Source organism: Brassica napus, chromosome C7, assembly GCF_020379485.1.
Source record: "Brassica napus cultivar Da-Ae chromosome C7, Da-Ae, whole genome shotgun sequence".
NCBI classification, from domain to species: Eukaryota; Viridiplantae; Streptophyta; class Magnoliopsida; order Brassicales; family Brassicaceae; genus Brassica; species Brassica napus.
The window spans coordinates 35,098,726-35,168,058 of NC_063450.1; the positions used below are offsets into that span (position 1 = coordinate 35,098,726).

Sequence of the window (69,333 nt, forward strand, 5' to 3'; positions counted from 1 at the left end):
GGGTTACCCTAACAAGACCGGATTTTTTAGTTTAGGGTATTTTTGGGCGGTTTTTTTCGGGTTCGGGCCGGGCCGGGTAATTTTGCCCATCACAACATCCATATTTATAATGTAATGTAATTTTTAAGATAATAAATGTTTGGTTTAAATATATAATTTATAAGAACTTTGTCAAAAATAAAATATAATAGATCAATTTGTAAATTTTGTAAGTAAAAGATATTTATCATAAAATAAAAAAAGAATATTTTTTAGAGTTAAATATAGAGTAAACCATTTGAAGAAAACTAGACTCTATTTTAGAGTTACTTTATTTTAGAGTAAAAACTACTCTAAAATAGAGTAAACCATTAGAGATGGTCTAAACAGACCGGCAGCTAGACAATTTAACAATTATGTTATGTAGTTTGACAGCTAGACAACTAGGAGTTAGACAAAAAGTAGCTGAATGATAACAAGTGCAAATAAATGATATAAAGAGATATGAAGAATGAGTAAATGACTTCCTTTTGAGGATGAATATGTGGATCTTATGTCGGAATAGATGATGAATGTGTGAGATATTCTTCCCTATTTATTATCTTCTCATTTTCTCATTTTTCTCTCATGGAGAGTTCTTTTTAGTTAAACAACTCTCCTCTTTTCGTATTTGATTTCTAGGTGGAGATAAAGTCATTTATAGCTATTAATTGGAAGGGTCAATTTGCTCGATATTCATATGAGATCTGACAATTAAAAATATAGAGATGCCTCGAGAAATGTGTCAATTTGTGACCTAATCAGACGTTATAGTTCTTCACGGCGCGTGAGCGTGTGTATTACCATACGCTAGAAACATATACTATTCTATGTATAACACATATATATAATACATTATTTCAAACATAAAATGTAATGGTAGAAAATAATTTGAGTTCTATAGTACTATTTATTTATAGGGTTTAACGCAGTTTAAGCAGTGAGCAATATTAAAGAACATATTTATTTGTAGGCCAAATGTTTAGTGTAAAATACATTACGTAAAGAAACAATATAACTTATATATTACAAAGAATAAAAATATACAATTCTATGTTTGATAACTATAGAGTATATCATATGAACGGATATATGAACAACAAAAAAGATGAAGATAAAAGGAGAAGAAAAAATGCAAAGATGGAGATTATGGAAAAAAAATTGGAAGAAGAATTTACAGAAGACGATGGAAAGAGAAAGAGAGAAAGAGCGATGTAGGGGAGGAAGAGGGAAGATGACAAATAGATAGAAGAAGATGGGGATGTCGAATAGATAGAAGAAGATGGGGATGTCTAATAGATAGAGGATGGGGATGTGTGTGTGTGAGAGAGAGAGAGATAATGTATAATTCTAATTCTATTTTACACTTCGTAAATAGAATATAATACCACAATATATTATCTGAACATTACATATTAGGGAGATAGAGAGTGAAATAAAGAGAGAAATGGGAGGGAGATAAAGATGGAGACTGGAGAGACTCATAGAGGGCGAGATGGTGATTGAAGAAAGATACTGAAGAAGAGATGGAAGAAAGATAAATTATATCACTATTGTTCCGTTTTGTCTTTCGTAAATAGAATAGTACAAAGTCTTATTATAGCTGTATATATTTAATTTATAAATATATGTCAATTTTACAAAATTCAAAACATGTAAACTACAAAAACAAATCTATGTTTTTTATAAGTATATAAAAATTCAAATTATATTTTTTTTAAACTTAGAAAGTGAATTAAAAAAGAGAAGTGAAAGTGAGAAAAGATAATATGACAATTAATACATAAATATCATAGCTTAGTTGTTGTTATGGTTAGAGACTCCATTCCATTTAAATCCTACCATGTATATGCGTCCAAATTTCTCTAATTGGAATAAGTAATCATATTGAATTCAAGACTATTGACAATGATTTGGTCAAAGGTTTGACTTGATTATTTATTAGCTCTATGTAATATAGGCCTTTGAATGTTAAGGGGCTTTTGGGAAGAGATAAGTCTGAGATAGCCGAATCAGATTTGCGGCTTAAACCGAGGGTTAAACCCGATTCTAACAGTTGGTTACTAAAACACAAAAGAAAACATATGAAAGTTGAGTATTGCATCGTATTAAAACAGAAGTCACAACATTGATTCATGTGTGATTTTTTTAAAAATGGATCTAATGGACCTATTCCTAGAAAGTCATGTTACATTTAATCTCTAATCTTATCATTTAAATTTTGGGCTTACCAGAAATTTTTATTGTGTTATCAATAATTGGATTTAAACAATAAATGATCCATTAGATTTATATATAATATAAATTAAATAGATATAATTTAATGTTGTAATACTATACATCTATATGTTAATTATTTAAATATTTATCGATGTTAACTTTTAAAATTATAAAGATTTTTTTAAATAACAAAAATCATATTATCTAACAATGATTAATCTTTACTACCTTAAACCAATGAAAACAAATTTTAAACTATATAGTTTATTTTAAAAATTAAACAAAAACTAAATGTTTAAATATTTACTCGATAATATAAATCTATAAAGCGAAAAGTTTAATTTTTTAAAAACTTTCTAAATTTTTGAAATGTTACAATATTTTTGAATATGACAATAAAACAATATTTTACTAATTTTTATATATATAGTTACGATTTTAATAATGAAATAATAATCCAAAAATATATATATATAAGAAGATACAAATACATGTGAAAGTTTGAAACAATCTATTCAATAAAAAAAATATACCGTAAACTTATTATGTTTTAAAAATTGATAAACACATATATATATATTATAATATATATCAATTTAGAATTGAAAACAAAATATTTATATAAAAATAAATGAAAACAAAAATCTGCGCGGTTGCGCGGATCGATATCTAGTTAGCCTTATTATCCAAGTAACTTTGTAAGTAAAGCATAGTACATGACATTGGAATCATTATCATATCAAACGTGGTCTGTCCACCTAATAATAAAGTATATTTGCCATTTTTCAGGTTCATTTTAATTTTTAGAACATCACCACAACCCTTAATTAAAGTTAAAGGTATGGACCCCAAAACATCAGAGACATTAAGTACACATCTTTGTCTATTTATCAAACTCTGCACCAACTCATCATATTCAACACTTCACCAAAATTTCACGTGACTTCTCCTGAGCCAAATCACCATATTTTCCAACACTTCACCACAAGCCGGAGTCATAGCGCAGGTTGATCGGCTCATCCAGGACCGTCTCTTGTCTATCCCACCATCGCCACGTCACCTTCTTCCCCGTCGCTTCTGCAGGTCTTCTTCTCCCTCTCGTCTGCTGTCTCCTAATGTTTTTTTTTTTTTTTTTTTTGCTAAAACTGTCTCCTAATGTTTCCTCTGTTATTGCTTCCTCTCTTTTCTAAATCTGTTGTAATAAGTGCTCTTCCACATTCTCTGTAAAGAGAGAAAAAAAAACAGCTTTTGGCATGAATTTAACATTTTACACCCAAAGAAAAGACGTAGAAGAGTAGATCGATGAGTCTTTACTCGTGTCGTGATTTGTCTGGTAATATCTTCAAAGTCTTTGTTTTTTCTTCTTACTCAGTGAACTTTCTGATCTTACATTTAACTTTTTATTCCTGATCTGTCTTCTTTGAACTGGATTCGTCTTAGGTCTAGGTTTCATCTTTTTTCCTCTTCTCCAAGAAAATGAAAGTGGATTTAAATCCTATTTGCTATTTTTTTTTTAAAATTATCTTTGAATTTCCTCCAACGATCTGTAAAAGGTGCATTTTTCTTTTGTAAAAGGTGCATAAAACCAATTTTTTTTTATAAAAGACTTCTCTCTGGATATTTTCTAGTGAAAATGTTGCCTCAAAATCTATAGAAATTGTTTTGAATTAAAGAAATTTGATATTGTGTATTTTGTAATGTTTGTACAAGAAGATGGATCGTGCTCGTAAGCGACCAATTGTCTATGCAATTCGTGATTTTCCACCTGGTTGTGGAACTGCTCCCTCTAATGTTCCTGACAAAGATCATTTCAAGACTCCAAGAACAAGTGATGATGTTGTTGTCGAGAATCCGAGTCCTGATCACTCTGATGCAGATTCAGAACCTAGTGGAGCTTCTCTCATAGAAGAACAAAAGTTTAGGACCTCTAAACACGATCGTGGTCTCAAACAAGAATCCCCGTTACGAAGCTCTTATCATGGTCGTGTTCTTGGAGCTCCTAAACACAAAGGAAGTTGTTCCAAACAAGAACCAGAGTCTCAACACTCTGATCATGTTGTTGCTGCACCTCCTACACCTCGTGAGAAAGTTCTTGAGGTCTTGCGTGCTTTTAAAGATGTCTACAGAGAGCTGGATCGAAACAAACAAGCGAGACGCGGTGGAGATTCATTTGACGCTACGGCTAGAATAGACATCAAAGCACAAGCTTTCCTAGAGAGCGAGGGGAGACACGTGAACACAGAGAAGAGAATCGGACAAGTCCCCGGAATCAACATTGGCGACGAGTTCCAGTACAAAACAGAACTTCGTCTTGTCGGGCTTCACTTCAAGACCATGTGCGGGATCGACTACATGGAAGTAGGAGGTGTGAAGTACGCGACATGCATCGTTGCCTCTGAGGGATATGGTTACAACGATAAGTTTGATGCTGGTGTTGTGATTTATACAGGTGAAGGAGGTAACGTGATAAGCAAGCATGAAAACAAAACTGAAGATCAGAAGATGCTAAAGGGCAACTTAGCTTTAGCTAACAGCATGAAACACAAGACCGAAGTGAGAGTGATACGTGGCATGGAGAGATGGGATGGTAAAGGGAAGCGTTATGTCTATGATGGGTTGTACTTAGTTGATAAGTATTGGTTAGAGAAAGGAGTTAGTGGTAAGAGTATGTACAAGTTTAAGCTTTGTAAAATTCCTGGTCAACCTCGTTGACTTGGAACCAATAATATTTACTTTTTGAAATTTGATTTTTTTTTTTGTTTAGTAGTGACTTGAGTTTCCTTTCTACAGCTGAAGTTCAAAGTTGTGGGTGATTAAGAAGCTAAACTCGGACTCACATCAGATCTAAACAATTATTCACTTGACTTTTGTTTTCATAATATTTGTATCACGAAATCATATTTCATTTGAAGTCTGCTGAGAGATTTCTCTAACGTCTTTTGATCAACGCATACGTTAATTTTGTAAATGACCTGAGGGTTTCAATAATAACTTTATTTGAAGTTTATTAGTTATCCTTTATAAACAAAAAAGTGAGTTCATCTGAAATCTCCACCAAAACCAAGTTAATTTTTCTTTTAACCAAAAATTGAACTTTGGAAAGCACACTTGAGAAGAAATCTGTTGAAAAGAGACTTCCCTACAAGAAACTTTTCTCTCAGTATCAAATTTGTGTTTAACAAAAAAGACAAAAACATTATCAAAAAATAATTAAATAGTGAAGTCTGCTGTTCAATTGTCTAAAGATTTTAGTCAAACATGGAACTAAACTGTTGTTCTAAGAGTAAACTTCAAACAAATATCTACACTTTCCTACTTCGAACGAAGTATATTTTTTGTAATACTCAAAACTAACAATATTTTATATATTTAGTGTTTAGTGAATTACAATAATTTTATGTGTTTATGTTGAATGCATTTTAATTTATTTAATAAAACATTATGCGTTATTTTTTAATTAATATTTAGTTAAGAAATAATTATTTAGTTATATAATGTTTTTTTTCATTTTCTTGAAAGGATGAGACTAAAAGTTAGTTACAATGTTGTCAAAAAATATTTAGTTACAAAAAAAGTTTACTTAGCTGTGCAATTTTTATCAATCAATATAACTCTAAAGTTATTTACTTAACTATGAAATTAAGAAAACGAGGAAATCCTACAAATAACTGTTATAAATATATAAAATCTAACAGTTTTTAAAAAAAAAAGTTATACACAAAGAGAATATCACAAATTATATTTATTATGATAAAAATAAATATTTAATAATCTTCTTAATAAATACCGTTGAACTATTTTTTTATAAATTGGTAAAAAAATGAATACGTCTGAATAAAAAGAAATGTTTAATAATCTTCTTAATAAATACCGTTGAATTATTTTTTTTATAAATTGGTAAAAAAATGAATACGTCTGAATAAAAATAAATATTTAATAATCTTCTTAATAAATATCGTTGAACTATTTTTTTATGAATTGGTAAAAATTGAATACGTCTGAATAAAAAAAATATTTAATAATCTTCTTAATAAATACCGTTGAACTATTTTTTATAAATTGGTAAAAAATTGAATACGTCTGAACTTGACAAAATGTTAGACTAACTAGGTCCGTGTCCGCGCTACGCGCGGATATTGTGTGAAGTTAAAATTTGTGTATGACCATAGTTGTGGCTGTTTATGGTTGTTGTTGCAATAGATTTAAAGTAATTTTAAGAAGGAATATATGAAATTAAGTATTTTAAGAAGGAATATATGAAATTAAGGGTGCAACTGGTTATTCCTAATTGGAATGTTAGGAATAAAAGGAATGATTTTTTATGGAATAGAAAAAATTGGAATGATGTTAAAAATGGAATAAAAACTGAAATTATAAATGGAATAAAGATTCCACACATTCCATTCATTCACAGAGGTTTAGAATCATGAATAAAAGGAATGACTTTTACAAAGGATTTATTTTTTTGTTCCATTCCAAAAATGGAATAAGTGGAATTGATTTTGGAAAACATTCATAATAACTGGTAACTAATTCATGGAATCCCATGGAATGATCCATTCCAAATGATTTTATTCCAAAAAATGTCATTCCAGTTGCAGCCTAAGTATTTTAAGATTTATTGTTCATTTTTTTATGCAGATGAAGTGGGAAGTGAATCGATAGAAATGTAAAAGTAGAGGGGAGTTTCTGTTTTTGGTTGTGTATAGTGGCTTTCTGTAGTAATGGAAATTAAATTAACGTGTGTGAAAATTAGAAATACAGTAAAACATCTATAAATTAATAATCTCTATAAATTATTATATTTTGCCAATCTCAACTTAGGTCAGTTTAAACTTTAACACAAATCAATAAAATAATAAGATAATAGTTTTTCTTTAGAAAATTCTATGCAAATATATGGTCCCTTTAAAATTAGGGTAATTCTCCTAAGTAGACTATTTTCAAATTTTTGTCATAAAAATAGACCACAAAGAAAAAAGTGACCAATTTTTTCATTTAATAGATAAAATGACTCTAATACTCTTATATTTAAAAAAAATTAATTTTTTTTTTGTAGTTTTAGATTATATGTTTTCAAATTTGAACTTTTTATAAAGTTTTTTTTGAATTTGTTTTTATTTGTTTTCCAAATTTCCTTTTTGTAATTCAAAAATACTTTTTAAAACTATTTTTTAATTTTTATTTTAATTTTTTTAATATTTATTTTAAATTTATAAATTTTAAAACTCAATCCTAAATCCTCACCCCTTAACTCAAAACCGTAAGGATTGAATTAATTAACCCTAGGGGTATAAATATTTATTTACCCCTTTAATGATATATTTTGGTCATTTTGATCTTTAAAGTTTGTATTTGTGATAAAAACCTTTTTAGTGCTATCATAGGGTATTTCTCTTAAAACTATAAATTAATAATTTATCTGTATACATGTTTTATATAAATAAGAACGTATTATTATATTGTTTGTTTTATATATTTTTGATGAGATTTAGTATATATGTTTTTTTATCTATATACATGTTTTATTATTATCTGTATATATGTTTGTTTATTATATTTAAAACCGCATTTAAGTTTTATGCAATACATACATCAAATAATATAATAAAATTAATATAAATTCAATTTTTTTAAAATAACAATTAATGTATATACACTAAAATCAGATATTTTCTTATCTTAATATTTATATCTTAAAATATGAAATCTAAATAAGGAAATTTTTGTAAATTAATATCTCTATAAATTAATAAAATTTCAAATTCTCAACATTATTAATTGAAATATTGTTCAGCATTATGGTGTTTTGAATTTGGAAATAATCTTTTAAAAGTGTGTTTAGGCTTCCATTAATAAAATTATTGGAAATTAAGTAATATTTGCACTAACTAATAAAACATATAATGATAATTTGAAATTTTGCATTATGATTTTTTTAGATATTATTATATTAATTTATTTTGTTATTCATGGTTTGCATATTTGCATGGATGTCCATGCCAAAAGATGAATAATTCTATTTCAATGATTAGTGATAGTATATATTTTAATTATTTTTAATAAAATATATGGTTTCTAAATATATGTAATTTTTTGTAACTTTTATTATTATTTTTATGTTTTACTCTTTATTTCCTTTTTTATATTAAAGATTATCAACTCAGACCGAATATGATCCCTTAGAAAATCTGTATTGTATGGATTTTTTTTCTTGAAAAAATCGTATGGAAAAGTTGATGTAAATATTTTTTATAAAGTTAATAAGATTATGTATACATGTACATATATATAATATATTTCACTAAAGACTATAACATATAAAGTGTATATTGTCATGTTTAGAAATTTAGTTAAATTTGTTTTGTAGTATCTAATTTTGTATGCCATGAAATATTTAAAACCAAAATTTTGCCATGTTGTGTTTTATTTCAAAGTTATAATAGGGCTGATTGGTTGGGATGTAATAAGAGACTTTAGCTTTAATTTTTACTTATAACCACAAAAAATTACCAATCTTGTTTTATCTAGTCTTTGAAGATAAAGTAAAAAAAAAATGGTTGTAACAACCTATCTAAAATATTATTTTGTAAGCTCTAGAGAAAAAAATACTGTTGTAAGAATATATTTCCATTTTTATTATTTTCATTTAATTATTACAGCTACATTAGATACAACTACATTAAATGCACCTACATCAAAAGAATCATACAAACAAATTTTATAGTAAAAAATAAACAATACTGAAAGCTAAAATATAATATTTGCATTCGTTATTTTTATTTTTTATATTGAAATTGTAATTTTAATTATGTAAGAGGATAAAAGTTAAATTTGAAAAATGGAATATAAGGTTAGCTTATAAAATTGTTGATTGCACTATCTTTCAGTACATTTTTATTTTGGTTATTTAACCTAATTAACCCTATAAAGATTGGATTATTTTTGTTTGATGTTTCTCATTATGCTTGGTTCGCACGCATTTTAACAAAATAATGATATCCTAACTAATATGCACAATGCATCGTAAATACAGATCTCGGTGTTTAGAAAAAAACATGGAATTAACCAATATAAAAATTCAGCTTAATGAGAGTGAAACGACTCTTCAGTTCCCAATTCTCAATGGCACGTGTGACTGCAAGGACCCTTTGAGGTAGCCGTCCTCAAAGTATCCTCTTCGATCCTTTATCCGCCTATGTTCTTGTTCATATGTTGATCTGTGATTGAACGACAGACCATTATATTAACAGAACAAACAGAAAAATCTCACAGCTAAGTCAACATAACAGATCACGAACAAAACTCTGTTTTGAGGCAAGCTGTTTAACAGCAGATGGAAATTATTGGCTGACCAAATCTAAGGTTGTAAGTTTGCAGTTCACTAATAGTAGAAAATACTTATATGCAAGGGATGAACCTCATATCTTCATTATACTTTCTAAGTTCATTAAAATTAACCATAGATTAGGAAATTAATTAGAAGCTCTGAATTAACCATGCGATCATAAAGTCACTGTTATGCTCCATTGTGATGAATGTCACATGCCAGCCAAATACATGTACATATTGAACTTTGGACCATCACGTTTCTTGAAACAGCTGTTCATAACTTCACATTCCTCAGAGAAATGATGGTAAAATATTTTAAAACAAACCTTAAAGGCTTAAAATATTCAAAATCTAACAAACCATGAGTTGGTTACCTTTTGACTTCTCACTAACTAAAGCTGTTAACTATACCAGTGCTTACATGAACGTAGATACCATTAAACTTCATCTCTCGTCTCCGATCTAAAACGGTCAAATCACAAACACATAAGTAAAACAAATATCAGAAATGCAGAGCCTAGATTCAAAGCTCGCTGTGTCGTTGGAGGATGAATTTAGTGTCTCGTACCTCAATCTCAGTTGTAGGGCTTTAGTTTAAGAAGAATTATAATCTGGAAAATTACAAATAAGATCGAGTATATTTTTTAACCCGACAAACATTCTTCTACCTAGCAAAATGTAAGATTGGTAGATGTTAATAAAATAGGTCTGGCCCCCATCAAATCCGCAGAATCAATCAAGATAATAAGTCAAGCCAAAGAGTCAGTTTTACGAAGCAACCACAAACTGAATTAAAGAAAGCTGAAAAAAATTTCATGTTACCATGAGATATTGACCGAATATATACATGATTACATCAACAGGAGGATTTAAATACGAAGGATTCACCAGGGTAAAGACGGTCCATCATGAAGACTGTTGACGAAACAGTGAACGCCACTATAGGGATTGGAAGGATTTGTCCAATGGATACAGCAACTTTCTCTGCGTAACCTCTACACAACTGAGACAAAGAAGGCATCAGAAATTTAAGACTTTAGTTATTATCAACAGCTAAACATATGAAAACGGATTACAACCAGAAACGTCTCCTACACTAACTCACTCAAATGTCCTGTTACTGAATACTAAGTCACTAAGAATATGAGTGTGAGAATCGAGCAGTATATTCACACTAAGCTTATAATCAATTTCACATATATCAGTGGAACTTGACACAAACTGAGTATTATTATCCCTTACCACAATCTTGTAAACTAAGTAATATCTACCTGGTCACCTATTTCAAGCTAGAGTTGACTTGTCGATGGATTTGATGGATATGAATCACTCGAGAGCGGGTATGGCTAGAGAGTAAAGACCACGTCTCTGGAGAGTATCAGAGTGATTCAGAGCAGCGGCATAAATGAGCTTCGACGAAGTTGTTTATATAGGAGTAACAAAAGGAGGTGGAACGATTACAATTTTATGAAGAAAGAAGAAAATAACAGAAATGAATGAGTATGATGGGTCGACATAATTACACAGTAATGGCGAGTTGGATAGACGGTTGGATTTTCCGAAGGTGAACGATGACGGCGAGGGAGAGAGTCGAAGATCAATAATCAATTGGAAACATTGATTTTTTCTAAATGGGCCATTTCCTTTTATTTCAGCCCAGTCGAGTTGGTCCTTTTCTAGTTTTTGTGCGTAAACAAAGTGATGATGTGGCAGATTCAAATCTCCTGATAGGTGGATTATTTTTGAGGACGTGGAGGCTCTCTCCTTTTAGTATATTCAACTTTTAGTATAGTATAGATGTGTTTGCCTATTTAGACTCTTAAGATAAAAAATTGGCCGTCTCCGAAAAAAAATTAAATTTGGTGACTAAGCAAACTTAGTGATCACCTGATCTTCTCCTATAAATAGACACCGTACGTTCCATTAGTAATTATATTTCACAATACACAAAACAAATCTTCTAGCAACAAAATCTTCTAGCAACAAAATCTTCTTCAACGTAAGTGTCTTGAAAGTATATAGTTATTGACAAGTTTGTGAATTTCTTTTCAATTGTTGCGATGTTAACATTGACGATGTTAGACCATGATTAACCCGAGGTTCTTGAAAGAACCTCATTCTAAGAACCTCGGGTTAATCATGCTCTTAGCTTTTGAGATGAGTTAAGAAAAAAATCTCAATTCCGAGTGTTCATTTATTTTTTAATGATATGTCAAATCGCTCTAGATTATCGTTTTCAACTATTCATACTATGTGATGTTCAATAAAATTTCATTGATCATGAATGAAATTATTAAGTTATGAACATTTAATGTTAATATAAAATTATATTTTAAGAAAATTTATGTTTATATTTGAAAGTTTTACCATCCATATTTTTACAAGATTTGATAACCTATTAATTTAATTTCATGGGCTTTTATTTATCAGCTATAATATACCAGTATGTCATTAATTGGTTTCTTTTGAGTTTTTTTACCCAAAAAAAAAATTTTAGTTGAACTTGATACAAGTCTTCTTTTTCTATACCGTGGAACCTCTATAAATTAATACTCGATAAATTAATAATCTTTATAAATTAATAAATTTTACCGGTCCTAAGTTAGGACCGGTAAAATTTGACACAAATCGATAAAATAATAAGATAATAATTTTTCTATGTAAATATATGGTCCCATTAAAATTATAAATTAATAATATATATATACATATTTTATATAAGTAAGAACTTATTACTATATTGTTTGTTTTATATTTTCAATGGAATTATCTTTATATTATCTTAACACTTAATATATTTTTGAAAAGATTTAGTAATATTATATCTAAAACCAAATTTAAGTTCTATGCAATATTTATTATATATACCAAATAATATAATAAAATTAATATAAATGTCAAATTTCATAAAATAACAATTAATGTCTATACAATAGAATCAAATATTTTTCTTACCTTAGAATAAATATATCTTAAAATAGGAAATCTAAATAAGAAAACTTTTATAAATTAATAAAATTTCAAAATCCCAACATTATTAATTTATAGAGGTTCTACTGAACGAGACATCACAAATCTAGAAAATTATTTCACAGTAGTAAGAGTAAATTGGAAAGAAAAAAACAGAAACACTGCACATTAATATAGAATAAATTCATACAAGTATTTTTAGAAAGAGAAATTTGAATTGTCATAGACTTCTGAGTTTCTATAAGCATATATCTAGGAGTAATAAAGTAAAATGAGACAGAGAAAGGAAAGAAAAGTTAAATTATGTAATGAGAGTAAATGCCATGGAAGACTAAACATCACAACATCATACACAATTGACATATGATATAACGCATCACGTGATTATGAGTTAAAATTAATTAGGTTTTGCTATTAATTCGCATAATTGCGGCTAGAAGGTTATAACTGAAATGGATTAATGTAGTTTAGTGGCCCTAGCGGTTCCTCAATAACATTTCGTTTTAAAAAAAAAAAGTCCAAACTCGCAAATTAATCAAACGGTCTTTTCTTTTCAGTGACATCTCTCGTTCTCCGAGCCCTAAGCAAATACTCCTACGAGAAGAAGAAGATCATCATCATCATCTCGCTACTTACACAGGTGAGTTTTCTCTCATTGTCTTCTTTTTGTTTTTTCGCTGTTTATGACCATTTTACATAAGACGCTCTGTGATTGGTGACTTGCTCTTCGTCACCTCTGTGTTCTTTGGATTAATCTCATGCTTCGGTTCTTCTGAATCTCTGTGTTTGACTGTCTGAGATAAACTCATTCATTATTGTGCCGTTCGATTGGGTTTTGTGTAGCAGGGGGAAGTTTCTAGAACATTAGGTTGAAATCAAGTGTATAATCGATGTAGATTGTCTTCTCAACACTTTGTTCTTGCTACTGTTCATTCATTGGAAGATGATGCCTTTAGAGTTGCTAAGATGTTGCCTTTGTATATGTGTGGTAGAAGATAAATGTTTAGTGTTACTAAGATGTTGCCTTTGTATGTGTGCAGGAAGATTATCGAAATGAGATCCCTTTCCGATAAGAAAAAAAGGGTCTCTGCTGTTAGAGATTTTCCATATGGATGTGGGACTCGCTCTGTTCAGAATCGTAGAAGCGTGAATGGTCGTGAGGTTGTTCAAGCCGCAAGTGAGACACGACATGAACCGAGTGGTGTTGCTAATCGTGGTTACCACCACAGGCCTGGTTGTCCTGTTAACGAAGCTGAATCGATTGATGAGATTATGAAGAAAGCCGGCTTCAATGTCCCGGCTAGGAGTGTTGTTGACAGAGGAAGATCTGTTTCATCTTACAGTAAATTTTGTGGAAGCAAGGTTAAGCCTTTGAGTTCAGAGGAAGCTTTCAGGCTAAGTGCTTCTCAGAGCAGAAGGAGACAACTTTCACATTCACATTCATCCACCAGCAGTGAGAGGAAGCTTTTGTTAGCCAAAGCTGTGGAAAAACAGAGAAGCTCACCTGAGAACGGTGATGCAGCTGCGCTAAGAAGACCAATGACTCATAAACCAAGTCAAAGACTTGGACTCAACCAGGTTACCAAAGCTCTCACCCCACGCGAGCAAGTTCAGAAGGTGTTGCGTATTTTCAAACTCGTGTTTAAAGCGCTGAACAAAGACCAACCCGGGCGGCATTACGAAGCACGAGCCATCCTAATGAACCATGGGATGCATGTGAACGCTGAGAAGATGATTGGACGGGTCCCCGGAATCGAAATCGGAGATAAGTTCCAGTACAAGTCAGAACTCAACTTGATCGGTCTCCATTTCGACATCAGAGGTGGCATTGACTACATAACCAAAAGAGGAGGCTTGAAGCTAGCTACGAGCATCATTTCGTCGGAAGGGAATGGTTACACGGATAGGTTTAACTCTGATGTGATGATTTACTCAGGCCAGGGAGGTAACTTGACGAGCAAGGATCAGACAGTGGTCAAAGATCAGAAGCTTGAAACGGGGAACTTGGCTTTGGCTAATTGCATGGAGGCAAAGACTCCGGTGAGAGTGATACGTGGCGTAAAGGACCCGAGAGGAAAGTGTTATGTTTATGATGGGTTGTACTTGGTTGAGGAGTATTGGCGAGAGAGGGGACGTGGAGGTAGTCTTGTGTTTAAGTTCAAGCTTCGTAGAGTTCCTGATCAAGATTCAACTAACTTGAGATATCACTAGTGTGAGATGGAAAAGGTCCTTTTTGGGTGTGTCTTGTGTTTAAGTTCAAGCTTCGTAGAGTTCCTGATCAAGATTCAACTAACTTGAGATATCACTAGTGTGAGATGGAAAAGGTCCTTTTTGGGTGAGGAGAGATAGTATCAGACTGATTGATGTTTTAGAAAAGGAATTTTGCTTGGCAAAAGCTATAGCCTATAGCTAATCATAACATAACAGTAGGTTTGGAGTCTTTTGCTTTCATGTCAGATATGCTTCTGTTACTTTTGCATTGATGCTTCCGTTTCTGTTTATGTACAAAGTTATTAATAATGCTACCTTACTGCCAGTTCCTTGCTTGGGTCTGTAAGAGCTGAAAGCAACCTTAATAAAAGTAGTTCATTGTGAGTCACTCTCATTTACTGTCTCCAACTACCATTGAGAAAGTAGAAGAAAAACACTTATCAAATTCTGTATATTTAACAGAATAAAAAAAAGCTATCATCAGACTCTATACAGAAATGTATAACAATTTTGTATTTACACAAAAACATAAACAAAACTAACTAAAGATGCTGTGTTCTCAAATTAGATGTAATTATCCTAAAATCTACCAACTGCCTGTGTCCGAACGGTTGTTCTCCATACTACCGACCCTATTGGGGTTTTAAGTTAGATCTTATGTAACAACCAAATCAAATTTATAACATAACTTGGGACCAATACTGAAGTAGTGAAAGAGTAAAGTCAAATCACGAAAGTTTCTGTTGGGTCAAAAAAATGTACATCCAATATCACTGACAAAGAAGCAAACTTTTTGATGGACAAAACAAACTAAAACAGATCATAGAGAGAAAGACTGAGAGAGAGAGAGGGATAAGGAGAGATATAGCTTTGATACTGAGAGTTAACAGAGTAGAATACCCCCAAAATGTTTGACGCCGTTTTGATTCCTGCGGTTACATATGTTGGAGATGGTAGATCATGCGGAGAAGATGCTGCTAGCTTTTTATGTGGGAGAAGCTAAGGTGAGTTTTAGGATGAAGCCGATGATGAGTCCTATGAGTCCAACCAAAGCTGCCAACTTTAAGGATAACCCATTTCCGCTGTTCATTCTTCGTTTCTTCACCATCTCCTGCAATGTCATTTCAAAACATGTTTGGCAAGATCCTTTGTAACTAAGCAATGGCATCTGATTAATCAAATGATAGAATACCAAGGAAAAGTTTATGGAGGGATTACCAGTTCATGTTGCAGCTGTTGTGTTTGCTTAACAGCTGCATCTCGCTCTTCCTTCAGCCGCTGTATAGTCTGACCATACATGTTAATGGTAAGGAAGTTAGAGTGGAACTAAAACAAGGGAAGAACTAAATCTCTCTTAAACTACGATGTGGTGAATTATGAGATTCTGTGAGGTGCATTTGTTCACCGTATGAAGAAAGACTCAGAATTACAGTTTCTATAGCCTCAAAACAAAAAAAAGGATGGATGGAAATGAAAGTCTGTATTAATACAACTATCACAAAAAGGGGACTATGTAATGAAGTGTCTATCTGTGCAGGAGGTCCAAAACTTTACAGAATCATCCTACTATAAGGCTTTTGTTACTATCATGGTTGGTTAGCACAAAAGTTAATAATATAATGCTCTCAAGAGAATTTGCAGTAAGTCAATGATACATGCAGATTGAATAGTAGAGTGGATGTGGTTGGTACTCACAGAGATGGTTTCAGAGCCATTTCCATCGCCATTGGTTGCTCCAGATTCAGAGGATCTTTGGGTTGTGGAGGAGGAGATATAAGAGACCTTGAGCTTACACTCTGTTAACGTTTTCCCACTGTCCTTTGTAAACTAAAACACAGACATGGCAGAGATTTAGTGCCAATTTTTATCCTCACACAAATACAAAAAAACATGATTCTGGATAATAATAATAATAATAATGGTTTCAAAGCAGTGACTTACAGTGTCTTGGGGAAGGTCATCAACATCAGTGTGTGGAGGGACAAGGGTACTTTGAAGGAGAAACTTGTCTTTGCACTGCATATCTGGAGGATACTCCCTTTGCGCTTGTAGAGTAACTACCAATTTTAGAAGATGTTAATCATTTTTTTAAGTTTTTAAAAACTGGCAATGAGGGAAGGAGTTATGAAGAATGAATGAGTGTAAAACCTCGAATGATGCAGGAGTCCCATGGCTGAATGACACCAGTGTTGGGTCTTACAAAATACTTTTTTGGAGATGTTGTTTTCACCTGATTTTAGAGAAGAAAAACACAAAGACGAAGTTAATTTTGGACTTGATCAGAGAAAGAAAGCAAATGAAGTTGTGGTAGGAGAAGGAAATACCTTGAAAGCAACATAGTCTTCAGTTTTATTGGCAACTTTAAGATCGCAGTAGCTTTGCTTCTCGAGTTCGACTGATACAATATATCAAAAATATATATATTCTCATGAGAGCATCCAACATAATCAATTTGATAGAGCTAATAACAATCTCCTTCACATGCTTTAAGAGAATCAACCCCCAAAAATGTATTCATCAACAGTTCACGGTTTTCTAAGTTAAGACCATAAGCTCAAAGAGATTGAGGAACATGGAGATTTGGTGTAACAAAAGATGGGCAGGTTTAAAGAGAAACCATTATCATCAGCATTTCTAACAAAAAAAAGTAAAGATATTTCACAAATAAACTAAGAGAGATGATCATATATGCATGGCACGATGATCGAGAGTGGGGGGGGGGGGGGGAATGCTTACAAAGGAACTTGAGTTCATCAGGTACAATGGAGATAAGCTGGTTCTCGCCAACGCCAGACATTGCCACACAAGAATCTATCAATCAATCAATCTCTACACCTTCGAACCTATACAACACATCCAAATCCAATTCAAAACAATTCCAGATTCTAATTTGTTTTTCCTCCAGAAAACAAAAAAAAAAAAGGTATCGGAAAGGGGAAAAGAGAAAAATAGAATCAGTGAGAAGTTAAGTGAAAAAGATACGGATCAAAACCTGAAGAAGAAGAAGAGAATAAAACAAAAAAGTCACGGGTCCAACGTCTGATCAGCGAAGACCGCTTCTGCTTATTTCTCTCTCTTCCGGAAATCGCTCTCCTCCTCTGGTTCGGTTGGTGGTGACCAAGGCACGGGAAATTTTCTAGAGAGAGAGAGAGATATGCGGGAAGAAACCCAAGGCGCTTCGTGGAGCGGCCACGTGAAGTCGAAGCAAAGTTCCTCCGGTGTCGTCTCCGGGAACTACGGGGAAGAAGAGAGAGTTTGCGACAGGCTGGAAATAAGAGCCAAAGACGTGGCAGGTTTTTATTGGTTTAATTAATTTATATAAAGCTAATTGTCCTAGTGGGCTTTCAGGTGGTTGGCCATTTTCATTCCTCACTATTAATTTTCTACTTTATTTTTTATTTTTTTAATCTTTCCCTGACCATTAATGATTAGTGTGGGTGGGCACTGGGTACTAATTAAATATATCGGACATAAACGCGAGATTAAAATAATCAATGACGACGAAAACATTAAGACAGTCGTAGTTATCATTAGAGATGAAAGAGACAAGAAAATACTCGAGATGATTTCCCAGAATATTTTGTCTGCTTTACCTGGAAAATCATTGATAAGAACTGACTATAAATTTAATTTCCTACTCAAGATCAAAACATGGACAGGGAGCCTCACCAAACATTTTGATTTACTTTTCTCAAATGTCACTGTAATATTACATGAAGAGTAACAAAATCCAAAAGACAAGCAAGCAAACAAACAAACAAACAATTCTTACAAAGAAGAGGGTGGAGACAAGAGTCTACCTTTGGAGGTTGAATACAGCACAAGACTGGTCCTCATTTAAAAGTAGAGAGACGAGGAAGTTTGTCCCTGAGATAGTAAAGCCTTGCTCTTCTCACTTTCCTGTGACTCACCACTTTTATCTCCTTTATGTTGGGCGAGTATCTGTTCAAATCAAAAAAAACATCAGATACATATTATTAAGCCCCATTTCATTGTAGTATCCAGCCTATTTTACAACAAGTGGAAACTTGTATGTTAGCTAGCTTACAGTGATCAAAAGACTAAGTTTGATGCACTATTCTGTGATAGTTCTATATTTTCATACTTGAAGTAGCAAATGTTTTTCAATTTTACATGAAAATAAATGATGCATTTATTATGATAAGATTCAGAATCAAAACTCTCCATATTTTTCAAGTTAAAGGAAGAGCAAGATGAGACCATATACAGTTTGCCTTCTAGTCCATACTCCTTGATCACTCCCAAAGCCAAAAAGCTCCAAAACATCCAAATGATCAAAGACTCTTAACTCTAAACAGTCTAACCCCACCTAAAAGCTCCAATATTATTAACATTCATATTTAACAATATGCCATGCCAGAGCTAGTGTGTGGATATAATTAAGAGTGGCAAGGAAGAAGAGATACTTACATAGGAAAAACGATTTCAACACCGATGCCTGCAATGATTCTCCGGATACGAATAGTAGTGTGGATGCCTGCGTTTTGCCTAGACATCACTATCCCTTTGTAGATGGATAGCCTACGTCTGTTCTCAGGAACTTCCTGTAAAAATCAAACCCACCACCTTGTAAAAATCAAATCTTTCATTTTTATTTCATAATGGGCTTCATATGATGTGCCAAGAACAAGAACTTGCCAGTTTGATCTCTACAATGTCCCCTGTCCTAATCTCTGGAACCGGTCTTACTTTCTCTGAAACCTCAATTGCTTTCTGGTTCAGTATCTACATTAACAAAAACCAAATCAACATTTCATCAACATCTCTTTCGTTGCTGCAATATCAAAAATGTAGCATCAGATAAAAACGAACATGGCACATATTATTATAGAACACACATTTGATATTATAACTTACCCCCATGACATCTCCGAGCTTAGTCCTTGGCTTCCACGGAGGTTTATCTTCCTCCACCTCAGTGGCTTCTACTGTTTCAGCAACATCCTCCGAAACTGCTTCAGTGTCTTCACCTTCAGTGCTCTCTTCGGCTTTAGCGACAAACTCCCTTCTCTTCCTGGAATCCATTGCGAAGCCAAAGTTCGAGATGGAGTGTTTTAGAGAAACCCTAGAAACTGAAATCCGAGAGTTCACTGATAGTATAAATGAAGAAACACCTAGATTCTTAGTAGGGATTCTCGGAATCATGTGCAGTGCCTGTCTCCACAAAAAGGAAAAAATCAGCACAGGATAAATAGAGAATTCGAAAGGAACAGAATCACAAGTGGGTCTGTGAGTCAGAGAAAATACGAACCTGAGGAACAAGAAGATGAGAGCTCGTCGCCATGTTTGCACAACCCAGTACTACTTGGGAAAAGCAGAGTAACCAAGCCTTATCAGCTTCAGCGCTTTAGCTCTATATTGATCTCACTTATCCTCGCTTACATTTCATTTTATGGGCCATTTACTAACTTTAATGGGCCTATACTGGGCCATATTCATCTAAAACTATAGTATAACATCACCAAATCTGACTCCGCAACCAGTTCCTGCTCTATAACGAGTTTGTGTTACAACTTACAAACAAAAGTATGTTTAAGATATCATATTGATAACGTTTTGATGAATTCACGAGTATTCAAAACATACTGTATATAATTTCAATATCATTTAATTGTTAATGTTTTAAATGATTGGTACCCTACTAATTCGCTAATTCAGCCACTATTACTGTATACATGCGATACAGAATTACTAATCAAACTTAACAACATCACATGATTACATAATCTGTCTTGAGCCTTCCTTGTAGAACTGCTTAAATGTTTCCGTTGTCGTGGAGCCTGCAAGCGCTATATGCTAATTTTGTTTTGTTTTTATTTATGTTTTGGTAAATTCTTTTTTAAAAGTACTTTGTCGGTAACCTTTTTCGTTTATCTCGTAAGAAGTGTACAAGCGATAATTCAAAGTACGCATCATTTATTGTACAACATCGAGTCAAGAGACAACATCGTTTTGATTAGTAACTTATGATAAACAATCCGCTTCAATACTCGCCTGTCTTGCAAGTTGCATGAACATGTAGTGAAAGGCTTCGAGATATCCTCAGAGTATGTTACTATGGTTTGGTGCCAACATTCTTGAGTTTCTGGACGTAGTTTTCGTTGATTGAAAGACTGTACACTACAAGAAAACAACGGTATTCTGACGGACATTCCGACGGAAAATGAAATCCTCGGAATATCCCGAGGAAATTCCGAGGAAACACAAAATTTGGTTTCCTCGGAATTTCCTCGGAATTCCGAGGAAATATCAATCCGTCGGAATATTCCGAGGAAATTCCGAGGAAAAATGTGTTCCTCGGAAAAAACCGATGAATTCCGAGGAAATATTATAGCCGTTGGAGAGCCGTTGGGAGATTTTACAAAATTCCGAGGAAATTCCGACGAACTAGCCGTTGGCGTCGGAATTCCATCGGAATTTCCTCGGTCTGTCGGCAGGATTTAAACTATAAATACAAGCCGTCCTCTTCCTCTTCATTCACTCCATATCTTCATCTTCCCTCTTACTCTATTTACACACGAATTTGATTCATAAAAAATATGTCTTCTTCAAATTATTTTCGTTCTTGGATCGATCGACCTCATTTGGATCCGAACACGAGATTGCTTACGGAAGAATACCAACGAGGTATAACCGAATTCATGGGGTTAGTTCACCGACAACCGAAAGCAAAAACAGGTATGTTAAGATGTCCTTGCTCTAATTGTAAAAATAGAAAGGTTATTAAAGAGTGGGATGTTTGGACTCATCTATATTTGAGTGGGTTTACACGAAGTTACAAAATTTGGTATCATCATGGGGAAACTGATTATGAACATGGTAGTACTAGTGAACCTAGTGTATACCAAGCCCCAAGATGATCGATCGATGCGTTTTCTGACATATATCCATCGATCGATCCGTTTATACAAAAACTTACAAGATTTTCCGAGGACATTCCGAGGAACGCTTGAGATTCTCGATCGATCGATGGGATAATCTAATCGATCGATCACATTGTTACGCTTTGGTCCATCTTAGTGATCGATCGATGCATTTTCTGACATATATCCATCGATCGATCCGTTTATACAAAAACTTACAAGATTTTCCGAGGACATTCCGAGGAACGCTTGAGATTCTCGATCGATCGATGGGATAATCTAATCGATCGATCGATGGGATAATCTAATCGATCGATCACATTGTTACGCTTTGGTCCATCTTAGTGATCGATCGATGCGTTTTCTGACATATATCCATCGATCGATCCGTTTATACAAACTTACAAGATTTTCCGAGGACATTCCGAGGAACGCTTGAGATTCTCGATCGATCGATGGGATAATCTAATTGATCGATCACATTGTTACGCTTTGGTCCATCTTAGTGATCGATCGATGCGTTTTTGGATATATATACATCGATCGATCCGTTTATAAAAAAACGTACGAGATTTTGTTCTCGATCGATCACATTGTTACCCCAAACCTTGTTTCCTCGGAAAAGCCTCGGAATATTCCGAGGAAATTCTGAGGAACACCTGATATACTCTATCGATCGATGCGTTTTGGTACATATATCCATCGATCGATCCGTTTAAAAAAAAATTGACGTATTGAAACCCCAAACACTAGTTCCTCGGAATTTCCTCGGAATATTCCGACGGAATTCCGAGGAAATAGGGTTTTTAAACCGAAAATAACGTTTTGCAGTTTGAATAACACCTATATAACCCTTATTAAGTGTCTTACGTTCATTATGAAGTCAAAAATTTGTTCCTTACCGTATAATTAACACTTTTCCGATTGTATGAACGAAATCCCACAACATAAGAGAAACACTTATACCTTTTAATGAACGGTAAAGGGAATACTTTCAATTAGTTTTGAAATTTGTTATTTCATGGTTTATGCTCATCTATACAAAGAATCCTCAATGGTATGCATTACAATTGTATAAAAAATGAAATACAGCAAAAAAAATTGATGTTTTGAAACCCCAAACACTAGTTCCTCGGAATATTTTCATTTTACCGGGCAAATATTTCGCGAAAATTGAAATTAGAATTCTGACGGAATTCCGACGGATAATATCCGTCGGACCCTAGGTTTTATAACCACGAGCCCCTTCTTCTTCCCCATTTCTCTCTTCTTCCTCTGCGCGACTCCTCTCTTCTCTCCGGCGATTTCCCCCTGAAATCCGACGATATCTCCGGCGATCTCCCCCTTCTCTTACACAAATCATGTAAGGACCCTATCCCACTCTCTTAGGTTCTATTTGTTAGGTTTTTGTGTAATTTTGATAGATTTTTGTTAGGGTGATTGGTTAGGATTGTGATTTGGTTGTATAATAGGTTTAGAATTGTGATTTGGTTGAATAATTTGTTTTGTTGAATTGATTTAGAATTTTTTTATAATTTTTTATTTTTTTTATTTATAAAATCGATTTTTGTATATAAAATCGATTTTTGTATTTTACAAAACGATTTTTCTATATAAATTCGATTTTTTGGATCTTACAAAATCTTTTTTGTATATAAATTCGATTTTTTGGATTTTACAAAACATTTTTAATATCTATAAATTTTTGTGATTAAAAACTATTATTTGGAATTTAAAAATATTTTTAATATATATATATATATTATTAAAACTATTTTTTGTAATTATTAAACTATTTTTTATTTATTAAAACTATTTTTTGTTTATTAGAACTATTTTATATATTTATTAAATATTTTTAATATCTATAAATCTTTTTTTGTGATTAAAAACTATTATTTGGGATTTTTTTTTAAAAAAAAAATAATTTATATATTTCTGTATTTATTAAATATATTTGTTTAATTTACAGGTTTCATGATGATCAGACCCGGCCTCGACAGCGTCGTGGTCGTGGTGGTACGGGGAGCCAGTCTCGGGATTCCAGCCATTTTCAGGATTCTCCTTCGCCAGCAAATGATGGAGATGATGCAGAGGATGTACCCGAACGAGGTGTTCCCGGACGTGCCAGACCCGTAGTTTTTTTTTTTTTCCAAAAACTCGCAATGTTTTATTTTTATTTGTGAAACTTTGAATATTAATTAATATGATTTCAATTTTAATTTTAATTTTATATTTTCGAATTTAAATTTCAAAAAATTTATTTTTTAAAAAAATTTAATATTTTTTACATTCCGAGGAAATTAATTATATTTTTTACTCGATCGATCGATGCGTTTTTGGACATATATCCATCGATCGATCTGTTTATAAGAAAACGTTCGGAATATACCGAGGGACATCTTCCTCGGAATATACCGAGGGACACCTTTCCTCGGAATATACCGAGGGACACCTTTCCTCGGAATATACCGAGGGACATGTTCCTCGGAATATTCCGAGGAAGATGTCCCTCGGTATATTCCGAACGTTTTTTTATAAACGGATCGATCGATGGATATATGTCCAAAAACGCATCGATCGATGAACTTCCGAGGAAATATCCCGACGAAGTTCTCCCTCGGTATATTCCGAGGAGATTTCCGACAAACTAGTGATCCTCGGAATTTCCTCGGAATTCCGTCGGAAAATTCCGAGGGATTTCCGAGGAAAGAAGAAATTCCGAGGAATTATTTCCGAGGATTTGTTTCGTCGGTATGTCGTCGGAATAACGTTATTCCGACGAAATTCCGACGAATTTTTCCCTCAGTATCTTTGCTGTTTTCTTGTAGCGGTAATATCCATCTTAAATATAAATGAGATAAGTAAAGATATTTTAGTTTATTCAATTTGTCTATACATGCTGGCGTTATCATTGACTTACACGCCGATGATAGGGTAAATATTAAAATTATCATATACTGTAATACCAAAAGATAATCAAATGTTCTCATCTTTATATGTCTCTAAATTTTGTAGAACGAATATGTTTTTCTTTTTCTTACCCAAGGTGCGTTGGGCTAGTGGTTTAGTGCTTGGAGTAGGTTCCATTGCACCCCTAGTTCGATTCCCATGGGGAGGGGTGCTTTACGCCATGTTATCGGTATCAGCGCCGGCCGGCCCCGGGCCTGGGGTGGGATTAAGGCCGAAGGCCCGAACCCATCCTAGTCTACAAAAAAAAAAAAAAAAAAAAAAAAAAAAAAAAATATGTTTTTCTTAAAAAGTTGTTTCTTCCAAAAAGCATGATAACCAATATTTTGAAAGGTAAGTTTGATCAGATTCCTTTGGAAAAAAAAAGTTTGATCAGATTCGAAACTTTAATCTCCTCATAAACTTTAGCTTTCCTCCCGAGTGCATAAAATAAAAGATGGATTGATTGATTGATTATTTGTGCCTCCACGCATCTATGGGGTTGGCTTTGCCAGGCCAGCATTCAAACATCAAAAGCAAACGCATTTGTAAATAATTTTCCGAAAGTATGGGTCCCACTTTTTTATTTCTTAAGACGTGACAAAAAGAGAGCAATAAGGACAAAAAGATAAATAAATAACAAAAAAAAACATTAACCGTTTAGGTCTCTCTCTCTCTCTCTCTCGCGCTTTTGCTCCGACGACGATCGCTGAAATTACCATCGCCGGATATCCCGTTTATCGCCGGATTCTCTAGGTTGGGACTTTAGCCATGAATCCTGAATAGTAAGACTCTTCTCGTCTCATGATTTGATTGCATCTAATATGATTTGGATCGATTCACCCGCTTTTTCTTTTCGAACTTTGCTTTTGATGCGTTCGGTGGATTGAATTGTCGACCTTTCGTTAGATCTATGTTGGTATGTAGGTTTCTGAGTTGTATCTACTCAATTTTTTTTAATATAATTTTGTTTTATCGATTCTCGATTAGGATCTTACATAGATTGGATCTAGGGGAATTTGACTGAGATCCGCAATTTCTGTTGATTACTCGGAAAATCTTCGTAGTTGTTGCAATTCGAGGAGGCTGTGACATAATTAATACCTTTGATCTCATTCTCTCGTGGATTTGATTTATGCGAACAAATTTAATTTAATCAACCATATCTTTCAGATTAATTGTTTTTCAGTTCTGGACATACACTCGTCTTAATGATGTTTATCGTTCTGTCTTAATCCGTTTTTTTGAAAAATTACGCAGTGACTACCTGTTCAAGCTTTTGCTTATCGGTGATTCTGGTGTTGGAAAATCTTGCTTGCTTCTAAGGTTTGCTGTAAGTAACTCTTGTTCCTTTCTCACCTGAAGTTTTTAGATGTCTTATCTTATCTTTGGTTATTACCTATTTAACATTACTCAATTCAATGGCCACTTAGTTTTACACTATGGTATCGTTTTTACTTTTTGTGATCTTTGGTAATTACCTTTTAACATTGCACACAGGTAAAATCTGTGAGTCTTTGAAGTTCAGTACTTTTTTCTCAAAAATTACTAGTCAGTTCAATGGCCACTTAGTTCTCAGCTTTACACTATGGTATCATTGTTACTCTTTGTGTATCATCTTTGGTAATTGCCTTTTTACATTAAATACAAGTAACAATCTATGGGTCTTTGAAGTTTAGTACTTGTTTCTCAAAAAAATCATTAGTCAGTTCAATGGCTGCTTAGTTCTCTGTTTACACTATGGTGTCGTTGTTACTCTCTGTGTGCTTTTGATATCTGGAATTTGTGTGTACAGGATGATTCTTACCTGGATAGCTACATCAGTACCATTGGTGTTGACTTTGTAAGCTTACTCTTCCCATCTCCTGTTTATTCTCAGAAAACAGAAAAAAATATTGGTGTTGGCTAATGTTAGATGTGATTCAGAAAATCCGCACAGTTGAACAAGACGGAAAGACAATCAAACTCCAGATTGTAAGTGTTCTTGAGCTGCGTATATGACATATTCATTAAAACTTGGAAACGAGTGTATAATATTAACTCGTGGCAATGACCGTATTATGTAGTGGGACACAGCAGGCCAAGAACGTTTCAGGACTATCACCAGCAGTTACTACAGAGGAGCTCATGGAATCATTGTATGTTCTCTCCCTCACAAAGCAATCATCTTCTTGTTAATACATCCATCCTATGGTTCTCCCTCATCGTCATTGGCTTTTCTTGGCAGGTCACCTATGACGTCACCGACCAAGAGAGCTTCAACAACGTCAAACAGTGGCTGAATGAAATCGACCGTTACGCCAGTGAGAACGTGAACAAGCTACTGGTTGGGAACAAAAACGATCTCACATCACAGAAGGTTGTATCCACTGAGACAGCTCAGGTAATAAAACAAACCAAGTGGCCTCTTTTTGCATAAGCCTTGTTTGAAATGATAATAAGAAGATTGTTTTCTTCCTCCTCCTACAGGCTTTTGCAGATGAACTGGGGATCCCTTTCTTGGAAACAAGTGCTAAAAATGCAACCAATGTCGAAGAAGCTTTCATGGCCATGACTGCTGCTATTAAGACCAGGTTTGAATTAGATTCTACTTTTGTTCCTTGAAAGTTAAAAAAACCTTTCATTCATCCATAGTTAAACCGTTTCTGTTTGCAGAATGGCTAGCCAACCAGCTGGAGGTGCCAAGCCACCGACGGTCAATATTCGCGGACAGCCGGTGAACCAGCAATCAGGCTGTTGCTCATCTTGATTCTATTAGTCTCAAGAAGTCTCTTTGGATCATAACTCACCATTATAATCATTTGTTTGCATTGCATGTAAGACTTCTCCAATTGACAACTTTCTTTTCCTTTCGTTTTATAGCTTTTCTCTTCTTTTTAATGATGTATTTCGAAGTTTGAAACCCATAAAACTCTATAGTAAAAGACCCTTTATGCAAATAAAGCAGACGAGCCTTTTCTGAATTCTCCACTCCTAAAGATAATTCAAAATATAATATTGTAACATTATTTGCGTTATTATGACACTAATAAAGGAGTCTAAAACTAATAAGATCAGATAGATGATCACAATATTGTTTTTCCATCATATTATTTGCGTTATTATGTCACAAAATAAAGGAGTCTAAAACTAATATTATTGTTTTCCCATCATATTATTATTTTGCGTTATTTTCTTTTTTGATAATACTATTATGATGGAAAAATAAAAGGAAAATTTGGATAAATATTTCGATATAAGATTTTAATTTGAAAACTACACTTTTATCTAAATAGATCAACTAATGTAGTCTTTTGAAAGTATATAATTATTTAATATTCTACTAAAAGGTGATTAATTTTAGACTTATGCATTTACATTATTTTAAACTTTTTAACATTAATCCTCTTAATTAATTTTAAATAATATTTTTATTTTATAATATCATATTGTTGACAAAATCCTATTAAATATACTTTTATATTTATTTTCATAAAACAGTTTTTAAAAAGAAATAAGCGTGGCCAACACTTTTTCTCGTTCTAATTTTTTTTTTAAATACTTATATATAAAATATGCCCGAAGAATCGGGAATCAGATGCGGTTACAAGCTTGTTTTGAACAAAATGTCGAAATCTAACTATTACAAGCCTAGCTTCGTCCACCCACTAAACCTGACACGTTCCGCTAGGTTGTTTCGAAATCCTTCGATATCGATAGCCGTTCTCAACTATCAACGTGACTCTCGGAAAGTGAGGTTCTCCTCGTTTCCTCGGATGCCGGGAGTTCCCTTAACGTTTCCGGAGTAGCTAGTTCCCGATGATCTCCACAAAGCTCATAACTTTCTCTGTCAATGAAGCTCTAGACGTCCGAAGGAGAGAGTTCAAGTACATACCAGAGCCTTGCGAACAACAAAGCCGGAATGAACGAAGCGCCACACGACGCCTGAACCGGATCCCAGAACGAGTAAGTACTCGCTTCAGCCATCAACGAAACCTAAACAAAAGACGGGTTGCCTACACTGCCACATCCTGAAAAGCAGTCCCAAAACCTGCAAGAAAGTCAGCTACACCACCATAGAACACTACGGTGCCGGGATGTGAGCTATGACGAGATGCTGGCTCGTAGAAGGCAATGACTCCCGAGAAACCATCTACGCATCCCTGGCCTTTGAGAACCAAAGGACCAGTTCCTTGAACGCTAACAAATCAACCCATGAGCCATAGGATTGATACCACGATGAAGAACAAGAGACTTGACTCCTCAAGTGAGGCTGTCGCCAAACTCACAGAGAAAAACTAAGCAGGACACCGGAAGCGGAGGCTCTGAAAGAGATGCGGTACATCTAGCAATCTTCTCAAGGCCATAGACGACCCGTCGAAGCATAACCAGAGGCACGCACATAAGGCATCAAGCCAAACACTTTCACCACGATTACATCCGCCTTCAGCCTCGCCTCCATCTCAAAAAAAGAATGGAGAACTCTTGATAACAGCGAGTGGCCACCGGAATCTCTCCGACCCTAAGTAACCACCACCCTCACCGAACAAGCACGAAACACAAGATCTGCAGCAGATTACCACCGACAAACCTGGCTGTGCCGAGACCCATCGCCTCCACTCCACGACGACGACGACTGGAGCGATCCTAAAGGGGGAAAGACGGAGCGCTCCATGAACCCAAAACCGACTCTCAATCTCTCCACCTCACTGAACCCTCGCTGCAGGTCCGGAGAAAGAGCCACCTCCACCATGAATCAGCTACTCGCGACTGAAGCCTCCGCCAGATTCCATGAGCCCTAACCTAGAATTGCGATCTAAAAATCGGCCGCCTGGGCGCAACGCGTCACTTTTCCGCCCCGATTTATGCCAAATCGGTTAAAAAATCGGAGATTTATGCCAAATCGGTTAAAAAAATCGGATATCCGATTTTCTCCGCCTAGACGACCGCCTAAATGACCGTCTAAATGACCGCCTAGCCGCCTAGGCGGCCACCTAATCTATTTTTATTTTTTATTTTTATTTTATTTTTAATAATATTTTTATTTATTTATTTGATCTAAAATTTTTTAAATATCTTTTATATTCATAATTTTGATGAAAATTACACTATATTAAGTTTATATATTCTATTGTGTGTTTTATACAATCTTAAACATGAAAATGTATTAATGTTATACATAAATAAAAAATTAACATGTTTTATAACATAGTAAACAATCTAAAAATTCCGCTCCGCATAATTTCCGATTAATCTCCGATTTTTTCTTTAGGCGCTAGGCCCAACCCGACCGCCCGACTAGCGCCTAGGCAAAAAACTAACAATAGAAATATTTAAAAATATTAAGATAAAAATGTATTTTTACATATAAGGAAGCGTAGTTTTCAAAAATCAGAAAGAGAGATGTATTTTTCAAAACATGATTCATAAATAAGGCATTTTTAAAATTATTCCATAAATAAAGGAATCTAAAACTAATATTATTGTTTAAAACTAATATTATTGTCTAAAACTAAAATAAAGGAGTCTAAAACTAATATTACTAGGTGCATAGTCCCCGTGCAAGCGCGGGGTCGGCTACATTATAGGTGTATTGTATAGTTTTGTTTACGGGATTTTATTGTTTTTTTTTCTATAATGTGATTGATGGGACTTTGGATATTACATAGGTTGATGAGTTTGATATAAGAATGAACGACGAAGTCATATGTTGATATTTTTATATCTTATATGTTCAAAGTTGAGGGTGATGGAACTTGTTAGTGTTTACTTAGGTAGTTGTTTGTATATAAATCAAATCGTGCATGGAAAAAGATAATAAATTTGGATTTAAAATGTTAGGGTTTCAAAATAACTGGGCCTTGAATCTGTGGTTTAGTCTAATACTGAAAAAACTGTTAGGACTTCAACTCCTTTTTTTCTCTATGTCGGGAATGTGGGCACTAATTTCCCGATTCATGTAGGTAAAATTGTTTCTTAGTTTGTGAGATTGAAAAGCGTAGATTGATTTTAAGCATGATTGATGAGAGGTTTACTTGCATCAGCTTCGTCTGCCGTGGGTGTTGAGTTTCGTCGGCGCCAGATGTTAGACATGCAAGAGAGAAAATCTGAATATGTTAATTTCGTGTTTTGTTTTTTCTTCTCTCGTGTTTTGTGGGTTCCACTCTTTGCTCAGACTGTACAAAAGATAAAGTCTGGCTAGGCCGTCTCACTTCTCTGAAGTATTCCCTTGATTAACCTCCCACCAACATCTATCTTCTGATTCTGTCTTGAAGTCGAGGAGCTTCCGGAAAAATTAGCTTCAATCTGTTGTTCCGCTTGGAATGGAGAGTTCTGAAATGCCGCATAAAAAACATATTGACAAATAACTAATGATTGTCAACAACTATCACTATACTAAATAGAAAATAAATCAAGGTTTTTTGTTCTGCACAAACTAAAATCTTACAATAGGGTTGTCACGGTCTTTTTTCAGGAGCAAGATCTTTTTCTTCCCAGAAACCATAGTCAATGCAATTCTTGGGAGAGAGCTATCCATGACAGAGGCTAAAGATGTGTAGATGAAAAAATAGATCAGAAACACAGTAGATTTTTTCAGATAAGGAAAATATGGGATAAGTTATTGACTAATTATCAGTTTCAGTTGTTGGTATGTCATTCCACTTGAATTTTCCTGATTGTAATCTTGCTTGGAGCTGCCAAATATGCTATGTTTATCAATTTCTAGGTTTGTGTTCGCAATCACTTGGAGCACCTAGCAACCTCAAAACGATCGACTTTCACAATGGAATCTGCTTTCAAAGATGGCATATAATGATTAGCATGTCCGACGGGAGTAAACCCTTGAATCACGGAATCTGTAAATAATATTATCCAACAAAGAATCAGAAAATAAATTAAAACAATTATGTTAAATAAGTGTGATAGATCGAAGATTAACTTACCTTTTCATCGAGGAAAAGAACCGTGATTCCCACAAACTCTCTGTCTTTCTTGAAGTTCAGGGAATCCCAGAAGCGGAGGAAGCCAGAGGCTATGCTCTGACTACTAAGACCAAGACGGAGAGACTCGAAGGTTGAGTGACGGATGCCGGGACGCCGGTTTGACGAACTGTAGAGGCAGAGAGAAACATTTTCTAGAAGATGGTTAAAGCTAAGAGGAATCAATGAGTTTTGTGGAGATGCAGATCAGAGGGGCTACAAATCAGGAACATTTATGATCAAGCGATTTAAGATGGGGACATGAAGAGTTCACCGGTGAAAAAATAGATTACGAACATACACACGGCGCAACTCTGTAACTCAGACTTGTTTGAGACAATAATGAAAAGAACTCATATTAAACTACAACAGTTTACGATATAGGAAAACCATAATTGTTGCAAACTTAAGCTTTTTTTCATATAACGTGATGAATCCCATTTAAAAATGAAATCCATAATACACTTGTAGGTCCGACCCTCAGAGGAAGCCGAAGAAGCAAGAGCTTCCGACCTTCATAAATATATATTAGGTTCGGCTATCAATATACAAAAAAATCAGTTAGCTTAGTGATATAAATGTTGGTGTTTATATCTCAATAACCCGGGTTTGAGTCATGGGCTTGACACTTTTTAAAAGTGGGGTCTACAAAACGATGACGTGGCACGCTGAGAAATGAACAAAAAACTGATCTATTATAATATAGATTATTTTTCCATCATAATATTATTTGCGTTAATATTGTTTTTCCATCATAATATTGGTTTTCCATCATAATATTAGAGCGTTATTATGACACTAATAAAGGAGTCTAAAACTAATAAGATCAGATATTGTTTTTTTCCATCATAATTTAAAAGCCTCCAAACTTGATTTGTAGAGAAAGTGCAACAAAAATGATAGAACTAAGAACAAAAATAAAACTAACGAAAGCGTAGAGATTGATAGAGGCTCAAGGACCAACAGGGGTCTTTACTTGCCCAACGATGGGAACTGAGCACTGTCTCCAATTGCCGGAGCAGGAGCTCCTCCATGCCTTTGGTTTCCTCCATCTCTCTGTCCACGACCATCACGACCTTCTCCATCTCTCTGTCCACGACCACTGCGACCTCCTCTTCCACGGTATCCACCTCTTGGATTGTATCTCTCCCCATCAGCCGGCTTCAAAAACTCGTTAATGCTCAACGACTACAAAACCAGGCATATATTCAGTACAAAAATGTTTGAACTTGAAAGACTCGCATACTGGATGGTGAGAAGAGAAATAAACAAGACCTTCTTGGTCTTCTCTTCTTTCTCAGCAGCATCTTTGCGTTTGTCCTTGTCGGATCCCTGAAACAATAACAAAACAAGAATCAGCTCTTGCTTTAGTACTGTGACGCAAATTGTAGCGATGAAAGTAGAATAATTTAGAATCTCACCAGCTTAATGAAGATTTCCTCATTATTGGTCTTCTTGTTAGAGAGCTGTTGCATAGACTCAAACACTTTGGTGTCAACTTTCCTCTCCTCAACCTTTGTGGCCTGCAGAGCTTTCTTCTTCTCCTCCAGAATTTTCTCATATTCTTCCAGTGTCATTTCCTATAACAAACCCACATATGCATTTAAAACTTCGAATTTTTCTCATCTCATATTAACATGTTCAAGCACATTAGTAGCCGAATATGTTTATACCTTGTCTTCAGGTTCTTTCTCCTCTTGCTCAGCCGCAGGAGAGTCTTTCTTTGCATCAGTGGTGTCATCCTCACCACCTTCATTCTCAGCAACAGGGCTCTTCTCAACCTCTGCTGTGGGTTCCTCAGTTGGACTAATATTTAGACAAACATACGAGTTTATTTTTCAATCTATAGGTACAAGACAGAGCACATACAAATTGCAACTAATAGAAGAAGGAATCAAACTGAAGAGCACGATGCTTACGGTGGGATGTCATCTTCAGGGGTACCCCAGTTTCCACGACCACCACCCTCACGTTTCACGTCATTACTAGCAAACATCAAGTCAAAACAAAATCACAAACAGTTAGAAATCAAACATAGCAGTAACCAAAAGTAGAAGACATGAAAAGGAAGCTTACCTACGACCTGTTCTGCTATGGCGGTCATAGACCCTCTTTGGGCGTTGTTCCACATCACCTGTCTTACCATCGGCAAATCCAGCAACGTGACCTCCACGACCACCACTTTCGCGGTATCCACGGAACCCACCATCTTTTGGTCCATCCTTCGGATCATAAGGTCTGTTTCCTCCCGGGTTAAATGAACCACGAGGCGGCCCACGACCGCCAGCACCACCACGACCTCCTGAAGGAGCATTCCTCGACTCCCTCACTACATTTATAAAGATAAATTCATATACATTTCATTCTATAACTTTCCAAGACCTCTATGCCAATTTAAGTAAAAGTAAAACAGTTGTCGCTTATGTATCAAATATATAAAAAGCTAGTTTTCAGACAAAAAGCTTCCTAGTTAAGCTTAGGCCTAATATAATAAGTTATTCAAACATAATCAAACAAAGCTCCCTAGTTAAGCTTAAGACAGTAACACAGTATAAAAAAAACACATGACAAAAGCAAACATTTTTCAACAACGTTTCAATGAAATGAATCAAGCAAACACTACCCAAACAATGACTCTGTTCAAAAACGTACACAAACCAAATAACATCTTACCAGCTTGAGAAGGAGGAGCCTGCTTGGATTGCAACTTAGCGGCCTTAGCAGGCAACACAGGAGCTGCTTTCTCGACCTTCTTCGGCAAAGCCACGGCAATCTGGCTTGGATCCTCAGCGTCAACTCCTAAGAGATCGAACGGGTTCAAAGTCGCCATCTCCGGTCCGGTGAAAACGAATCAAATACGAGAAATTGCTTGCTTAGCGGATTTTTCGAGAGGGAAAAACCTTTATTGACTTCACGATTCCATGGATAAATCTGAATTAAAGATCGAAGAGTTGATTCGGACAAAACTTGTTTCGGGTGGCTCAGATGTCGAAGGAGGAGTGAATGAAAGCTTACGAAATGTGAAAACCTAGCAAGGTGCGGTCGAAGGTAAGGAGATTGTGCGACTTTCGATGTCAAACCTAGGGATGCTAAATCCGAGTTTGGGCCCGGCCCTATTCAATATAAGATGGGCTCTGTTTTAAACCTTAATAGGCAAGACATGTTCGATATGAAGATAGATGTGTGAAATTATTGGTGTCTTGGAGAGAATTAGAGCTAAGTTTTAGACCTCCTGGACAAAGAATAAATGAAGATGGGAGATCCAAAGGAAATTAGATGACCCCTGATATTTTTGCTTTGGGGATTTTTGTTTGAGATGAAGAAGATATGAAACACGTGACATTTTTAAAAAAAAAACCCTGAAACGCAACATTTGAACTTAACGACAAATATTCAGTTTTTACATTTCTGTAGGCCGAAGGGATAATATATTAAACAACACGACATGGGTTTTTTTGTGTTACAAACTTAATTGAGGGGTTTCTACCGAATGAAACTAACTTTGGGGGTTTTAACAGTCAAGCTGACTTAGAAGCACAACTGAATGCACACTTCCTTCCTGACGCTTCACGGGATCGCCTATAAGGACCTGATCCACTCATGGTGTGGTAGAATCTCTCGTCGTCGATCTCAGATTGAGAGAGATCCGGGGAATCTTATTATGTCACCCAAAATCAAGCAAGCGGTCCTTTCGCGACTCAAACTGCTGGTACGCTTTCCAGCTCGCAACGATTCAAACGGGTGGAGAATGTTCAAAACGATAAGAGAACAGGTCTTTTCAGAGAAGCTCTTGCCACTCTTCTTTTTTCTTTGTCTGGTTAATTATGCTATTACAAATTATGAGAAACATTACATAGACGAGATTACAGCCGACATTCTACCTGCCTTATGAGGATTCACGCCTGACTGCATCACCCTGAGTAACCCTATGAGATCCATTCTTGTCGGTACTCCTTGCGCCATGCTGAAGATTTCTTGTAAGTATTTTCTCTAATTTTTTGCATAATTCGCTTTCTCCGAAAATTGAAACCAAGACGTCTTCCTGTTGAAATTGCGTTGTCTGGGATTCGAACCCCATATCTGGGTGTAGAAGCCTTTAAACCTTGACCACTAGGCCACGGTGCTTCCACTCTTCTGTTAGAGCTCTTTAGTCTCATTGCTAATAACAGGGCACCTTAAAAATCCTAAATTATAAATAAATGGGCTAAACTATAACTAGCAAGTCTATTTTCTTATAAATAAATTAATGAATTACATCAATCTTTATTTTAGATTAATATTTTATTGTTCCAAAAAAATTGAAATAAGTTTCGTATAGATCGTATATTATACTACTATCATATTATCTTTCTTATTCATCTTTTGTTTTTCTACATATGTTATTATTTAATTACAGTAATATCAGGTTAAGCTTCAAAAAAAAGCTTAGTTCACATAAAAAAAGAGTTTAGACCATCATTATCGGAGTCTCTTAATAGTGTCTTTTAATTTATTTAGGAATAAAAAAAATGGAAAATAGCAATTAACATAGAGAAAAAGACAAAAATAGCACTAAATCAAGTTTATGTTCCCAAACTAGCACTCAAAGTCAAAAGTCACAAAAATAGCATTTAATGTTTTATCAAAAGTCACAAACTTAGGGTTTAGAGTTAAAGGGTGGGGTTTAGGATTTAGGGTTTAGGGTTTAGGATTTAGAGTTTAGGGTTTAGGTTTAGGGTTTAGGGTTTAGAATTTAGAGTTTAGGGTTTAGAGTTTAGGGTTTAGAGTTTAGGGTTTAGGGTTTAGGGTTTAGGATTTAGGGTTTAGGGTTTAGGGTTTAGGGTTTACATTTTAGGGTTTAGGGTTTAGAGTTTAGGGTTTAGAATTGAGAAATGAGGTTTTGGGGATAAGATATAAACTTGGAAATGTGCTATTTTGGTCATTTTAGTTTTTGAGTGCTATTTTTGTGATATAAACTTAGAAATGTGCTATTTTGGAAATTTGCCCATTAACATAAGAGATGTACATTAATTAGGCAACAGAAGAGGCGCCTCTTGTGAGCCACGCGTCAGGGTGAAATCGTTTTGGGAGGAGACTTCGAGGGGAGAAAAAATTAGTCTCAAGGCAAGGAAGAAATCGTGTGTTGCTCTCGTCGATTGCTCTCTGAATTGTTCAGATCTTAACAAGTTTCTCGAGTTCCTACTTCTTACCCTTTTTGATTGTTGTGTAAGAGTGACGTTGCGAGGGAGAGAGAGAGAGAGAGAGAGAGAGAGAGAGAGAGATGGAGGAAGAGGAGCATGAGGTATACGGTGGAGAAATCCCAGACGTCGAAGTTGGATGGATTGATTGATTTGATGTTGGTAACAATAGGAGTTGGATGAGATGAAGAAGCGATTGAAAGAGAATGAGGATGAAGCTGCTGCTCTTCGTGAGATGCATGCCAAGGTTGAGAAGGATATGGGACCTCAAGGTTTGTTCTGATTCTGATTTGTTAGCGGCAGATTCAACTTCTTTTGTAATTCAACTGTTTTTTTTTTTGGTCATCGACTTATACAGACTCATATTTGCAGATCCTGCTACGCTAGCAGCATATCTAGCAGGCAAGGAGGAGGTGGATGCTCGATCTGTTTTTGTTGGCAATGTAAGAACACTTATGCGTCTTTAATTCTTCTTTGAATTGAAACATTATAGCTCTTGGTTGATTTCATAGTTTGTTCCTCTTTGTGACTTAGTGGGCATTCAACTAGACTTATGAATTGTGCGTAGATGACTAGCTCAATTGATAAAAAGGAGTGTTTAGTCTTAAGAGTTTAGAAGTGTATTATGGTTTAATTGTGAGTTCATAATCTGATTGTTTTCTCTTGTTTTCTCTACAATGCATGCACTGGATATATGTTCAATGACGAGTCTAGATTTGGCGAATATTATGAATGGTAAAACTGGGTGATGAGATTGTAGAGTACATCTTAAAATGTAGTATCGTAAGCCATTGTCTGTCCATTAGAAATTCAGTTTTATTTGTACATAGTGCTGACTTTTCCATTTGGACAGTCACAGGGTCCACTTCAGCACACTCAGTCTATGTCTGGTTTGAAGGACATAACCGAAAGCTCAAACAGCCGTGAGAGTTTCTCCAGTGGAACACATCCTGGAAGATAAAGATCAGTTATCGGCTCCTGTCACCGTTTTGTTAACTTGTTACTCAAGGTTAGTTTTTTGTATATAAAGAGGCGAAATCTATGTATTCGTTTTGGTGTTTTTCTGGCTCAGGCTGACTCTTATGTATAACTAAGGGGAAGATTAGAAGCTATGAAGCACGGGGACGTCAAATTGATTTACATATCCGTATCGGAGACGTTTCCGGGACGGGGACACTTCGGGGACGGCACGGGGACACGGAACCGTTAATTATGGAAATTTTCAGAAAATATTTGCTTTGCTATTATCCTTTTTTAAGCTTATTCACTTACTTTTCTTACAAATAAAAAATAAAAAGTAGAAGTTTATACTAGATTTTGAATTTATAACCTACTTTCTAATCTTTTTAGTTTATTAGATAAGATTTACAGTGATATATTTTTATTTTTCAGTATATAAATATACATATATATATCTTTATTGATATATATTTTCCGTACCCGTATCCATAATTTTTTAGTTTTGATGTTTCCCGTCTCCGCTTCCGTACCAGTATCTGTCCCCGTATCCGTCCCGGTGCATCATAGAAAATCTTTAAAATATAATTGATCATCTTTGTTCACCATTGTATATAGTATGTAAAGTCTGAGTCTCTATGGTCACTCATAAGGATCATGAGTGTTCCATTTATCGACATGTTATGATCATATACATATAGTATATAGTCCGAATCTTGTAATCTTGTGTAGTCTTGTTATGTTTTATTGTGTATTCTTGTCAAGTATTGTGTAATTTTTTTTAAGAATCCCTAGATAAGAGATTTCCATTGGAGCACAAAAATGTTGGTGTATCTTAATTAGGTCTCTTAAATAAGATTTAATACTTAAAAATGATTACGAGACCCAAAGTGGATCTTTGGGTCAATGAGGCTTTTAGTTCACTGAATAATACACTATAGATGCTCATAAATGTACCAAATAAAGCAGTATTAAGCTTCAAAAAAAGCTTAACACAATGATCCATTTGTTTCCCTACTCACCATGTGGGCAGAGGCATCATACCCTCTAATGGTTATTAGCTCATGAGGAGTCCATAACGAATATTTAAGAATAGCTTGTAATGCCGACTCCATTGTCAGTGTTCAAATTAGTGAAGACAAACGTAGTAGTGGCTCTTTCCGTAGAAACATGGGAATCCTAATCATGAGCACCAGAACCCCTGAATAAGAAAGCCTCGCTTGTTTTTGAGACAAAATACACAAATAAAGAGATGAAACTGAAAGCAAATTAGCAAGTGTTTTTCCCCAATAGGTTAGTTATATCCCTGTGAATGTTTAGCATTTGTTTCATCCTTGTGTTACTTTTCAGATTCAAACCAATATAATTTTTTAACTGAATTAGATATATATATGCATGTTAGGTCGGTTAAGTGTAAGGTTCTCAAAATGAATGTCAATCGAGGAACTAAAACTCGAATCATGGTGTATAGTTCCGCGAAGGATTCATTTTTAACAACTGACACAGAGACACTACAGATTTGATTTGTAAAACACGGGTAACGACTCTAGTACACACTACTATATAAGAGATGTCTCGGACTTACTGTATATAACTGAAACATAGAAACAACTATGTAGTTAGACACGTATTCACATCATAAGATAATTATTACCTAAGAATCTACTTATGGAAATGGCTGTTAGTTTAGTAAAAGAGACCAAAAAACAAATGAAATACTTTACTTCTCTTCCAAACTACAAAACACACAGTAAACTAACGATACCAAACAAGTGGTTGACACGTGTCTCTTATGCAACATCGCCCTTCACCTGAACTATGGCACGTTCTCTGTTCTTCTCCTCTGCTTCGGCTTCCCGTTTTCAGAAGAGGACGACGAAGAAGACTTATAAGACCTCTTTGACTTGATCCTTACCGGGTCAGGTTCACCGGAGTTAACCCTCAACGGAAAATTCAACAAAGCGCGGGAACCACGCATCCTAAAAGCAGCTCTATCGTAAGCCAAAGCTGCATCTTCCGCCGTCTCAAACGTCCCTAACCATTCCCTCGCTCCTTTTTTCGCCGGATCACGTATCTCCGCCGCGAATTTCCCCCACGGCCTCTGTCTCACCCCTCTGTAATGCTTTCCCTTTGACGGCGGCGCCGCCACCGCCTTCATTTTTTCCGCCTCCGCTGCTAAGTTCTCCGAAGTTTCCATTTTAACCGCCGGAAAATCGTTAAAATCGCTGAGACAGCTCAAGTCCGACGACGGCGACGACGTTTCAAAGGCTCCGTTGAAGGCGTCGTTGAGGAGACTGTACACTAACATATCCTCGGAGTCGTTCTCTTTCAATGGCAAGTCTCCCCAACTCTGAGTGAAACATGAACTCGGTATTGACTCACTGAATCGTAACTCGTTGTCTCCACCTAGCAAGTGACGTCGTATTGACTCCAGCAAAGCGTAATCTGATTCTGCTGCCGTGGTTATCTCGCCTTGTCCGTACATTATTATTACAGAAGCAAATGAAAGTGGTTTTTTTTTAGTAAACGAAAATGTTTTTTTTTTTTAATTTCTTGTTTTTCTTTAACTTGATTGTCAAATGTTTAATATTTTTTCTTATGTGGGAAGACGATGAAAGGGTTTATATAGTGGATAAGGTTCATGAACCCCTTAAGTCTTTTTCATGTTTATGCAGTTTTGTATTGTAGTGGGAGATTAAAAAAAGCTGATTAAAATATGAAAGTTGTGGATTTTTCATTGCTACGAACGTTCGTGAATTAAAACACGTGCGTTTTATCCACGCTATCAAGCTGAAGTGTCAAAATGACGAAATCGATTGGTCGTTGCTAGCAACTTGTCCCTTGTTTTGTCGCTCGGTGTTGAATTTGAGTTCCGGGTTTGTTAAGCAACTTGTCCGTTGTTTAGTCTATAGGACCAAGGTCTTATAATCTGTTATTCTTTGTTATATTATATAAATCTTCAATCAATCAATATTCTTTGTTATGGGATAGAGTTTCAAAAATACAGAACTACTTGATGTTAAAATTGTAAATATGTACTTAATTAGATGGTCGCCAATAATATATATCTTCATTTACTTGAAATCTAGCTTAGATTTTGTGTTTGGTGGTGAAACAAAAATATATTAAGGTAGGTCATAGCTATTTTGAATGGGACACTTTTAAAATGTCTGCACAAATCAGGATGCATTTCTCCTAGACACAAAATAATATCTTCTGATCACTTTTTGCCTCTTACCCTTGCCTTTATACTCTGCTAGCTTTCTTAATTTTCAACTTCATTATTTTCAGTTTAAAACAGTTGCACAAACACACACACACACAACTTATTCGTTAATTGATGTTTATCGAATTATAAATAATCATTTGGGCTACTCTAGTCGATAAATCTGCAGTACTGAAATCTTAAGCTCCTAATGATTTTCATGAAAATCCATTGTTTAATTCATCTTTATGAAAAACAATTTCACCTTTTTGTTTGTTCAAACTTCAAATTGTCTTGGTTTTCATGCAAAGTTCGGTTCAAAAGCCATACTTTAACTCATCTTTATGAAGTTCCTTTTCATATATATTTTTTCAAAACTTCAAATAGTCTTATATACTCCTTTCCACCAGTAATTTGGAATTTTGTTGAAAATTTATTTTATTTCCGTCTTTTTCCTTGTATTGGCTTGTACTCCAAATTGATAGTGGGTCTGTTACGAGTGTCCACTTGCAAAAGAGACCTCCTACATGGAAGCGTAGAATTTAAATGTCTCTTACGATATTGTACTATTTTACGATCGATCTAATGGATCACAATAGTAGTCTTGGTTACCCTGGTTTCTTGGGTTTAAGTATATACGAGCAAGTCCGTTGCATTAGTCTTAAATTTTTAATTGAGTCTTCGACTAATACTAGAATAGAATAAGATATGCGCCTGTGAATTTATATGAAAATGATTTAAAAAATATCGTATGGAAAAACAAAATTTATATTCTTGATCGAATTAATATTTTTGGCCCTTAAAAATTTTTTAAAATTTTTTTTTTGTTAATTACATAATTTTTTTTAATAATGAGCTCATTCCATTTTTAAAAATATTTTAAGCAAAAAAATCACTTATCGCTTAAGAACCTAACGTTTAAGCCGAAGAATCTTAGACCTACTATTTGGTTACAATGAAACTATGTCAGCTGAGTTTTATATCATGATTTAGCAATTTAAAATTTAATTATGATTATGAGAAGTTTACGTACACGTGTCAATCTTATCTATCTTCAATATTTTTCTCATTCTTGTGTCACTTTTTTATTTTGGTTATTACTCGATATAAATATTTATTCTCGAATTTATTCTCATTTCGTTATTATGCTTTGTCCTGAGATTTAGAATTTTTTTAAGATTTAAAATTATTAAAGACTTAAAATTATTAAAAAGATACATATTTAGGTTAAGATTTGCGCCTTGTGCAGTATAAATATTTCATATTTATTACTTATTTTATGTTTTCTGCATATTATGAAATAATAAAATAATAATTATATATTAAATAAGTAAGAAATCAATTACTATTATGTAATAAATTGGTGTGCACATATAAATCAAACGACCGCTCTTCTTCATTCGTAATCATTTTAGGGTAAATAAATCAAAACAATCAATCTTATCTATTGTATATGATATATAATTAAATTTAAATGATATTAACATTGATGTATAGTATACTTTAAATATGAATATTTATTAAATGAGATTTCTACTCATATGATTTTATGATTATTTACATATTTGTGTAACAAAATTTTACACCAACGATTTTTTTTATAATGTGGAATGCTTAGTGATTTCAATAATTTATAATCATTCAAAAAAAAACAATGAAGAATTCAAAATTAAAATATTAACTTTTCTTCAACACAGATATCAAAATATGAGTAAGCATTTTCATATGATCTAGTGATTAATTTAAACGATATGAAATATATATATATATATATATATTAAAATAAACACCTATTAAAATAAAATTATTTATTCATATGATTTTATAATCATTGTATCTTATTATAGAAAAAAATTTAAACCTTGATCACAAAAGTTTATGTGAGACTTTTAACAGTTTTAGTAATTTATACTTGTTTTGAAAAATTAAAAATACAACATATACAAAAAAATATAAAAATTTATTATATGATTAATGTAATTATGTAATTTATTTTAATAACAAATAATTAAATAAAAATGATAAAAAATATACAGTTTGTTAGCAAATCTTCATTATTTAAAATCATTAATTGACATATATATCTTAATCACATTAGGTAATTCCGTAGGTTTTATTTAAGGAAATAATATATAATAATTTCAATTTGATTAATGAATGGTCCATAATGGACATACTATATAATATAACAATCCCTAACAATTTAATTATAGACTAACAAAATTTTCAATTGATTCTCAAGCCAACACGTAAGCAAAATTAGCATTACAGTTACGTGACAACTCAGCATGGCGCTTTTTTAATTAATACAAACTATAAATTATAACTTTTTAAATGTTTCTCTATTAATACATAGGGATATGTAAATTGCTTAACCTCAACGTGTTTATAATACGGATTTTATGTGCAAGAAAATCAATTTAACGTTACTATTATGTCGTCATAATCCAAAAATAGTTGTACTGTCTAAAAATCAAATAAAAACCAGTGTTTTTAAACCCGGAACGAACCGGCGGCCGGACCAGGTTGAACCATGAACCAAAAATAATCCGGGTTGAGTTAATGCTAAAACCCAATTGAAATCGAACCAGTTAAAAACCCCTATCGAACCGTCAAAAACCCAGAAATCGGCGACCCAATGAACCGGCCAAACCCCGGTTCGTATATAAGACAAAATTTTGTTAATGAAACAATTAATTTTTCTTCTTTTTAAAGTAAAAATAAGATTTATCAAAGATTAATAAAGTATTGTTTCTCGTCTTTTTCTTTTGTCGTCTCTACAATTCATAAATTACAAGATTCACAAAGTTTAATATTCACGTTAAGATATTGTTTTTGTCTACTTCTCACTTTGTTTAAATTTTTATTTCATGATAACTTGTTTTGAAGATTTTAAATAATTGAAACATTTAAGTTTTTGAAATTTGTATTTCCAAATATAACTCTTACCTAATGTGTATATAATTTTTTGAGTAATTGCACCCTATAGACAACTTCTAAAGTTTATTTTGTGACTTGGTCACCTTATCAATTGGTACTGTTACGGGTGTGATAAATGTCATTCGTATCCCTATCACGTTGCACCCGGTTTTCTGACAGCCTATATGATAGGTCATAGCTCATAGGTAGCTAGGTTGGGTTCAGGTGTAATAATTATGTAAATTGTTTTACGCCACGCGAGCGTATTTGTTGAAACTAGCAAAGAATCATTTTGCTACATTATTAGAACATCACTATTCAACTAAGTTTGCATATCTCTTCGCTCTTTTCTTTTTCGATATATCGGAAAATCTCCACTGAGGGAAGTCGGAGTTTTGTACAACCGGAGATGGTGTAAATCTCCACTGAGGGAAGTCGGAGTTTTGTACAACCGGAGATGGTGTCGGTGCGTCTAGTTGATTGTCCGGATTCACCGGATGTGCAACAGTCGAAGTCGATTCCTCAGATGATGTTTGCTGCCGGTGAAGAACCAGTTGGTGTTCGCGTCCTTACCTATCAATCATCTGGCGCTATTGAACGGATTTTAGATACGTTACATGAGGAGGAAATTGATTTCATCAAGGCCTCTGCTTTTGGCAAAATCGTGGAGATTGCGGAGAAACCTGTATTTTCGGGTCGTTTTGCCCGTTATCTTCTATCAAGGCAGCTGAAAACGAAGAAAAAGCACGAAGCATGGTTCCGTTTTGCCGGTCATCCGGTTAGGTTTTCGTTACGAGAGTTTGCGCTTGTCACCGGATTACCATGTGGGAAGTTTCCGAAGAGATCTAAGCAGAAGCTAAGGGAAACTATAGCTGAGAAACCTTATTGGCCGTCGTTGTTTGGGAAAAGTGATGTTGTAACCGTTGCTTCTGTTCTCAAGATGCTCCGGAGGAGAACTGTTACGGACAAAGAAATTCGTATTAAATTTGCCTGCCTGGCTATCCTGGAGTCTGTTCTGCTCCCCACAAGTCTGAAGATGAAGATTTGTATAGAACATGCAGAAGCTATAAAAGATATTGATGAATTTTTTGCATATCCTTGGGGAGGATTGGCGTTTGACTTGCTTATGCGTAGTATAAAAGAGAGAGATGAGGTGGCGTTGTCGCAAGACAACATTGCTGTCAAAGGCTTCGCTCTTGCCTTACAACTGGTATTGGTTGAAGCTGTCCCTGCTCTCACTGAAGTTGTCCAAGAAACATGTTCTTCATCCGAAAGCGATAGCGAAGATGATGGTCTTGATCCGGGTGGTAAATTTGGCAAAAAACAAACACTTAATCCTTCGCATGCGCGCAATGTTGACAAGAAAAGGGATGTAAGTTATTTGTGCTCCGTTATGAATTGGTTATCTAATTTTGTAATAATTATAGACAACTTGTATCATATAGTATCATTTTCCGTCCAATAATTGTATTTATTTGATACGCAGTAGATAAAATTCATGTGTTGGCCTTATGTTTCCAGGTTGTCGTTACAAGTATTTTGGAAGATTTAGAGCGCCGTTTGGACGATTCAGCTCTAACCTGGTCTGATGAAGAGGATGATGACACAGTTGATAACATGGTTGATCTCATAAACGCCAATCATAGTTTTCAACTGTCTCTATATGTCGGGGGTCTAACTAAAGCTGATGTTGATCGTATGAGAGAAGCTTCCCCTCCAGCTACTAAGGCTAAGAGATCCAGAAAACATCTGAAAAATCCTCTATCCGATGATCAAACTAGTATTGCGTCTTTTGTTATAGGGAAAGTGCAACCTCAACTTGATGTAATGGGCAATACCATTAAGCAGTCCTCCTCAACGCTGGCGTCTATTGAGGGAACGGTTATTACGCGTGTTGAGTCCGTCTTGAAGAAATTCAAAGCAGAATGTCTTGGAGCTGTTGAGTCAATGGTTGCAGTGTTGTGCAAAGATTATACCCGACATCCAAATGGTTCCGGCGTGAACGCCGGTGGTAGCCAAAATGCAGTGTCTGCTTCGGGTATCGTTAGAAGTCCCGTTGAACAAGCAAACGACAATACTATCAATAATGTTATGCAGAATATAAGTGCTTATTCTACTCCTCCAGCATCTCCTCATAATAGTCATGTAAGTGAAATTTTTGTATTTCTGTAAGTCAATAAACTATTTTTGTATATAAGCTAAGCCGTTTGTGTAATGGTTTTTTACATGTCGCAGCTAATCCAGATAACGAGAGTGCTGCCATGTCTGCCCAAAGTCAGAATCATTGTAGGCAGAAGAACATCCGTCAATCTCTGGTAAGATATCTTACCACATACGATTACAAAGTTTGTGATTTTCTTGCATCTGAACTCTGGTTTTTTTTTCTCCTTTTTTTTGTAAGGCCGTCCCCGATATGGTTCCACTTTAACTTATGGAAATACTCTCGTTCTCTCTTGGACTTACTCAGGAAGCTGTTGTGACTCTGTCGCCTATATCTAACACCAATGTTCCTGACAATATTGTCGATCCCCAATCTTCACGTAAAAGTAAGTGTCATAAGACAGTTCCGTCTGCCCTTCTAGAAGATTACCATTGCGGTCCACATATTCTATCACGAATGCGGCGTGCAGACAAGGTTGTATTTGTTAGATATGACAAATTCGAGATGGAGAGGAAGTTTGTCCGTCTATCTGAAAAGCTGAAAGGAAATGTGTAAGTGGTGGCAAGTGTCATTCCTACGGGAGTTCCTGTTTTTATAATTATTCACTGACAACGGTGATTTAAAAGCGAAAAATTGTTATTTAAATTTACAGTGTTATTAACGTTGCTGGATTATCTGTTTCTTCACGTGAACTTCTCCTCATGGCCGAAAGACCCCGTCTTTTATCTTCAAAGGTAAAGTTTCACCAATTCAACGTCTACGAACACTACAACTATAGGCATAAGATTTAATTTACAGTTTGTTTGTCGATTTTATTTTCAGGTTGTTGATATATTGATCAGGCTTGTGCGCTACGTCGTATCAGGACAGCCGTGTACCGAAGGTGTCAATAGATATGAATTTCTTGATACCAAATTTGGAGCATCCATTGTGAGGAACTATCCCAAGTTTTCCATGAGTAAGAAAAAGGACTCCTACCCGTTTCCCAAAGGCTTAATGGACTATTTTGGCAATAAAGGTGTTTCTTCAACTTATCCAATTCGGTATTACTTTCCATTCTTGATTGAAAAAAAACATTGGATTGGTGTCTGCTTTGACACTTCTAAGGGCCACCTGCATGTGTTTGACTCCAATATGTCTTTCACGAAAGAAGCAACAATGGCCAGAAATCTAACTCCTCTCCTCCAAATGTTACCATATTTGGCAAGACGTATCTGTCAAGATATGTGCGGGGATGGGTTGGCTTATAGGTTTGATCGGCCCAAAGGTGTAACTCAAATTACTAATCCATCTGACTCTGGTTTAATGGTTGTGCTGTTAATGGTCACACATGCTGTTCATGGAAACGAAGCATGTAGCAATGTCACTTCCTCCTGTCTTGCTGACGAAGGCAAGAGTGCTGCAATATTGGCTTACGAGTTGAAAGAGGAGCTGTAGTGTTACTATGCAATTGTTATTTCTTGTTGTCTCCATTCTATAATACTATTTCCCGTTGTTATCCTCACATTGAACTTATTTATGTTTGCTGTACCTTTTAAATGAGCGCATTGTGTTATATTTCGATTTGGTTTCATGCTAATTTGTATTACTTCTAGTTATTTCTGGTTTTTGATGTCATAGCTTGAATCATCTATTTACGTCGGAATAAAGCTAAATTAGATAATGACTTTGACTGTATTTCCTTCCGTATTCAATTATACTTGTCATATTTTTCCAGTGCGTCTATAAATGTTAGCGACAAGGTTAATGGAAGAATAGTTTTTTCCATTGTTTGGTAGGGGTGCAAATGTGTTTGCATTGTTCGGTTTTAGTGTTTATAGAAGACAATACCTTATTAAAAGTACTTTACAGTTTCTGGATCAAGTTTACGAACTGTGCATGGTATCTTCCAGTCGCAAACATATTTTCATTGTTATTTATATATTTCCAAAGTTGGCATTCTTATTTATTCAACATACTCGGACTATACTTCACTCATGCCTCATTCCTTAGGTCACTATTTTACATTAGATATTTAATTTTGGAAACAGATCACAACACCCACCTAGCGTCTCAAACACCTTCATCATCCGAGATTTGCCAAACTTTAGTTATAGCATTTATATATATTATATAGCAACCTTGCATGTTGCTCGATTGTGGCCCGTCTTCTTGCAGCGGCTACAGAGATGCCTCTTGCTTGGTGTTTTCATCTGCCAAATGTAGTTCGTCGGTTAGGAAAAAATAAAATTAGAATAAGAAGCAGGTTATTTGTTCGTACCCTTATTTCTCCGGTGGATAAAATGCGACTTTTACGTGGTCGGCCAGGAGGTCGTTTAGTTACTGGAGGTAAGATTTTCAAATTTCCAGTACCACCTTCAACAATTTGCTCTGTTCCACATACCGCATCAGTTATTGGATACACAACATCCGTATAGGCAGAAGCTAGCTTATCTAAACTGTAAATGTCAGAAACAAGAGACTCCACGCTGATTTTCTCAGTTATGGCTGCTGCGATTGCATGTGCGCAAGGGATCATCAATGTCTGAAAGGAGAAACAACTACAAGTCTTTGTGTTGAGGTTTACGTGGAAAGATGTTCCATTCTTCTCCTTCACGTCGAACTCCATGTTGTTGATCGTGCTCACATGCAAGCCTCCACTCTCTTCAAAATTAGCTTGAACAATTTCACTCACTCTCGGGGTTATATGTCCTCTTTCCCGCTTGGAAACATTGCGACGTTCGGCAAACCAGGTCATCAGTTTTGACCTTATATACTCAAGCAAAGGCATTATTGGGAGCTCCCTAGCTTCACGAAGAACAGCGTTCCATGACTCAGCAACATTGCTTGTCATAATGTTGTATCGATTTCCTGGGAAATGAGATCTCGCCCAACGTTCAAAACCAATACCAATCAGGTAGTCAGCACAAGAAGGATTGATGGTCTTGATTTCGTTGAATGATGTATAGAACTTGGATAGACGATATGCTCGTGCTGCTTTTCCCACCAAATAGCAAAGATGCTTGTTCTTAAAATAAGTTCTTATGTTGCGTTTGAGATGCAACACGCAAGCACAATGTCTAGCTGCCGGGAAAACCTACGAAATCCGAAATATGTTATAATTGTGTATACAAGTATTGTCAACCATGAGTTGTATTGATCACATTAGTGTCGTACATATACAGAACCAGATTGTCCTATATCAACGCTCTAACAATAACTATATGTTAAACTCCTTTTTTCACATTATCATATTTGTATGTATGCATCATCATCACATCATTTATATTTACTGTTAGATGTGTACCTTTGATATGCCGTGGTATATTGAAGAGTGTCTGTCAGGTATGAAAACAACATTTTCTGTGTTGGGTATGAACTTCAAAAGCATGTTGAAGAACCACTCCCATGCCTTGTCATTTTCACCATCAACTATTCCGATTGCGATTGGAAAGACTTGATAGTTACCATCTTGAGCTGAAGCTGATAGTAAGCAACCAGCGTATTTACCTCTTAAGTGTGCCCCATCGATGATAACAACGGTGCGCAGATGCTTGAACCCCGTGATTGGTGCACCAAGGGCATGGAACAAGTACTTGAATCTATGGCCAATAGCCTTATCGTAAGCCGTATGAATTTTAGCTAAGGTTCCCGGATTTGCAAGAACAAGTCTTTCAAGGTAATCAGAAAGAAGATTGTACGATGCACCAGAAGACCCTTTGCTAAATTCTTTACCAATTTCTCTAGACCTCCACGCTTTCCAATAAGAAATTCTGACGTCGTGATCTCCAAGCATCACTTGTATAATTTCATTTGGCCGAGGTCTATTACCATTTCCACAAAACCTAGCCCTCATAAGCTGTGCAATGAAACGATGTGTTGCGTGTTCTTCATAACCTGCAACAAATACTTGGTTAACACATGTCACGTTACTAAAGTAATAAAATATGACTAGTAGAATTTAAATTAAGTAGCGCTGGTGGGTTAGTAAAGGTAGTTATGTATAGTAAAGGGAAATTTGTGAAGTTAATATGGTTTCGATCATGGTAGATGTATAAGCAAATTTACCGGCTTTATGTCTACTAATTGTAATAATTTTTATATCATGTTTCTCAGTGAACCTATTTTTTGGACATTATCGGACGTTCATTTCTTCATATTTTGTATAGAGTAAAATGATTGTTCATCGATAATACCTGCTCGTTCATCAATTGAACATGTATGTTGTAATTGCACCTTTCAAATTTCATATTTTTCTACATCCTTCATCTTAATTGCACACACTCGCCACATGCAAGACTCACTTATACAACGTAGTAGCATCCTGTTAGGTGAAGAACGTGCGTTTCGAAACCTGAATTTATGTTGAATTGTGTATAATGCCATATGATGCTTAAACAAGTCTCTATTTTTAAAGACCTTTCCCTCATAAAGTTCAGCCAAATGGTTGGTTTGCTTCCCTACAAATTATTTTCCCTTTTTGGATTAGTATAATTTCAAAAAGGTAATACGTTAACATATTTTACATTAATTATCAAACATTACATGATCACCACAGAGTAAGCATATTATGCATCATTTTGTTCACATACAGAAAATGGAACTTCCCGCAAACTATCTTACACAAAAAACAACATTGAACTTATCCATTTTCCCCAAACTATCTTACACAAAAAACAACATCTTTCTTATTCATTTAAAACCTTTAAAAGATGGGACGAAACCCACCATTGATGTATTCAGCCTCGTCAGCCGAGTCGCTACAGTCAGGCATTGGTTCCACTCCCCCCCTCGTTTCCTATGGTTCTGAGGCCAAGTGTGAGATCAAGACACGGTTCGCTGATACGGGTGTTGGCTATATTTTCTCCAACAACTTCGACATCTGGAGAATGTGGACGTGTAGCTTTGGAAGAATATCCGGAAGAACCAACTGTATGCAGAAAGAAAGGAAATTATTTGAACACATAAACAATATTTACACTCTGGTTTTTTAAAATAGTAATAATTCCACCTTGTGTAACGGTTGAAACTTTCTTGTTGTTTGGAGTATCGATAGTTTTCTGTTGCGACATAGGGGTCAACGTAATGATATTCTCATTCTCGTTGATTCCATCAGAAGAACCAGTGTAAGAAGCCTCTCCGTCTTCATTCTCAGGTATAACAATTAGCAGGGGTTGTGGTGCAGCCGAGATTCTTCTATTCGGGCCTATGGCCAGTCCTAACTCTCCTTGAGTAGGATGGGGGGGATTGGTTAATGTAGACCGCGTAATTAGCCTCCTCTTCCATGACTTGGTTCCAGTAAGCTTGTTCCTCAGTCATGACTCCCCAGACAAGAGGCAAAGTTGTAAGTTCTCCTGATGGGGGCTCTGGTAAACCGGTAGCCTGGTGAACATTAGGTGGTCCTTGGATGTTTGGAAACGCTCTGTCAAGCTCTTCGATAGTCATTGGCTCACCATGTAAGACTACAACAACAAAATTCTCTTTTAATAATTTGTCAACTTTAATGATTTAAACGTAAATATATAATGCTGCTAGATATTATATAGGTAGAATATGAAGACACGCAATGTGATCTAATAACATGTTGAAAAAATTACAGTAGATAACACATTAACAATCCAACCCTATCAAGGATGTTAATCATTCCATTCACTTCAGAATTTCTCAACCGGTACTATTCAATGGTTCATAGATATAATCACGTTATTAGTAAGAAGCAAATACTAAAATAAATGCCATAATGATATACCATTATCATTTTCGTCGAAGTTTGCTGGGTCATCTGGAGATAACGGGAAACCAGGTTGCAACTCAATAGCTTCATCAATGGTAAAACGGGGAATCTCTCCAACATCATCTACACCATCAACACGATCCTTTTCGTAAACCATTTCTATCTCCAGTGCGGCTCGGAAGACGATTAGTAGTTGTGGTTCGTTGAACATGATTTCCAACATGTGCTTGCTACAAACAATGAGATGTCCACCAACCAAGGCTACGCAAATAATTAAAATTGGTTAAAAGGCAAACCTATTTATGTGTCCCGAAAGTAAAAATTGTTAAATATTATCGAGATTCTGCTACCTTTTATGCCGGCATGATGTTGTTCTTCGGTAACCCCTTCTTGTAAGAAAGTCTTATCCCCGACAGTAAAAGGGGAGCGACATGCAAACTGATACTTGCAACTTGTTCAGGACCACAAGTTACATAGAGTACAGCTTCACTCATATAGTCTCTCACGCTTGCCATGGTCTCCACATCTTTATCGGTTAACAAAGTGATCAGAGGTGTCTTAGAACCTTCTGGCTGGAGCATCCACTGAGGGAGTTGATAGGTTAAAGCAACTGGGGTTAGAATGCCAAGATTGAGTCTTATACGGATCATCTCCACAACTCCGTCGTAGGAGTCGCTGCTTTTGATGACGATGAAGTATGCATACTCACGTATATCTTCTTCGAAACTCCAGTCTCCGGTATTTGATTTACTCCAAAGCCCTAGAGCGAGCTTTACAACCCTTCCCATCTGTAATATTTTACAGCGAATTCATTATTAGGGTTTATGTGTTCTGAACAAACGAAAACCTAAGATATCTAGTATCCGAAATAACAAAGATGTCGTAATAAATGAGAGTAGATAGAGAATAGAAAGAGAAAAACCTTAAGCTTCTTCTCGAACTCGAGTTTCGGAACTTTGATTATCAATCTGGATTTTTCTTAGTTGTTTTCTTATGCTTTCTAGCTTCTGGGATTGTCCATTTATAGCAGAAAGGTGAAACCGTAACCAGAGTTAGTTTATCCACTCCAGTTAAACTCAAGCATTAAATGCTGGCGGCTAGCTACTATAGGCGTGATGATACCCTATACCCGGTGAGACAAATATCTCTGACACATTGCAATTTTTAAAGTGAATTTTACTCATATATAAACGTATGTTCGACGCTTGTTGGTTTAGGTAAAATTGAACCGCTGGCGGTTTATATTTCAGTCCTTCGGTTTAGAGGGACATTGTGTGGTTTGGTATTTAAGTTGGAACCTATCTTATTTGTGTGGTATCCACACGTTTTGAACTTGGTGGAAACATATGTGGATATAGAAGCTCCACGTCTAATTGGCCGCACCTTCATATCTACCATTATTAATCAAGCATCTCCTTCATTGCGGTCTTCTCTCTGCATCAATCATTTCAATTTGCCCGGTGAAGTTGTAATGTCGTCAAATGAAATTTCCTCCGCTACCTCGCTCGTTGGAAACTCCAGCAATCAAAGTCCTCTGTGTCACTGTTCAAGGCAAACCAGTAAGTCCACTGCATGGACCGACGAAAACCCCGGGGGACGTTATTACAACTGCGAGGAACATGGGTTCGTGTGTTGGATTGATAAGGAGAAACCCTGTTTGTGGCAAAAGCGCAGTCTATTGGAAGCTCGTGACCAGAATCGACAGCAAACGTATGAAATCAAGGCGTTGCGAGAAGCAATCGGTAAAGCCAATGCTGAGTTGGCCGCATTAGAGTTATCTCGATCAACAATTGCAGGCGCTGAGTTTTTCAAGACGGTTGAGGCAATCGTAAAAGAACAAACCATTGAGTCCAATAAGCAATTCAGGCGGTTCGTTGTATCGTCGTGGGGAGGATTTTTTCTCGCTACAGCCGTTCTCGTTTACGTCTTTAAAAATTAGGACTACTATGTTTAAGCCCATTTAACTTGTTATGTCGTCTAAATCTATTCCTATTTTCTTGTTATCTTTGTCGATTTATCTGATCTTATGTCTAATGGTGTGTTATCTATGTCGGTTAATCTTATCTTATGTCGGTCTATGAATTTGATGTGTTACTGGAAACATGATTCTAATTGTGTGCTGGTTATGTTTATAATATAATTTGCTTTTGTAACATACTATTATGTTGCAATATTGACACTAGGACTAAGTAATTCAATCATCATAATGTAGGTAAATTGTTGCTACTTTCCAGATTGAGGCTTAACCTCGATAAATTGTTTTCTTATATTTCAAAATCACGCTCATTACCTCCAACTTACAGCAGAAAACGTTTACACTGTTCTTAGATGTCCGCACTGCAGCACGTGTGCTTCAGACCGTTATCTCACGCGTTTGAACTGCGTGTCGTTTTTGTCCACCTGAAGTGCAAGTGGAATATCTGATAAGACAAACTGTCATTTTCTACTAGATATGCTTACGATTGCATCTGTAGTCTTTGTTCCCTACGAACTCTACACGGATAGGTATAGGGGGAGAAGGATGTAATTTGCCTTTCGATTAAATGACCGACCACCCAAAAAGGAATGTGTTGCATTGCGCGCATAATATCTTACGTTATGTGAATTTCCACCTAAATGACTCTAATTTTTTTTTAAAGGTGATGAAGATTTAGAGTGATAAGATCTGCGAATAAAGTTTAAATGTGCTTTTCATATTGATTTTAGATTTTAATTGTTATTTTTAAGTTTTTCTATGCATTATGGCTATTAAAACATTGTATTTTACCAAGGATTAATTAATTAAATCTGGTTCAGACCCGGTTAAACCACAATGACCCATGACCTAAAAAATTTCTGGTTCTCTAGCCGGTCCGGTGTTAAAAAAACTGATAAAAACTATACTCCCGATGTGACACCAATTATTTAGGACAGCACATATTTTTATTTAATTTACCAAGGATTAATTAATTAATATTTGTGTCGTCTAAGGTTTTTAATTGATGGTGGGGGGGGGGGGGGGGGGGGGGGGGGGATTACATGGATCCAATCAGATTAAGTTTCGTTTTGTTATAAAATTACTTTGATTAACTCAATATCAAATGCATAGAATATATCAATGTAGTTGTTGAACATTCGTTTTCATGTTTGAACTGTGCAGCTTAATCCTCAAATGATCACTTGGACGTTTCACATACATCCACTTGTTTTCTTTTGTTACAAATTATCACTTGGACGTTTCACATACATCCTCAAATTTAAGTTTTATCCATATCATGTTTCTCTTCTCAAATAAAACATAATATTTTTCTTCAGATTTAGGTTTAGATAAAAACTCTCATAAGAATAATTTGTCTTAATGAAAATATAAAATCTATAATTTTATTCGGATTTTTAGTTAGATAAATACTATTAAATATGTATGTTTACTTTTGTTAGGATTTTCTTAAAAAGGGAAAAAAATATATTTTATAAATCTCATTTTTATTTTCAATTAAAAAAAGAAAAATTATCAAATACTTTTTTATATTTTTGTTTAGGATTATAGAAAAGGATAATTATTATCATATAAACTTTTACAATTATCTTCTGTTTAGAATTTCAGAAAAATATTATTGCTATCAAATAATTATTTCTAGTTTCTATTAAATAGTTTTAAATTATGATTTTTACAGTTAATATCAATACTATTTTTACACTTCATTCATAATTAAATAATTTTTACTATCATGTTCATATCAAATTTTCTATACTATCAAATAACTTCTTACAATTCTTTATTGGTTATGAATTAAAAAATATGATACAAATCTCTTTTGTTTAGGATTTTCTTTTTTGAGGAAAAGAACTATCAAATATTTTATTACAGTTTTAGGGTGTTAGAAAAGAAAATTAAAATTACATAATCTTTTATAATTATTTTTTTCTAGGATTTAGAAAATAAAAATACTATCAAATAATTATTTCCAGCAAATATTAACTATTTTTAAAAGTTGCTATTTTCAAAATTCGTTTTCTCAATATCACTAATATTTTTAATTAAATATTTTCAGTATCATATTATTTTCAAAATTCATTTTCTCAACATCACTAATATTTTTAATTAAATATTTTCAGTATCATATTAATCATTAAATTTTAAAAGTAAAAACAATTCTATTTGGTCATGATTTAAAAGGAAACAAAAAAATCTTATTTGGTTAAGATTGAAAGAGGAAAAAGTTATTTTTCAAATTTCTTTTATTTAGGATTTTAGGAAAAAAATCTATTTTCACATGATGATAGATTTTTATTAATACATACACAATGTCTTTTTTGTACAAATTTCACAATCATATCGGGTGAAATATTTGAAGTTATTTTTGGTTTATAATTTTTTAGCACAAAATTATCTATTAAAAAGAAAAGTTAGTTATTTATAAGAAATAAGTTACTTTAAAAAATTTTAAAAAGGAAAATTCCAACTATAATTCGTTCTTGTTTTTTAAGATTTTTATACAACTAATATATTTTCAATAAAAAAATTATGTTTAGTTAATTATATATTGTGTCTTATACATACAAACATATATTACTCATATTTACACATACTTATGTACGATAAAAACATCATAATTAAAAACAATTGTGTTAGCATCATAAGATGTAATAAGGATGACAAACAAAAATTGAGTTGGTTAAAGAAATTAAAAAAAAAATAATCAGATAATATTTTTCTTGTCAATACTATTTTTGTGAAAATAATTAATATGAGGAAGCTTAAACCTAAATATATATGTGAAAATAATATTTATTTTGGTTTATATTTTTGTAGAATACATTTATCTGTTTAAAAAGAATGTTAGTTATTTATATGAAAATAATAAGTGAAAATAATATGAGTACTTTTACGTTTTTATTTTCTTAGGTTTTAAAAAAGGGATATCACTTATTTTATAGTTAGTTTTTCTATTTGATTTTTATTAAATAACTAGATATGAGCCTGTGCGTTGCAACGGGTTTTGTTTGATATTTTAATTTAATAAAGAAAAAAGTAATAAATAATTTTATTATATTTTAAAGATTGTTTTTGCATATGTTGTGTGAGACTTATTTTACAATTAAAAACTCATTTTTACACATAAATTTCAGTTAATATTTGTATTTTATAATCATGGTATGTAGGTGAATTTTTATCAACTTTCTACTTAGTGCTAGAAAAAATATTCATACCTATAACTTTAAACTCAACCCAACCTGAATTAAGAATTAGAATAAAAAATTTGAAAGTTAAATAAGACCAATCCAGTCAATAACAACATCATACACTTTCTTATGTAATAGTTAAATATTTTATTAAACTTATCTGATGCTTAATAATTTAAAATTTTTAATTTTGCTTAGAATTTTTTTTAAAAAAGGGTTCCTTTTCATTTATAATCATATATATATATATATATCAAATACTCTTTTACATTTTCTGTTTAGGATTTTAGGAAAGGAATATTACTATCATATAAAATTTTACAATTATCTTATGTTTAAAATTTTAGTAAAATTAATTTTTTTATCAAATAATTATTTCTAGTTACTATTAAATAAGTTTAAAAAATATTATTTCTACAATTCGTATCTATACTAATTTTAGACGGAGGGAGTAATTTTTAGTTTCGTGTTCATCATAAAATTCTCTCTTAAAAATATTACCAAATAACTTTTTAAAAATTTACAAATCTCTTTTGTTAATGATATTTAAAAAAATATATCAAATATTCTCTTACAGTTTTTAGGGCTTTAGAAAAGGAAATTAATATTAAATAATATTTTAAAATTTAATATTTTTAAGATTTAGAAAAATAAAATTACTATAAAAAAATAATTATTTCCAGTTAATATTAACTATTTTTAAAAGTTGATATTTACAAAATTCGTTTTTTTAATATCACTAATATTGTAACAATTTTTCTTTGATAATTAAATAATTTTTAGTATCATGTTTATCATTAAATTTTAAAAGTGAAAATTACTATTAAATCGACTTTTACAATTATCTTTTGTTAGGATTTGTTTTTTTTTTAAAGAAAAAAATCTTATTTGGTCAAGATTAAAAAAGAAAAACTTATTTCAGAAATCTCTTTAATTTAGGATTTTAGGAAAAAAAGAAGAAGTTATTTTTACATAATGACAGGTTTTTATTGACACATTAAAAATTTAATTTTTTATTGGCACATGTAACAATCATATCGGGTGAAATATTTGAAATTATTTTGGTTTATAATTTTTTTAACACAAAATTACCTATGAAAAAAGAAAGTTAGTTATTTATAAGAAAAATCATTTTTTTAAATTTTATTTTATTTAGACTTTTAGAAAAGGAAATTTACTTATTTTATAATTAATTTTTATTTAATAGTTTTCATTAAAAAAATTCTTGTATTGGTAGGATACTATAATTCGTCTTTGTTTAAAATTCTTAAACAACTAATTTATTTTTAATAAAATTTTCTTTTTAACTGATTTTATATTTTATCTTATACGTACAAACACATATTTTCATATTCACACATACTCATGTACGACAACACATCATAATTGAAAAAAAAAATTGCGTTAGCATCATAAAATGTATTAAAATTATAAAAAATGAGTTGTATCAAGAAATTAAAAAAAAATACTTAGGTAATACTTTTCTCGTAAATAATATTTCGTTTTGTGAAAATAATATGTGGAAGCTTAAACCTAAATATAGTTGTAAGATATTTGTAGCTATTTTTTGGTTTATAATTTTTAACATACACTTATCTTAAAAAGGAAAGTTTGTTATTTATAGTAAAATAATAGTAATACTTTTACAATTTTCTTTTGTTTAGGCTTTAAAATTTAGTTAGTTTTACTTTATGATTTTTATTAAATAATTTTCTTATGTTTAGGATTTATGATTTTTACTTAAAAAATTTATTGACACATGTCGCGATCATGTTAATTAGCAACTTTGAAGAACCAAGCTTTATATAATAAGATTTCTTGTACTTGTTGGATTTTATAATTCGTTTTTTTTAAATTAATATTTTCTCTTATAATATATTTCCTTAGTATCTTTAAAGATGAAAATATAAAAAATATTTTAAAAAGAAAAAAAAATACTTTTCAAATAGCTTTTTACAATTATTATTTGTTTATAGAATTTTCAAAAATTAAATTTACTATCAAATATTTTTAAAAGATTATAAAAAGAGCCATACAAATATAATTGTAAAAGGCTATGTAATAGTAATTTTCATTTTCTTAACTCCTAAAAAGAATAATAAATTATATTTTTGTAATAATTTTCCTTTTCTAGTGTCCAAAAAATTGTAATAATAATTTTTTTTTCTAAATGTTTTTAAATCCTAATAAAAGAGAATTGTAACATATTTTTGACACATATCACAATCTTAATAAATTAATTGACACATGTCGCAATCATATTAATTAACAACTTTGAAAAACCAAGCTTTTTATAATAAGATTTTGTTCATGATCTTATCAGTTAGCGACATATACGCCATGTATATTTTAAGGCGTGAATTATATTTTCTCATATTACGCAATAATTTGTTTATATAATGATATCTAATTTAGGTTTAGTTGTCTAACCAATAAAACCATCTCTACCTTATACGGCAAGTCGATCACAACCGTGAATTTAACTAATGGGTTCATGAGCCAGCTGCCGATGTAGTTGAGAAATAATAACAAGTATCGATGTAACCATTTATTACACTACACATCAGGAATAATAATTCACAAGTTTACTAGCCCGAGTCTACGCACAAGAACCATACAATGCTAATGTTTCTCAAAAATATATAAGCTGATGACCCAACTTTCTTTGCAATTTCAACAATTAAACTCCTTTCGTCTTTCTTGCTATAATACAAACCCAAGGAGAGTTTAAAGGGGAAAAAGATCCAGCTTCCGACTTTCATTAGTTAACGGTCTTTTGATATTTTGGGTAGCTCAAACAGATTCGCATCACCCCTAAGTTTAGAATCTAACTGGTGACTAAAAAATGAAAGGGAATATAATGCATTCTTTACTATTCATTTTCTCATTTACCATTTACAAGGAATAATTTTTCTTTTTCATTACTTTTCATTCCTTTTATTCTAGGAGAACATAGAACAAATTTTTTTTTCCCCAAAATTTTTAGGGAAAAATGTTCATTTTTATTCCTATAATTTTATTCCTTTGCATTTTTTCCCTATTCATTTCTAATGTTCCTATAACGGTCATCAATACTGAAATAATAGTATGTTTGCAAACAAAAGTATAGAGTGCCTTATATTTTATGAGAAGAAAACGAATCGAAATAGTCCAAAATGATATTTCATGAACAATAAAATAACCTACCATTTTCGGCAAAAGAGAAGATTAGGAAAGATAAAGCAAAAGGTACACAATACACAATGCGAGGAACGATCAGGGAAAATGAATGATCTGTCAGCAATTCAAAGCTTTGAAATTGACCAAATCCAGTCTTGTTTGACTATGAACGCTGACTTTTCAAACTTGTATTAGTAGCAAACACAAATCTATACGTGCAAACAACCCCGCACGTGCGTTCCCACCGCAATGTTTGAGTTTTTTCTTCAACGGAAAGAATAATAATTATTTTTATTACTCTTTGTTTTCTCACGTTAGATGATAATTCAAATATTCTCTGTAATGAAAGGATGAATGATTAGTTCTTTATAATTTCAGTTATCATTTTATAATGCTGAGTAGTTGTCACGTTGCCTGAATATTGATTGATAAAAACATATATTCTGGTTCAATTAATCATTTAGAATGATTTATTTCCATTAATATTATTAATTTTGACCTTTAAATTTGGTTATATAGATTGATATGGAAAATAATCAATCATCTATGTGACGCTAAACAAATTTGTCCCATGGAAACAAATAAAACAGTTTGTATATGGTGGCTTTACCAGATATAGAGCAAGTGAGCAACACGCATCAACGGAGGCCACATTGATTTACGAAAACGACACGCAGGTCATGGGGCTTGATTAGGATGCTAACGTAGCTTTGTTCCCACACAATCGTTACCACATAATCATTACAACCGGACGCAGTCGTCACAAACAAAATATCACGCCTGGACGTGGTTGATTGGTCTTGAACTCTTGATTACGAGTTTAAGCGCATGCATTAGTATTTTTATATTCTTGATTCAAATTAACTTTGAGGGGGAAAATGTTTTACACCATGTTATCGGACATTTAGCTATAGTAAACTAGTGATTATTTTATGCAGTTTTAGCTCTGAAAGTCACAACTAAAACGATCAGAATTACATCTTAGAAACTGATAAAATTTTGTAAAAAATACTCCATATGTTTTTATTATATAATTTTTCAGTATTTTATTGTATTTGAAAATATCAGATATTATATTTTAAGTTTTGTTATAAAAATGATTTTTAAATATGTTAGAGCATTTCCAACTTATTATATTGGAGTATGATTAGAAAGAAAATCGGATTCCATTATATATTTATCTTAGTATATACATTAAGATGCTTGTAGTATTTTTATTCCGATTTTCCTGTAAAAAAAACATGGCTTGCAAAGACATGGCTTATAGACACTCGTTGATTCATTCTTTAAAATTCAAATCAATCAATGCATTGCATATCTTTTTCACTTGTTGTATAGCTTTCTACTATAAAAGGTGTAGAAATTAGTAGAAAATTTGATCGCAGTAGTTAGAGCATCTGCAAAAAGGAACTCTATTTTAAAGTTTTCAAAACTCTATATTTGAAGTTTAAAGGTGATTTTTTCCAAAAGCAAAACTTCAAACTCAACTTTAAAACTATTTGTATTTTATAATATGATCTTTATATTTATCATAACTAATTTGAATTCATAAAACTTTTGTAAATAACTAACACATATATAAAAATATTACAACAATATTAATTAATAAAATATTATATTAAAATATAAAATTTTAAACAAAATAACTTAATTAATATTAAACTTCAATCAAAATACCATATTATTCCATAAAGTGATTTCCGTAATGCATATATGATTTACTAGTGCATTTTGATGTAAAAATGGCTATCCTCATTTTTAGTTTGTAGATTAGAGATAAAAATTGTTGAAATCAGGTGATATTAATACTTGTAAATACATTAGATAAGAACAAGAAAGTAAAAGAGAAAAATAAAATATTGATAAAAAACTAATTTTTATTGATGATATTAATACTTGTGAATATAGTCAATATAAACAAGAAAGAATTGTTCGGAAAGATATCATCAACAATAACAACAACCATCTTCAGTTACAAAAAAAAAAATTGGACAATATTTAGAATATTTGAAGGTTCCGGTTCAAACTTACTTGACTATTAGTTTTCTTGTAATGTTTAAATTTGTGTAATAGTTATGTCTTCATGTAATTTTTTAAAAGCTTTTTTGTTAAGTTTCTTTTGTATATTTTTGTTATCTAAATCTAGTTTTAAATATTTTAAATCTTATTTTAAAGTTTTATCTAATTTTATGTATAAACTTAAATTTTGTAAACAAAACATAAAATATTTATGAGATATAATTTTTATAAGGATTAGAACAATAAACAAGAAAATAATTATGTATCATAAATGTGATGTGTTATTGTAGGGACCAAAATGCAAATAAAAATATGAAACTTCAAATTTGAAATTTTGAGTAGTGAAACTTCAAATATAGAGTTTCACTTCTCAAAACTTTGAAGTTTCTTTTTGGAGAGCAAAAAATTTTATATTTGAAGTTATAGAATGTATTTTGGAGATGCTTTTGGAGCGCATGCGCATGCAGATCCTATAAATTCGAAATCAAACATAATTTGATGTTTCTATTAAAGTTTGTGATAAAATTAAAGGCCGCATGCATTGACTTGACTCTTTCAGTCTTGTCCTGCTTACTAAACCCTCAATAATGCATCAAAAGAACCATAACTGCTAACTTTATGAGTTTGATTTGGTTAGACGTTGATGATTTACCATCATTTGAGTTGCGTTTGTTACCAGTAAAACTTTTTCTAGAAGGATAATACACTGTTGGCTACATGTGTATCTGCGTACGTAAATACAATATACTTTTTGATGCGAAATTAGACAGTTGATGATGTTCTTAATTAATTATTTTCGTTTTAATATTGTATGAAAATTGTGTGCGTGGGTTGTATGTTTGTCAACTGAAATTGTTTTTTTTTTATATCAACCAACTGAAATTGTTTATTGTTGGAATTTTCCGCATAAATTATAAAGATTAACCTAAACTAACATATATAAAAATCCATTCACCATCAGTTAGCTTTAAGTTGACAATCCAAAATATTTACGTTTACATATTTGTTTTGGCGTTTGCGATGTAAGTTTTTTTTGTAATATTTATTTCGATTGACAGTGGACTTTCTTAACAAACCTTTTCATTTTGTTTTGGCAGTACTGGATCGGATTTGTTATTATACATGCATATAAATGAAAATAACCCGTTAGTTTTATGTATAACACTTTAATTTGAACAGAGCGTGAATAGCCAACTTTGAACTATTACAAACAATATATGGAAGAGGGACAATCAAAATATTTGTGTAGTGCTGAGAATAAAGTTTATAGCTAAGAAAAAGAAGAACACGAGGCATAATTACGGACGTGAAATGAAAGTGGAGAGCTTATAAGGAATCATGAAAAATGAAGTTGATGCTATAATTAATTGTTGGGAGAATTGCCAAGCGTGACTCAAAACTTGGAGTCAAACCCAAAACAATACCCCAACTTGGGTCAAAGGCAAAAGTAACCTAAAAAGCTATTGAAATTACAACTATCCCCTTGTGACCAAACAAAAAAACAGATTTTTTTTTACGTTTCTACCCCTCGCAAGTCGTCTGTTTAGACGACTTGAAAATAAGTCGTCCAGACGACTTAACTGAAAGTCGTCTGGACAGTTAGTCTTAAACATAATTTAAAAATTTTGTAAAAAATATTTTGATAAGTGAAAAATGGGAATTATGTAATTAACATATGTCTTAGGAGGTATAAATTAAGATATAACAAATTTCAATTGTTTTCAGCATAGATGAGTGAAAGTAGTGAGTCATGATATTCTTTAGTTTATGTTTCATCAACATATGTTGTAGTATTGTATGTGTTCTTAGGGTTAGATTTTTGGAAAGCATTAAAACCGTTTTTGAAAATTTTTAAAATTACTTATGCGTGTTCATTTCTGTGTATAGTAAACACTATTTAAGTATAATTTGATTTTATAACGTGGTTAGTTAGTTAATCTAGTCATTTTAGTTTAGGGGTTCATTTTAGGGTCTAGGACGACTTAATATTTTGTCGTCTGAAAACAGACGACAAAATATTAAGTCGTCTGTTGTACATTATCAGCCAGAATAAGTCGTCTAAACCGCACGAAACCTTAAAGTTTACCAATGTACTTTTAAAGCTAACCGGATTATTTACCCAATATATAAGGTGATTTTTTCTTTTTTTTGTTTTCATTTTTCGCGACATTCAGAAACCCTAACAGTTCTCTCTCGAAGGCGATTTCGAATTCCCACGATTTCCGAACAAACCATCGTTCTCAACGTCGGCTATCTATCTCACTTCATTCTCACCGTTGTCGCCGCAGCTTCTTCTAACCCTAGCGCCGCCGATTCCTCTAAACCCTAGCGCTGCCGATTCCTCTAAACCCTAGCGCCGCCGCTTCCACTATTTTCGAACAAACCGTCGCCCTCGCCACTGTGGTCACCAACGTTCTCACCGCCGCTTCCTCTAAACACTAGCGCCGCCGCTTCTTCTAAACCCTAGCGCCGCTTCTTCTCTGTAAACCTTAGCGCCGTTTCTCTGTAAACCCTAACGCCGGTAAGTCATCAATCTCGAGGAAAAGATGAACATAAAACGTTGTCTCTATCAATTTACTCATTCTCACCGTTTCACGTTTATTTTTTCAGATCTATAACCGCAATGACGAGTACTCCAACTCCTTCTGCGACTAATCAGGTCCGCTTTGTACTGGAAGACTTGTAAGTAATTTAAGTCGTCTGGAAAGTCTTCCAACTGGACGACTTAGTAGATGACTTAAATATAAGTCGTCCATTTGGAAGACTTTCCAGACGACTTAAATTTAAGTGGTGTAATCAAGCGCCATGCCAAACATGCGCCATGCCAAACATGTTCTGTATGACAGTGCTCTGTATGAAGTGGTGTAATCAAGCGCCATGCCAAACATGTTCCTCATTGCATCAGTGATATGCTGCGGAGTTATCCCATCAATGATTCCAACACGATCAATGAAAAGACTACCTACATACTTCGGAGTACAGTGTCTCCGCGGAGCGATTCGGTCTCCCGCTGAGCATAAATGTTTTTCCACATACTTTGTTACCCAAAACGTGTTTGTCCCATGTTTGACACTCGCTCTGACCTTCCATCCACAATAGCTAACCCGACATGTTGCCACAACGAGAGTTTTCGTTGATTTGTATAATCTGAAAGAAAACTTACCCCTCACTGCTGCCAACCGCAGCTCTGAAAGCAGTGCACCCTTGCTAACAAAACTCTGGTTGACATAGATACTGGTACCATTCGATTTTCCTCCTTCAATAGCATTTGTCTTAGCATATGTCTTTTGGATTTCTTCAAAACAAATATTATCATCATCTTCCTCGTCCTCATCTGGAACTTTCCATAAAGACTGTAATCCCCACCATTCTGATCCGTTTCACCAACAATAGAATTATCAGCATCCTCCTCCCCATTTTCCTCCTCCCCATCTTGATTTTCATCTTCAACAAACTCATTATCACCAACATCTTCAAAACATTCATCAGCTTCATCATCATCACAACATCTTCTTCCCATTCACCAGCTTCATCATCATCACCAACATCTTCTTCCCATTCACCAGCTTCATCATTATCACCAACATCTTTTTCCCATTCACCAGCTTCATCAATATCCCTTTTCTCTGAAACCGTTTCGACCTTGCTGCGGCTTGATACACAAAGACATACTCTATGGGTTTTGAGTATCTCCAGCAAGTTTCGAACTTGTCTATCACTTGTAACATGAATGGGAAGACTGCCTGGAGCCATCATCATTTCTGCTGGTAATGAGTAGCTAATCTCCACACTCACTGTTCTCATGTCCAGGTTATAATCTTCTTGAGCCATTGCAACAAGTTCAGCATGTGTTGAATCTTCATTCAATAAAAACAATATTGCTCCTTTGAGATCATCAACCACAAAATCCCAACGGAAATCTCTCAACAAGCATTCTCCATACACTGCATGTAACTGAAAAATCATCTGCAAATATTCAAAATAAAACACATTAGTAAACATAGAGAAAATGAAGAAGTTCAATAAACATTGCCGCATACGACTTAGCATTAAGTCGTCTAAAGTAAGTCGTCTAAAGAGGTCACTTTTGCAATTGAAAATTAAAAGGGACGACTTAATTCTAAGTCGTCCCGGTTTTGTTTGTTAAAAAAAAAACTTCAGACGGCTTATATATAAGTCGTCTACGAGAAACGGGCTAGTTTTGCATTTGACCGAATCGTGTCAGATCTTTGACTATTTCTGGACGACTTATAATTCAGTCGTCTCTGGGAAAGTTAAAATTTCAATATTTTATGAAAACTTGACGACTTACGTGTAAGTCGTCCTAGGTTAGTTTTGTAATTGAAAAATAAAACTTGAAATTTAACTTTCTCCAGACGACTTAGATGAAAGTCGTCCAGCTAAACGACTTAATTTAAGGTCGTCCGGGATAAGCAAGGTTTGACCAGAAAATTGGGAAAAATTCTGGACGACTTTGCTTTCCCCGGACGACTTTAAATTAAGTCTTCTGGAGGGACGACTTTATATTAAGTCGTCTGGTTAAAGTTAAATTATGAAGTTTTATTTTTCAATTACAAAACTAACCTAGGACGACTTACACGTAAGTCGTCAAGTTTTCATAAAATATTGAAATTTTAACTTTCCCAGAGACGACTGAATTATAAGTCGTCCAGAAATAGTCAAAGATCTGACACGATTCGGTCAAATGCAAAACTAGCCCGTCGTCTGGAGTGTTTTTTTTTAACAAACAAAGCTGGACGACTTAATTTAAGTCGTCCGTTTGACCAGAAGACTCATCAGTAAGTCTTCTACATACAGATGACTTACTAGTAAGTCTTCTACGCGAACAGATCTTGAAAAAAAATTCAAATTCGTACCTTAAACTAGGTGAGATGACTTCGTTTGCACACAGGGTCTTCTCCAACCACCCAGAACCTCAAACGAAAGCAACCGTAAGTCAAAACGAAAGAAATATGGCTCTGTCAACCATAGCCCATATTTTGAATCAAAAGCTTGAGTTTTTTGGATGAATATAGAGAGAAAGTGAAAGAAATGTTGTTTTTAGTTCATAACAATTGAAACAGAGAGCGTGTAAAGAGATTTACGTGCATTAAAGGGCATTAAAAGCTCCAAACAGTTCGTACAAGGTTGTTGCCACTATTCATTGCAGTGGCAATATTGTAAATACTTGAAGAATATGAGGTTGAGACAGTAAAGAAGCCATTTTCGAAAAAAAAAAAAAAATGTTAATGGCATTTTCGTAGATAAAATGCAGGTGTGGGGTTAAAATCTCAAAAAAAAAGAATCAAAAGAAAAAGTTAGTTTTCTGTTTGACTCCAAGTTTTGAGTCACTTTTGCAAAAAGTCCTTAATTGTTTCGACAAAGTTTTAATGGAACACGGATCCGATGGTGGAGTGTGGAGAGAATCATATTTGAAAGGAACCATTTTGCAACTCTTTTTTCTTGTTAATTGTGTGTGAATGTATTTTTCTTTCTTACCAATTCTGCTTTGATTATAGGTAGAAGTCACGATTTTTTCTTGTTTATTTATTTTTATATAATGTCATCGTTAGTAACCAGTCTAAAAGTAATTGTTAGTCTTGTTTGGAAGAAGTAAACCGAATCCGGATAATAAAAATAGGTTCACACTTGAACAAATGGGGATGTGTAGTGTGTTAGCAACATATGCACATGATTTAAAATAAATTTTTCTTAGAGCATTAATTCCAACCTGTTGCTATTTCTTTTTTTATGATGGCATTAATTTTAGAGATAAACTAGGTGGACCTTCCGCACGCATGTGCGGACATTAACATTAATATTAAATTGATAATTACATATTTACAACTATATAATACTTATGTTACATGTATGTGGTTAATATGAAAAATTTGATATTACATATTGATATTTATACTATGTTCATATGAACAAAGAATACATTAGAACATTTAGATTAAAAATTTCAGTGTTTCGTATAAACAATATGAGTTATAGAAAATACAAAGTACCTTAAGTCCATAGAGTAGAGAAACCAGACCTTAAGACCAAGGCTTCGAGTTCTGTCTAGATTAAGGTAAAACCCACACATCATATAAGATCATATTTTCCATGTCTTGAGTGCCAGATCATCATGAAGAGTGCTCTCGATTTTCTTAGCACCAACATCTTTCCAGTCTATTGAAAGCACTGTCCCAATAGATTTCTCCTGTTGATTGTGCAAAACTACAAAAGAGTCAATCAAAATGCCAAAAACATTGTAATCTCCATGAGAGAAGAAAGACTAAATAGGAATATAGATAGATAGATACTCACAAATGATTTGCTCTAGCACTCCTCATATCCTCATCAGAATTCAAATATATCTCACGGAAGAACTTGTTCAAAGCAGTCTCCTTCAAGCTTATCATCATTCTATTCTTCTTCACTTCAGCTTCAAGCTTGTGATAGTCCTTTACTTTCTTGGAAGAAGGATAAGCCGGTCTCATTGAAACCTCTGCGCCGTTACACAAACAAATAATATAAATTTTAAAATGTCAAGAGTCTGTGATTCAAACTTCTCATCAGGTGAAACTAAATAATAAGAAAATAGAAAGTAGAAAACATTTTTAAGAAATTCGGGTCTGGCAAAACTGCTGGTTGTTTGCCATGTTCAAGAGAGGCTCATGTGATTATCTCTGCTTTTAAAAGACTTTTCTTAATTTTGGTTGATATTACTTCATATTTGCACTTCACTACTGCTATCTGAATACACACCGCAAGAAAAAAAAGGTCAATACAATGTGTACAACTCAGAACATGGCATTGTTTGAGTTTAAAAGGACTGCTTGGTACTATCTAATAAAACGTATCATTTATATCTGATAAAGCGTATCCTTCAGATACATAACTCTTTGAACTGCTTATAGGTTAAACATGATTATTCTGTTAGTTCAAAAAGTTAGAGTTCAAAAGGTTTAAAAGGACTGTTTGATACTATCTAATAAAATGTATCCTTTAGATGTCAATTATCCAATTACATCTATAAACCAATTACCTTTCCCAACAATCTCGGTTTGAGATGATACGCTTTCTCTCTTGGAACATCAGTCACAATACTCAGATGCAAAATCACTAACATAATTGACACAATTTACATAGAAGTGTTTATCATGGAGGTGTGTTCTGAGAATGCATTATGCTTCAAACGATTACATTTAACACTAATCTTAAAATATCATAAAAATATAATTGAGAAAAAACAAATATTTCACGCATAACCCCAATAAAAAAATCAGCCATGAAATATAAAAGAGAGATTTGAATTACCTGAGATTT

The 69,333-nt window shown here is 33.7% G+C and overlaps 10 protein-coding genes across 15 annotated transcripts; 5 read left to right on the forward strand and 5 right to left on the reverse strand.

Annotated features, from left to right (window-relative positions):
• The first annotated feature begins 3,044 nt into the window (after positions 1-3,044).
• LOC106409257 (YDG domain-containing protein At5g47150) lies at positions 3,045-5,004 on the forward strand. 3 transcript variants are annotated; one of them, XM_013849915.3, is made up of 2 exons: positions 3,045-3,321; positions 3,949-5,004. In XM_013849915.3, exon 2 carries the CDS (start codon positions 3,952-3,954, stop codon positions 4,948-4,950), a length of 999 nt encoding a protein of 332 aa, XP_013705369.1. In that variant the 5' UTR covers positions 3,045-3,321; positions 3,949-3,951; the 3' UTR covers positions 4,951-5,004. The 3 variants fall into 3 exon arrangements, with proteins under 3 accessions (XP_013705369.1, XP_013705368.1, XP_022561584.1); XM_013849914.3 differs by having other exon boundaries at positions 3,049-3,321; positions 3,952-5,004; XM_022705863.2 differs by lacking the exon at positions 3,045-3,321 and adding an exon at positions 3,363-3,571 and having other exon boundaries at positions 3,952-5,004.
• Positions 5,005-12,539: 7,535 nt separating this feature from the next.
• Positions 12,540-15,331, forward strand: LOC106408046 (YDG domain-containing protein At5g47160-like). Its single transcript, XM_013848879.3, has one exon. The coding sequence runs from the start codon at positions 13,540-13,542 to the stop codon at positions 14,749-14,751; it is 1,212 nt and encodes a 403-aa protein (XP_013704333.2). The 5' UTR covers positions 12,540-13,539; the 3' UTR covers positions 14,752-15,331.
• A 138-nt stretch (positions 15,332-15,469) lies between these two features.
• LOC106407235 (vesicle-associated protein 2-1-like) lies at positions 15,470-18,167 on the reverse strand. 2 transcript variants are annotated; one of them, XM_048764475.1, is made up of 8 exons: positions 17,744-18,167; positions 17,488-17,594; positions 17,076-17,146; positions 16,900-16,981; positions 16,693-16,808; positions 16,447-16,578; positions 15,970-16,029; positions 15,470-15,862 (listed from the first exon to the last, which is right to left on the reverse strand). In XM_048764475.1, exons 2-8 carry the CDS (start codon positions 17,546-17,548, stop codon positions 15,737-15,739), a joined length of 648 nt encoding a protein of 215 aa, XP_048620432.1. In that variant the 5' UTR covers positions 17,549-17,594; positions 17,744-18,167; the 3' UTR covers positions 15,470-15,736. The 2 variants fall into 2 exon arrangements, with proteins under 2 accessions (XP_048620432.1, XP_013703521.2); XM_013848067.3 differs by having other exon boundaries at positions 15,970-16,038.
• Positions 18,168-18,411: 244 nt separating this feature from the next.
• On the reverse strand, positions 18,412-20,191 carry LOC106411397 (50S ribosomal protein L19-2, chloroplastic). Its single transcript, XM_013852152.3, has 5 exons — positions 20,024-20,191; positions 19,630-19,926; positions 19,411-19,497; positions 19,183-19,316; positions 18,412-18,693 (listed from the first exon to the last, which is right to left on the reverse strand). The coding sequence occupies exons 1-5, from the start codon at positions 20,054-20,056 to the stop codon at positions 18,585-18,587; spliced, it is 660 nt and encodes a 219-aa protein (XP_013707606.1). The 5' UTR covers positions 20,057-20,191; the 3' UTR covers positions 18,412-18,584.
• A 4,922-nt stretch (positions 20,192-25,113) lies between these two features.
• On the forward strand, positions 25,114-27,547 carry LOC106406928 (ras-related protein RABD2b). The gene is made up of 8 exons (XM_013847678.2): positions 25,114-25,369; positions 25,845-25,917; positions 26,380-26,427; positions 26,511-26,558; positions 26,651-26,722; positions 26,812-26,967; positions 27,054-27,157; positions 27,240-27,547. The coding sequence occupies exons 1-8, from the start codon at positions 25,356-25,358 to the stop codon at positions 27,331-27,333; spliced, it is 609 nt and encodes a 202-aa protein (XP_013703132.1). The 5' UTR covers positions 25,114-25,355; the 3' UTR covers positions 27,334-27,547.
• Positions 27,548-32,350: 4,803 nt separating this feature from the next.
• On the reverse strand, positions 32,351-34,606 carry LOC106411083 (RGG repeats nuclear RNA binding protein C). 2 transcript variants are annotated; one of them, XM_013851766.3, is made up of 7 exons: positions 34,217-34,606; positions 33,620-33,872; positions 33,463-33,528; positions 33,217-33,349; positions 32,965-33,123; positions 32,819-32,875; positions 32,351-32,731 (listed from the first exon to the last, which is right to left on the reverse strand). In XM_013851766.3, the coding sequence occupies exons 1-7, from the start codon at positions 34,371-34,373 to the stop codon at positions 32,516-32,518; spliced, it is 1,041 nt and encodes a 346-aa protein (XP_013707220.1). In that variant the 5' UTR covers positions 34,374-34,606; the 3' UTR covers positions 32,351-32,515. The 2 variants fall into 2 exon arrangements, with proteins under 2 accessions (XP_013707220.1, XP_022562181.1); XM_022706460.2 differs by lacking the exon at positions 32,819-32,875 and having other exon boundaries at positions 32,351-32,666; positions 33,072-33,123.
• A 1,799-nt stretch (positions 34,607-36,405) lies between these two features.
• On the forward strand, positions 36,406-38,480 carry LOC106409751 (polyadenylate-binding protein 2-like). 2 transcript variants are annotated; one of them, XM_013850322.3, is made up of 4 exons: positions 36,406-36,992; positions 37,093-37,163; positions 37,574-37,729; positions 37,816-38,480. In XM_013850322.3, exons 1-3 carry the CDS (start codon positions 36,905-36,907, stop codon positions 37,679-37,681), a joined length of 267 nt encoding a protein of 88 aa, XP_013705776.1. In that variant the 5' UTR covers positions 36,406-36,904; the 3' UTR covers positions 37,682-37,729; positions 37,816-38,480. The 2 variants fall into 2 exon arrangements, with proteins under 2 accessions (XP_013705776.1, XP_013705775.1); XM_013850321.3 differs by having other exon boundaries at positions 36,409-36,992; positions 37,574-38,480.
• Positions 38,481-39,241: 761 nt separating this feature from the next.
• On the reverse strand, positions 39,242-40,280 carry LOC106397525 (ethylene-responsive transcription factor 2-like). Its single transcript, XM_013838119.3, has one exon. The coding sequence runs from the start codon at positions 40,160-40,162 to the stop codon at positions 39,494-39,496; it is 669 nt and encodes a 222-aa protein (XP_013693573.1). The 5' UTR covers positions 40,163-40,280; the 3' UTR covers positions 39,242-39,493.
• A 3,978-nt stretch (positions 40,281-44,258) lies between these two features.
• Positions 44,259-47,399, forward strand: LOC106408047. The gene is made up of 6 exons (XM_013848880.1): positions 44,259-45,173; positions 45,323-45,946; positions 46,000-46,116; positions 46,269-46,513; positions 46,615-46,696; positions 46,785-47,399. Exons 1-6 carry the CDS (start codon positions 44,259-44,261, stop codon positions 47,397-47,399), a joined length of 2,598 nt encoding a protein of 865 aa, XP_013704334.1.
• A 671-nt stretch (positions 47,400-48,070) lies between these two features.
• On the reverse strand, positions 48,071-49,797 carry LOC106408049. The gene is made up of 3 exons (XM_013848881.2): positions 49,249-49,797; positions 48,223-49,038; positions 48,071-48,154 (listed from the first exon to the last, which is right to left on the reverse strand). Exons 1-3 carry the CDS (start codon positions 49,795-49,797, stop codon positions 48,071-48,073), a joined length of 1,449 nt encoding a protein of 482 aa, XP_013704335.2.
• Between the last annotated feature and the right edge of the window lie 19,536 nt (positions 49,798-69,333).

What these genes read in the sequence shown, in the direction of transcription:
- LOC106409257 (XM_013849915.3), top strand. Translation starts at nt 3,952, where the DNA reads ATGGATCGTGCTCGTAAGCGACCAATTGTCTATGCAATTCGTGATTTT.
- LOC106408046 (XM_013848879.3), top strand. Translation starts at nt 13,540, where the DNA reads ATGTTTAGTGTTACTAAGATGTTGCCTTTGTATGTGTGCAGGAAGATT.
- LOC106407235 (XM_013848067.3), bottom strand. Translation starts at nt 17,548, where the DNA reads ATGTCTGGCGTTGGCGAGAACCAGCTTATCTCCATTGTACCTGATGAA. An exon ending in AAGACTATGTTGCTTTCAAG is followed by an intron (nt 16,982 to 17,075) that starts GTATTTCCTTCT and finishes CTCTAAAATCAG; the next exon opens with GTGAAAACAACATCTCCAAA. An exon ending in ATGGCTCTGAAACCATCTCT is followed by an intron (nt 16,039 to 16,446) that starts GTGAGTACCAAC and finishes ATGTATGGTCAG; the next exon opens with ACTATACAGCGGCTGAAGGA.
- LOC106411397 (XM_013852152.3), bottom strand. Translation starts at nt 20,056, where the DNA reads ATGGCGACGAGCTCTCATCTTCTTGTTCCTCAG. An exon ending in CTCATCTTCTTGTTCCTCAG is followed by an intron (nt 19,927 to 20,023) that starts GTTCGTATTTTC and finishes TTGTGGAGACAG; the next exon opens with GCACTGCACATGATTCCGAG. An exon ending in AGCTCGGAGATGTCATGGGG is followed by an intron (nt 19,498 to 19,629) that starts GTAAGTTATAAT and finishes TTGTTAATGTAG; the next exon opens with ATACTGAACCAGAAAGCAAT.
- LOC106406928 (XM_013847678.2), top strand. An exon ending in GCTTGCTTCTAAGGTTTGCT is followed by an intron (nt 25,918 to 26,379) that starts GTAAGTAACTCT and finishes TTGTGTGTACAG; the next exon opens with GATGATTCTTACCTGGATAG. An exon ending in TATCCACTGAGACAGCTCAG is followed by an intron (nt 26,968 to 27,053) that starts GTAATAAAACAA and finishes CTCCTCCTACAG; the next exon opens with GCTTTTGCAGATGAACTGGG.
- LOC106411083 (XM_013851766.3), bottom strand. Translation starts at nt 34,373, where the DNA reads ATGGCGACTTTGAACCCGTTCGATCTCTTAGGAGTTGACGCTGAGGAT. An exon ending in GGCTCCTCCTTCTCAAGCTG is followed by an intron (nt 33,873 to 34,216) that starts GTAAGATGTTAT and finishes TTATAAATGTAG; the next exon opens with TGAGGGAGTCGAGGAATGCT. An exon ending in CATAGCAGAACAGGTCGTAG is followed by an intron (nt 33,529 to 33,619) that starts GTAAGCTTCCTT and finishes GATGTTTGCTAG; the next exon opens with TAATGACGTGAAACGTGAGG.
- LOC106409751 (XM_013850322.3), top strand. Translation starts at nt 36,905, where the DNA reads ATGAAGAAGCGATTGAAAGAGAATGAGGATGAAGCTGCTGCTCTTCGT. An exon ending in GAAGGATATGGGACCTCAAG is followed by an intron (nt 36,993 to 37,092) that starts GTTTGTTCTGAT and finishes TCATATTTGCAG; the next exon opens with ATCCTGCTACGCTAGCAGCA. An exon ending in GATCTGTTTTTGTTGGCAAT is followed by an intron (nt 37,164 to 37,573) that starts GTAAGAACACTT and finishes CCATTTGGACAG; the next exon opens with TCACAGGGTCCACTTCAGCA.
- LOC106397525 (XM_013838119.3), bottom strand. Translation starts at nt 40,162, where the DNA reads ATGTACGGACAAGGCGAGATAACCACGGCAGCAGAATCAGATTACGCT.
- LOC106408047 (XM_013848880.1), top strand. Translation starts at nt 44,259, where the DNA reads ATGGTGTCGGTGCGTCTAGTTGATTGTCCGGATTCACCGGATGTGCAA. An exon ending in ATGTTGACAAGAAAAGGGAT is followed by an intron (nt 45,174 to 45,322) that starts GTAAGTTATTTG and finishes TTATGTTTCCAG; the next exon opens with GTTGTCGTTACAAGTATTTT. An exon ending in CCCGTCTTTTATCTTCAAAG is followed by an intron (nt 46,697 to 46,784) that starts GTAAAGTTTCAC and finishes TTTTATTTTCAG; the next exon opens with GTTGTTGATATATTGATCAG.
- LOC106408049 (XM_013848881.2), bottom strand. Translation starts at nt 49,797, where the DNA reads ATGAGGGCTAGGTTTTGTGGAAATGGTAATAGACCTCGGCCAAATGAA. An exon ending in TATACCACGGCATATCAAAG is followed by an intron (nt 49,039 to 49,248) that starts GTACACATCTAA and finishes CGGATTTCGTAG; the next exon opens with GTTTTCCCGGCAGCTAGACA. An exon ending in TATCCACCGGAGAAATAAGG is followed by an intron (nt 48,155 to 48,222) that starts GTACGAACAAAT and finishes TACATTTGGCAG; the next exon opens with ATGAAAACACCAAGCAAGAG.